At 39.9% G+C, this 72,089-nt stretch overlaps 1 protein-coding gene across 2 annotated transcripts; it reads left to right on the top strand.

Moving 5' to 3' along the window:
- Positions 1 to 17,237: 17,237 nt before the first annotated feature.
- Positions 17,238 to 56,243, top strand: tshz1 (teashirt zinc finger homeobox 1). 2 transcript variants are annotated; one of them, XM_042506705.1, is made up of 4 exons: positions 17,238 to 17,577; positions 17,723 to 17,827; positions 18,247 to 18,342; positions 51,624 to 56,243. In XM_042506705.1, the coding sequence occupies exons 3-4, from the start codon at positions 18,303 to 18,305 to the stop codon at positions 54,971 to 54,973; spliced, it is 3,390 nt and encodes a 1,129-aa protein (XP_042362639.1). In that variant the 5' UTR covers positions 17,238 to 17,577; positions 17,723 to 17,827; positions 18,247 to 18,302; the 3' UTR covers positions 54,974 to 56,243. The 2 variants fall into 2 exon arrangements, with proteins under 2 accessions (XP_042362639.1, XP_042362638.1); XM_042506704.1 differs by having other exon boundaries at positions 17,723 to 18,342.
- Positions 56,244 to 72,089: the final 15,846 nt, after the last annotated feature.

The following is a 72,089-nucleotide window of genomic DNA, read 5'->3' as shown; positions in this document are numbered from 1 at the left end:
TATCATGCTCCAAAAAGTTAACTCTTTAATAACAAGTCCTGTGTCTGACAACTTGTATTGGAAGGATGTGTGTTGTGCCGTTACTGCAGCACGTCTATCAATTTATTTACCATAACGCCATCGCCGTGTTCGTCAAATGATGGTCATTTCATTTTAGACTGAAACACAGAGACAAAGCTTTATAGCAAAAACAGTTTCCATACACAGTGTGTTTATTAACTCACATACCCTGCATTTTTATCACAAAAACAAAGCACTGTACTCTTCTGCAGGATGATTGCAAGTGGCTTGTAGGTGACAACAGCCGCTGTGATGCGGATGTCTTGCCCTAAGCCAGTCGTCCTGTGTGCTGCTGCCTCTGTAGAGACGTCTCTTGCTGTTAGCATATAGTAGTGGATATTTCAGCTGATAATGCTGCACACTTCGCCGGAGAAGCTGAGGTCAAGGAATCGGCTATTCTTAGCATGACCTCAGTCATATTTTCCATTATGTCTGAAAACAAATGGGTATAAATCAGCTCAAATCACAAAAGGAGAGTCTAAACTGTAGGATGAAACTCACATTGGTAAATCAGTGTTTTTGTCAGATAATATGACTCAGGACGACAATGGGATGCCGCTCTGCCAGATTTCTCTCTTTTCTCTCTTGGTGTGTCTCTGCGTCAGCGTCTCTCTATGAGGGAGGGAGGGAAGGAGCTTGCGTTAGGTGTGTATGCAGGGAGCGGTGCATGTGTCGGTGCTCAGGTGGCAGATACCCTAGGTAAATCATTTCAGATCCATTTATTCAGAAGCCTGTGTGCAGACGACACCTGCACAGTGCTGCCAAAGAAGTGCCACAGTGTCAGCGACTTCGTTTGCAGCTCTGACCCCCTCCTTGGAGTGTGTGTGAATGTGCATGTGTCTGTGTGTAAGCCCATATATATATAATGTGTCTTTATTTGTGTGTATTCTGTCTTCGTGTAGCTCAGTCAAATTCCGCGAGAGAAAAGCGCTTCTGTCATCTCTTGTGTTATTGCTGTGTTGCTTTCAATGATTCCTGCTTTAAATCTAGCTTCACTCCCGAGGACGATTAGTTAATTTAATTACTCTAATGAACAACACGACGCTAAAAAGGAGGCTTGTTTGGTTCTTAAATAGCAAATTAATTTTTAAAGCGCCTCAGATCATATTGATGGTATTTTTAGTCGGGATGAATTTATATATTTTTTTTGATATGACAGCTGTCCTAATCTGTGTTCAAAATGAGCTCGTTTGCGTGTGTCATTTGCTCGCTGACAGTCAGTTGTGACAGTTGTAAAGTGTTCTTGAAAAAGCGCCTGACGTGGACACTCAAGGCAGCCAGACGAAAGATTTGCAGGCTGTGATGTCTGTGTGTCAAATTACTTATCTCGCTAAGCATATGCTGGCACTTCAGAATCATATACTTCAAACCCTGCGGCCTTCAAAAGCGTCAAAACGGACTGTCTTATTCAACACATCAGTCATGTAGCCACCAGCAAAATGAGCGAGATGTCATTTGCACTCAACAAAAAGCTTGCGGAGACATTTAAAGACACTCTTGATGACTGTTTCAATTTGGAGAGGCTGTTAATGATATCGTCTCTGCTGCCTTTTGCAAGGTTTTTTTTCTCTTTTCTGAAGATACAAGTAAACGACAAAGAGTACTTAGATGTGTACTTCAGCTTAAGCTTTGCCAATTATTAATTTGAATCCTGAAGACAATTAGTAAATCACTGCAGCACCCATTATCCAGCTGTTGCCCTGGATTTTTGAAGAGCGAGCCAATCTTAGGGTCAATTTAGTCTGCCAGTAATGACAAAACATAAAATAATGATTGTCTCCATCACACTATCACACGTTTGGTGCCAGCAACAAAGTCCTCTTGTTTGTGATGAGCCTGAAATAAAATTCTACAAATAATATTGACCTAATAATAGAGAAAAACAACATGAATATTTTTAAGAAACACCTGCTGTGCTTTCTCATTCACAGTTTTTTTTGTTCAAACCTTTTTCTTTACACCTTGACACTCACACACACACATAGATGCAACACACCAGTCCTTGAGCTTGTACAAATATCCCACATGGTTTGTACTGTTCCAAGTGTTAGAGAGGGTTAAACTATTTCATTGCACTAATTGGCCAGTGTCATTCCTGACGTTTGGATAAACAGCAGAAAAGAGGGAAAGCTGAGACAAATGACGGCTAATTAAACTGGTGTGTGTTTGTGTGTGTGTGCGTGTGAGAGAGTGTGTTGCAGAGACGGAAGCCAGCTGACAAAAAAATGGAGTGACGAAACACCCGGCTTGACAAAAGCAACAACTACTCCTTGCGATGGAAACTTAACATAAAGAGAAAACTACTTTCTTTGAAATCCTCAACTTCTCTCTAATTGGGTTTCATTCAGTGCTGACTGGGAGGGAAAGAGAAGCTGTGATTGGACACATTTTACTTGGAGTATTTTGGCAGGAGTGAGCAATTTTAGGCTTGTACTAGAAGTGTTTTATCTGGGTTGGAAGTTTCTTTTTTTTACAATTTCTTATATTGAATGAGAATTTTCATTAAGAAGCAGCCAAAGGTGTGTGTATATATATATAAATCTCTCCCTGGCTCTCACTGCTGCTAGTGATCTGATAAAACAAAACTAAGATAAAAACTCATCTTAAAGGCGTGTGAAAAAGGAAGATAGAGAGAAAGTAGAGGAAGCGAACTCTTAAAATGAGCTGAGGCACGTCTGAACTCCGACCCACAGGGGACATTTGTTTTCAGAGGTAGCGTGTTTGCCCACCACATCATCCCCGGGGAGATATCTTCCTCACCATTTCTCTGCTACTTCACCTCGTGTTACAGCCTCTCTCTCTCTCCGTCTGACTGACTCACACATGTGAACGCACACACATAAACACACACACACACACACACACACACATACATACAATCCCTCAAACCCTCTCCCAACCCCCCACCTCGCCTTTCTCGCATTTGACCACTTGTCAAGGGATGTTTATGGGCCATTGTTTGCAGTGCTGATGATCATTGTCACCGGTTGATTCCATTACCCATAGTCCTCTGATGGATGGGGCCTACCCTGACGTCCACTGATATGGGTGTCCTTGACCACTGGGGCAGACGCAATGAACGGAGGGGCAGTGGGGTGGAGAGCTGGATCTTCTATTTTTTCTTATTCACTAGCAACAATGCATCATACTGTTCACATGATTTTAAGGTGCTCGATTTGTAGGTGTGATGAGGCAGAGAAATCTAAAATAGTTTCACAAACTGTACATCAGGAATGCATGTTTCCAACAGCAATTCTGAAAAGACAAAAATCAAAATTGGGTGGTGGTAGGAAATAGGAAACAAACAGCTGTCTCCTAGTGTTGTCACAATACTGGAATTTCTAATGTCAGTACAGTACCTTGGTAAATATTGATATTCTATAACATTTTCAATATCACTGAGAAAAATTGACATAGAAGGTATGCAGGTTAATTTTTTTTTATTGAAAGATAAATATAAAAATGCTATAGCTAGGGCTGCCCTTTGAAAGTTGGAGATTCTAATCATCAGTTCAAGACCCTCAGTCGACTCAGATTGCTTTCCATTGAGCAGTTTTTCTTCAGTGCGGTGTACCTCTGGGGATGTTTTGGTCGGCAGATTTTGCTGTGGAGTGAGTGCTCCTGACTTTCACGCTAATCTTTGACACACAGAGCTCCAGAAATGCAGGCAGCACCACAGAGGAGGAGAGGGGAGAGATCTTGTTCTTAAAGATGGAGAATGTGCAACTCATATAAACTTAATTTTATACAGCCTCTGGCTTTTGTTTGATATCGAGTGTTTGCAAAAATGTTGTTGCACATTTATGACCCATTGTTAGCGCCATTAGCTTGTTAACTATATTTCGTGAATGCTGCTGTCACACAGAGCATCCTGCTTAGCCTGTTCCAACTTTCAAACTTTGTATGGAAAACAAAACAAATTGTTGAAGATTTGTATTAAACACCCAGATACAGTTCGACTGGCATGGCTAGCTATGACATGACAGTGACCCTTTTTCTTCGTATGTGGTACAACTTGACTTCCTCCTTTGCTTATGTTGTAGTATTTTGGGGCACTTCCTAAAACCACTTAGTATGTTTACATGCACAGTTAGGTCCAGCTACAGTTACAACTACTGCTACTACCACTACAACTACTGTCATATTCTCAGTATACAACCACCGGGACAGAAACGATCTATTGACGAAAGTATGTCCAACTCTGCTACAGTAGGTGGTGATATGCCTCCTATCAGCGAGTTGTTATTGGACCTTCTTACAGTTGACCTATTACGTCATGTACCAAACAAGTTAGCAAGCTAAAAACGGGTTGCATATCGAACGACAACTTTTCGTAGCTGTACTTTTTGTACATAGTCTTTGCTTTATGTTTGCCTTGTTTTGTTTTCTTGCCCTTGTCTTTTTTCCCCAGCTTTCTTATACAACCTAATTATCTAGGTGTGTTAGTCCGACTTTGAGCAATTTGACGATTTCAGTTGGAATAACATGTTTACAAAATTGTAGTGTTCTCAAGGGTCAAAATTGACCCGATTTGATTTAACCATAAAATGAAACTTTGCATAAAAGCAAACGGATGGAAACAGCAATCATTTGCACATACAAAATAACCAATTACTGTGAAATCCAGACTGAGGTTGTAGTTTGTTTAAGGCATGTACAAGCTTCCTTATCTAACACAAAATGATAATAGTTATACGAGAGTGCATGTGCAGAAGAATATGAGGTAGCTTCCAAGACTAATAGGAAAACCATTATAAAAGAAAATGCAGGGACTTTGTTGGTGGATTTAAAGAACTCCCTCATGCAATGTAATAATTGCAGTGTTAGTTCTTCCTTCAAACACGTCACATCAGACAAACTACTTTGCATTTGCTCTATTGATAAAATGGATTGAAAGTGATTTGAAAGAAGATGTGAAATCATACTCTATTGATTGAGTTTTACATTCTCCCCTTAATTCATACAATTTAACTTCAAGAAACCTGGGATGATATATCACTTCTTGTGCTGCATTCAGACACCTTTTTCAAGTATTACAACCTTTGAACCAAATTGCCGCAATTTCTTTCAAAAACATAAGAAGAAAATGGAATGAGCAACTTGGTGATAAATATTCCACCAACTGCAAGAAATAAGTAGATTTAGAAAATTATTTTCTAAAAAGCCTGGGAAAAAGTCTAAGCAAAACAAGGGAAAAAAGTAGGTGAAAAACTATATTTATAATCTTCTGAATAATTAATTGTTTTTAATTGTTGCTCACTGCCTTCTTCCCATGTCTGAAAGAAATCAAGGCAATTTGCTCAGGTTTCAAAGGGTTAACATGATAGTTGTAGTGATTTGTGTTGCTCTCCTCTGGTCTTAATCACATTATTACAGAGCATGTAAACACACTGAGGGGTTGCCCGTTGTCCGGGCTCCTGCCGTGCTGAAGTGTCACAACATTATTTGAAAATTTCTCCACCATGTCATTGAATTAGAGCTCCTGACTCCCTAAAACGGATGAGCTTGAAGTGAAGGAATCGTTCAGAAGTCACACATCATGAGCAGACAACTGCAATTACTGATTGGAGAAGATGGGCTTGGATTTAACCGGGCCGAGGCCGCGCTGTGGTGTCAGTGAAGGATTGGCTGTGGTGTTTGGTGACGGCGGATGAAGCAGTGTTGATAGCTAAAACATTTACCGCGGCCCCGGCTATCGTAATTTTTCACAGAGCCCGGGTGCCATTGATCAGGATGATATCTGGCAGAGGGGAACGGGTAGTTAAAGGCACATGTTTAACAAGCTTCTCCCAAAAATTGTCACATAAAGACTTTCCATTATTATTCTGAGCAAAGACAGAGTCGTTTTCTACCCCCCCAGATCTGTCTTTTGTCAACCCATCCTCGCTGGACAGATTACTTTTCTTAGGAAATAGCTTTCCTGGATCAGAGGAAATATTGTTCTCAGATAGAAACAAGACCAGATGTTGCACTTTGAAGGAGAAATTAGCCCCATTTTGTTAAAGTGTCTTAATGATAGTTTCTATAACTATCATATGGACTGTCTTGTCCTTGTTCCTTTCAGACAATGCCAATGTGCAAAAAGAGCAGGAAAAGCCTCCAATATCATTAATGGAATTGCAGTATGCAAAGCTATGCTAATTTTATGCACACTGTCAACCTACATAGTGGCTCTTCCTCGGTCATTTCAAAAGATATGACTGCAATTAGACGACAATTGATTGAAATCATTTGCGTTTTATGATTCCGTTACTTTTGAGAGCTGACAGGGCGCTGTGCGATTCACTGACAGTATATTTTCTCTGCACGCGGAGATTAACTGCTTTTATTGACCCTGATGCAAACCAACGGGTAATACATTTCAAACAAACTACTCACTATCTGGGTGATTTGCATGTGGTGTGTCATTTACCATATTCCCTGATTACCTAATGATTTATGCTTTAATATAATGCACAGAGGCCTTTCAAAGCAATACCATACCTTTACAGTGACTTAACATGTCGGAGACAGAGAAAAATTGAAATGATAGTTTAAGGGCTGTGGGGAAAAAGAGAAGTCTTATCAGTTAAGACTTGCTTTGTATGTAGGATTTTTTTTCCGTCTCTCCTTGGAAGGCAGGGGTGCAGTTGATGAATTCTTAAGCAGATCTGGCTGATAATTGTATTTCATAACTGTCATGCGGAGAGGGACTGTCCGCTGAGAAGCTATTTGTGTCACTGCATCTCTTTCCCTCTCCGTCTCTCTCTCTCTCTCTCTCTCTCTGCAGCCTCTTCAATAAAACTCAAATCACGACAGAGATTGTTAAGTCTACCTCCAAGATTATTAAATCCAAATGGAGAATTTACGGGTGACACTTCATAACAATTAATCTGAGATGCTTGATTAATAAAGTTCGCTCGACCCCCCCCCCCCCCCCCCCCTCTCTCCCTCATTCTCTTCTGTCTTCACCCTCCCCGTCACTAAAGTTGTCCTGTTTGAGTGGGATGGAGGAGGAGGGGAACAGACATACGGGTGGCAGGATGGTTGTCAGGGACGACATGAGTGTCATTCTTTTTGATTAATGGAGCATTGTGACCCCGCCCCTAACCCTCCTTCTTTCCCAGCATGCCCACTCTCACCTCTGCAGAGCCCCCCCACCACCCCACCCACAATAACAGGTAAAAATAGATGTGGGCCAAGTTATGCTCTCCATTTGAATTCTTGCTAGACATGATCTGATAAGGAAAAAAAAGTAGAAAGTCAGGAAAGAAAGAAAAGAAAGACGTAAATTGGAAGAAGGAAAGACAAATCAAAACGGGCAAGAAAGAATGAAAGCATGGAGTGTAAAGAAGAAAAGACAGGAAAGAAAGAAGGAACGACAGAGCAAAATTGACATTATTAAATGGAAATATGGATGGAAAGAAGTGGAGTGACAAGCAAAGAAACTGAGTGAAAAGGATAGAAAAAAGGAAAGTAATGGATTAAAATTGAAAGAAAGAGAAGGATTGAAAGACAAATGCAAAGAGAAAGACATGAAGAAAAGAAAGACAAAGAAAGGAAGAGAGGAAGAAATGCAAGGAAAAATAAATGGAATAAAAGAAACAAAAGGAAAAAAGACACCTAAAGACAAAATGGAAAGAAAGAAAAAGAAACATAGGGAGAAATTGAAGAAAGGTAAAAGAGAACTAAAAGAAAAAAGAAATAGGCTGAGAAAGAAATACAGAGAAAGACAGAAAGAACTTAGTGATTAAAAAAAAACACGACAGATGGGAAGAAGCAAAGAAAACAATCCAAGGATGTGAATAAAGTGCGCTAGAAAGGGATAGAGCGAGGAGGCAGAAAGACAGATTTTTGGAGAATGTCACCTACCTAACCTTGTCACCATGTTAAGTCAGCTGTGATTAATTAGTTGAGTGAGACTGAGCAATTAGGTCAGAAGTTTGGGGCGTGTGTGTGAGTACAAATGTGTGTAAGCATGCATGTGTCAGTGTGTGTTCATGCACAAGTTTTGTTTTTTCTTTTCTAAATCAAGATCCTTTCATTAACAAAGTATATAAGCAGTATGTAGGTATGTATACAACATATTTTTTTTCTCTTTTTTTGCTCCCCCTACCTCAGCCTTGTCTTGTGGAATTACATTTTTATATAACTAATTTCAAAAAATGTAATACATTGTGAAGGAAAAGCTAATGCTGGGCAAATGACATTTTCTACAAGCATTATAAGGGCTTGTTGCTAATTAATGCAAAAATGTTGATACCAAAATTTTCACTGAAAATGTATTAAAGTTGTTCTTCACCAAAACAGGCAATACAATATTTCCACCTAGTGACTACAACATTACTTTTTATTAGTACTTTTAATTTTACTGACATTTAACCCAAATCCTGATATTTCCTAACCTTAACCAAAGTGCATGTGTTACCTACAACTAAGACAAGAGCATGGATTTGAACCCAAATTTCTGGTGTGAAGGTCCTGCACTTTGTAGCCTGCACAATCCTCCCCAATCACCTACTCAGAAAGATTACGCTGACCAAAAAAAACCCAGCACCTTATATGTGGCTTTTTCATTTAATGGCAAAGGTTGCAATCAGCTTTCACTCCTGGGTCAAATGACTCAGCAGTAGTCGTAGGTATTTATAGCCTCCAATCAGTAGTATGAGAAATATGACACCTGGGTGGATGTGTTAATTTTAGCTCCTTTATTGGCGAAATGCAAAAAAAAAAAAAAATACTGTTCGTCTTCATCCAATTAGCTCAATTTTCTCAAACGTCGTTTCAAATGAGTGTGCACTGAGTTTGAAAAAAAATACACATAAGTAAATTACATATAACATAGTAACCAACATTTTCACTGGCCTCCATACTGCTTTCTACTGTTTACCAACCTATTTTCTAGCCCATTCGTGACATACCTTATGACAAACCAGTAAAAACAATACACACACACAGAAAAGCATACTCATCTGCTGTAGAGCCGTGTACACTGCTCTGGTGTACTGGCAATGTGAAAAACATGTGCTTAAAAACATGTGTACACGTGCTAAGTTTGGTAGATAATGAGTATGAGAAAACTCACAAACAGACACAGTTGCCTACCTTCTCCATCAGGACAAGAACCAAAACAATTCAACTGAGCAAGAGTACAAACAGGAAGTAGACTTAATCATAATTATAAACCAATAAATTGAACAATGGGTAAAATATGATGAAAGAAGACAAAATAGCAATAAATAAATAGACTGATGAAATGAGTCCAGTTTATCTGCTGTGTCTGGATACTAATGGCTCCCGCTACTTAAAACACAGTAAATTTGCCAGCATGTGTAGAGCAGCACCCTCACATTGGCCTGAAATATGAACATCCCAAGGGGCAAACCCCAAACAGTGCTATGATCGTTCTGATCGTTTTTAGTATTTTTTGAAAAAAGTGTTTAAGATGGATTTCCAGAAGCAGTGTGTCCCATGTGGGTGCTGCTCTAATCTCACACAATCCCGCTTTGCATCAATGAAGCCGACGTACAATTTTGAGCAGTTTGATATGCGACTTGCATTTGAATTCCGTGTCAAATCTGAATTTACAACAAAATGCAAATGCATAAAATGGTCATATATTCACAGTTTTTGCTTGGTTTGCAATAAAGAAAACCAGGAGGGGTTGAAATAAGTGTTTTGGAGGAAAAAAAACGGCCCTGTGGTGTGTTATCGCAGAAATGTGGCTCTAGATTCCTTTGAAAGAGTTTGCGGATAAGAAACCCTTAGACAAATCCTTGAACCAGTAAAGGCTTACAAAAGATCATATTTAACAATGATGGCTATATATTTTCCTTTTTGCAATTAAAGAGTCCCTCTGTGTAATTTAATGCTTCTTTTCAAGTGTCGGGTCCCCTGAGACTTGGCCTGTAGCTATGCCATCGCTCTTGGTGATTATCATTAATGAATGTCGGCGAGGACCATCCCTCAATGTGACTAGGGAGGAAACACAAGCCCTAATTAAAGGTTCCTATTCATAAATATATGCCTCAAACTGCACGGATCGACAGGCGCTGTGCACACAAGTCATTTTAATGTCAGAAAAGCACCTTTTTAAGAGCGTTTTCTTCCCTTAATGTACAGCACAGCGGCAGCAAAGACAGATTTCTGCAGCCAGAGCCCACAGCAAGGGATCTGTGCAATTTGAGATTTGCAGATTTAAATTTAGGAGTAAAGCTGAAGATTAGGATACACTAATTTGACATGTAAGAAGACTGATAACAAAAAAAAGGCTCGGCTACAAACTGTAGTCTCGCTGTGTAACTCAACATGTAACAGTTTTTGTAATCCTCATGAGATTTTGTTATCGCAAAAGGTTACAGGGAGCGTCTTGTGTTTAGAAGTCACACTGTGCATGGAAACATATCCCTCTGTTTAAGCAATGGAAATATTTACAAAATGAAAACATTTAGCTGATTACAGAATGTCAGTGAGAAAGAAAATAATCCTTGTTGCTTGTGTTCTCTCATAAAAAGTAATTTTAATCATTTTAATTGCTCCAAATACAGACTGACAACTGCTCTCCTAAACGCTTGCATTGTCACATCCCCGACAAAGCTATTGGTAATTGTTATGTGAAGAAGATCATGTTAACATTGAGGATAATATTGAGTCTGTCTGGATGGTGTATTTTTTTTTCTCACAGGAGGCTCAAAGAGTCTTGTCGGAAAAAGGATCTTGGTGAGACAAACATTTGGCTGCTTCTGTTTCCTCCTTAATGGTTGAAAAATGCTAATTGGAGTGCACGTGTCAAAGAAAACAAAAGGGAAAGGAGGAGGAGAGGGAAGGAGTGTGCGTGTCAGAGAGGCTGGTATTTTGAAATGTGAAATATGTCACTTTATTTAGCCGAGTTGGGGAGGATTTTTTAGCAAGGTTGTTTCCAGGAAGCAGGAAATCGCAGATAAAGTTCCGTCTGTGGTGCTATGTAACGTAGCTCATGTTTAAAAAGAAGAAAAAAACTGCACTTTCTGGCATTCTGTATTTATTGTGCTGAACAATTATTTCACAGTTCATGTAAACAAGCTGCTTCCTTCTGCTTTCTGCTTTTTTTTGTTGCTATAAAATAACACCTCGAATCCCTGCGAGACTCGGATCCTTTAATAAACTTGCATCTGTCACCGCTGCACAGCATTTCATCACAGTCTTCGTCCAAACTGACAAAATCAAAAAAAAAAAAAGCTCAGGTGGGGATTACAAACCTTTAATTGCATTGTCAAAACTACAGCAACATATCGTTTTTAAAGTCTACACATTAAACAAGTCGTGGAAAAGTAAATCTCTATAAAATATCAAAACCCTTCCCTCTCTCCGTCTCTCTCTCTCCATACTCACACTTGGCATTTTAATTATGCAGTCTTATCTGATAGATGTGGAGATATAGCTCATGTCAAAGTTAGAGCCTCTTCTTTATTAATTTTTTATTATATATTCTTATATTCAGGCTGTCAATGAGTGTCTGGAATCTGATAGGACCCATCATTGATTGAAGATTACTCAAGATTATGAAGAGAGGCATTATCATAAGCTGTAAGCCTTCGTCATTCCAAATGTTAACTTATTTGAATGACACTAAGGGAAAAGATTACACTCTATTTCAGTCCGCCGAGACTAAGTTTGGACGTCCAGCGCTGTGGCAGATCTCCGTACTACTATTATAAAAGAAGAGGTCCGTCAAAACGCATATCACCGAGATGTTAAACACCACGTTAAACGCCCGACAGCAAATTTGTGGTGCATAACGCCAGAAGAGCCCAAACCTCTTGACATCAGAGGTTTATGGCTGCAAAATAGCTCGGGTGGTTCGCCACAGGCCAAAATCTGCAATGCAACGTTAATTATTTATGAATATTAAGAGGTAGGGCGTTAAATTCTTGGTTTATGTCATGATGATTTTTGTTGATATGCTTTGCAAGAGCTATAAAAATGCATCCTCATATTTAACTCAAATGCATCAGTTTCAACAAATGACAAATTAAGAATTTAAAGGGTCATATTTCTATAATAATCTGGAGAAAAACTTGTCTTTACTGTGCAACAAACAATTGCACTTGTTTTCTGCTTGTTAACTGGTGTAAAAAAAAAAAAAAAGAATTAAATCACGCTGTGGTATGTGGCTGCAACACACATTTGATATCATTTACGAATGCAGTTCTTTTTCAGAAAATGATCATGTGATGCTCTCTGTGGTTGTGTTGATGATAGAAGCAGGAGAGAAGGATAGAAATAGTGAGGATAATAAGGAATAGAGAGGAGAAAGAGGAAGAAACAGGGGAAGAAGATACTTTGTAATATTTACAGTGGTAGTGGTTATGGACAATTTTAAAGTTCCGTATTTTTTATGTTGCACGTTTGACTGGCAAGCTGCTCACCATGACGTGTGAGGAGTCATACTAAATGTGAACACATAAACCTCGAGGCATGATTTTTTTATTTTGCCTTTTTAAAAAATTGTTAATTAGACTTTACAAATAATTTTCAGAGGTGACACACAGAAAAGGGTGTAAATGAAAAAATAGCTCAGTAGGAATTGTAATTATTCACTGTAAAATCTGACAACTTGATTTTAGTGCATTGAAAACTGTGAGTTAATTATAACTATTAGTCTTTCTTTGTTTACATTATATCTAATTGTTAAGTTTACCTAAAGTTTGGTCATATTGACTCAATGTTGTGAAGTTGTTCCAACTTATGTATGACATATTTAATTAAATCAAGCTTTCCAAGTTTTAGCAACTTCAGTAAACCAAGTTTACTGTGCTATCTATCTTACAAACTATAACCATATATATTTTCTGAAACATGTTAACCGAACAGAATTCACAGATCCCATCATTGGCAAAATCCACCAAAATTTTAAGTAAATTTAACAATTAGATACAAAGAAAACATAAATTAAGATTAGTAGATATATTTACTTTAATTTTTGAAGTTTCCAAGATTGTTGTAAGTGGGATTAACTTGACAGATTTTACAGTGTTAAGGTGAAAAGTGTGTGTGTCAGTTGACAACATTTATATTTGACACATACTGTACATAGTATTAATGATTTTTCTCACTCACTGTAAAACTGACATTACTTGACCACATTTATATGAGTAAATTTATAAGATGGCATTTAATTGCCAATCATTTTTTGTTTGTTTGTTTTATTCCCATATGGGAATTACACAATGTTACTTAAAGTTACAGCATTTAAGGCTATTTTAAAGTATTTTTGTCATGATTTAGCTACAGTTTAAAAGTATCAACTTTTTTCCCAATCAAGTTCCCTCACCTCATTTGACAACCTGCACAACTCCTTTGCAGAATGATCCGGCAGATAAACAGCCTCTCTTTGTAGAACGTCATGTCAGACCTGGAGAAAAAAAAACAGACAGGAGACAAAAGAAAGTGGAGAATAATGTATGTAAAATATACATGACGACTACATGGCTGTTCTCACCCGCTCTGAGGGAGTATCGTCATGCAGAAGAGAAGGAAACAGGATGACATGTCATCACGCTGTCACCGCACCGCAGTGTGTGGAAGAGGGGCTTCATGTATACAAGTTGGGGGTGGTGGTGGGAAACAACTGTTTGTGCGTTCGGCTTTTGTCATACATGTGCATGGACACGGGTGGTTGCATCACGGGGAGTGTAACAACTGTAGCAAGCAATTTAGATCATGATGTCCTGATCGTGTGTGGCTTTCTGTCTGAAAAATACGTACATATCCGAAGCCCCTGCATATCTAACTTATAGTACATATTAGTTCATAGGTTATAAAGACAGCAGTGAAAGTTCCTAAACTGTATTTTTTTATTTTGGCTGTAAAGTGAAAAAAATATGAGTGAGGTCTTGGGAAAGCAATGTAATTTTACGGGGATTTTTTAAAAATATAAACCCAACTGAGTCACACAAATACACCCGGTAAAATATAGTGTTTGGTCTTTGAGAGTATCAATGTCGTCTAAAAAGCAAAGAACAAAGATGAAAAGAGAAACGATCTGAATGAAAACGAGCAACACGCTGTGAAAGAAATATACTACAAAGACAGAAAATTGTTCTTAGTAACAGGAAAACTTTGTCGTTTTAAGATGAAAATTTGCTCTTCTCCAGAATAAGTCCTGCTCCTGTGCTCACATTTCACTGCAGAGTTGCTTACTACCCCTGCCTCTTGAACCACATGTCCCCCCCTGCTGGCCCAGGATCAGATCCTGCACAAGCTTCTCTGCTGTGATTCTAAAAACATGCAAACTTTAGAGCAAGGACACCTCACTCCAAAAACTAACACCAAAAAATTAAAATGATTCCATCAATACAGTCTAGCTTTTATAGTTTATTATGACAGAAGGCGGGTTAGTTTTGTTTTCAGTTTTTACTCACTGACCTCAACATTTTCCTAAATAAAGATCTTAATAAGCACTGAGGGTGGAAAATAGTTTAAAAACCAAAAAAGTATAATTTTATTCAGAAAGTTATTTTTCTTGTTCTAGTTTAATATAGCTTAGTATCACTGAAACTAGTAAGAGATATTGTGTAATAAAAAATGTTCACTCAGGAGCTGTGAGGCAGTTTACATCTGCATCCCTGATGTGATTACAGCCAACCTTTAATGTTTTTGTTTAGTGGATGAGGTGCTGCTGTAATAACTACCTCTCTGAACAGTCCTGCACTGCACAGTCACACTGCCTTTACCTTACATAAAAAGAGAAAAGAAAGAAACAAAAAAGGAGTTTCGTTTATATCCAACAACAGAATTCACAATTATTTTGAGTGAGGCAGCACAGGCTAAAAAAAATAAGGTGTTGATGTTAAAGCTAAACCCTTGCTTTTCATGATAATATATGATCAGGTTTCCATGTATGCTCTTTATTTAAATCGATAAAAATTAAACCTAAATGATCACCCTGATACACACCTGTAAAATCTGACAAGGTGATCTTACTTAAAATAATCTTGGAAACCAATTGCCTTGAGAAAGGAAAGTAAAAATAACTTGTAATCAGAATTTATGTTTAATTTATATCTAAGTGTTAAGTTTATATGAATTTAGTTGTCTTTACTTAATTTTGTGAAGTTGTTGCAACTTTTCAATTGAATTACCTTGTTCTTTCAAAGTGTCAGCAACTTCAGTAAAGAAAGTAAGCTGACTTGATCATGACAAAGAGGATTTTGCCAATGATGAAGGAGATCTACGAGTTCTGTTCTGTTAACATGTGTAATAATATACATATATGATTGACTGGTTTGCAACCGGCAGAATACAGACATATAGCACAATATATTTGGTTTATGTAAGTTGCTAAAACTTTGATTCATTGATTTAATTCAACTTATCATTTTTAAGTTACAATAAATTCACAAAATTAAGTTGATTTAACTATTTTTTTTTTTATGTAAACTTAACAATTTGATATATAGTAAACATAAATTAAGATTGATTGTTATATTTACTTACATTTTTTTTAATCAGCTTGTCTGATTTTCACAGTGCATATTCTAAAATTGTGTAAACCATCTTTAAGATGACGAACAATAATATGTAAGCTGCACTTCCCCCTGTCTGTCTGTCTGTCCGTTTTGGGATGGAAATATTAGTGACGTAAGTCGGCTCCATCAATCAGCAGCCAGGCCGCTTTGACAGACAGGGACAGACAGATGTTGGGGCGGTACTTGGTATTTCTTTTCCCGCATAATAGGCGACCTCAGCCATCGTGTGCGCGCAGATGATCAGGTCTCGCAGACAGGCAGTGGGTCAAACTCCGAGCGTAAAGACGCAGAAATCTTCTGTGGAGCTTCACCGCTGTGCGTAATGAGGCGGAGACACCCGGCTTTTTAATAACCCGTTCACTGAGAAAAACGTGAATTTTGAGGGGTAAATTCTGAAACTCACCTGAATCAGTTAAAGCTGAGAGTTTGTAATCCAGTTTCTTGTAATTCGGTCCAAACCTCCGGGCTGGAGCCGGTGTGTGAATAATGTCCTTTAGTCCCTTGGCTGGCAGATGGCATGAGAGCTGGCTCACTTCAGACTGGATGCGCTCTTCCTCCAACTCATGATTCGATCACTCAGTAATAAAAAAACAAACTTTTTTCCCTCCTTCCTCTCTCCTCTTCGCCATTCTCTCCAACAGTCGCCGGATAAATCATGCTGTCTCATTTGAGATAACATTAGCCTACTTGTGTGCCCTTTATAAACACTTTATGGTGGATAATAGTAAGGATGGTGTGTAGGCTATTAATGGAGCCTCTTGTGGATTCAGAGCCCCTCCCCTTCACCACAAGCCTCACTAAAAAGGTGTAACGAATCGATCCGCAGCCTCCTTTGTCCTGCTAAAGAGGTCACCGCAAATCTGCACATTTTGGAGCAAACTTTGAGCTGCACACTTAGCACTGTCTGAACAAGAGACTCTTGTGCCTAGGAGAAAAAGATCAACGTAAAAATATGTTTTAATTTAAGTGAAAAACTTGACATAATGTCATTTGCTGAAGTTGTGGCAGTTTTTACATTTTTCCAAATGCAGATTATCACTGTTTATGAATTATTAGTGATTGACGTTTTAGGGTATAATCCTAATAATCAGTCAGGCCTGATTTTGCTGTGCTTGTTGCAAAGGTTATACTCCTTGTGCTAGATCAACAATATACTAGGATGCAGCAGCACATGCACTTTGGGGACTCTTACTTATTTTTTTATGATACTGATGTTTAGACTTTTTTGTTAGAATATATATTTCTGTCATTTGTTTTTGCTGTTTTTAAGAGCTGCACTGAGGCAAATTCCTATCAGCTGTGTTGACATGGCAATACATCTTGAATTTTTTATCTTTACTGATGGTTTTAACGATTTTATATGGAGATTTTTGTTATTATTTTGTTTATTTGTATGCGTTTAAGCATAATTTCTATTGTCGATTTAAAAAAAAATGATTGCAGCCCTCTAATATTATGCCTCTGTGAAATATGTAGCAGCTGTGACTACTAAACCAAATCCCATTATGATTTCCAAAAATCTCCCTCTCACACACACGGGCTGCACGTCAACTTTTCGAGGCACCTCTCATTCTGCTGTTTTGGTGCAAGTTTACAAATCGGCCGCTCGCGTGTTCGCCAGCAGGACGCGCCTCTCTTCGTATTTGTGCGCAGACAGGAAGGCGTTGAAATGAAAGCCATCCCAGTGAACAATTAGAGGCGCAGATTGACAGGTGGGCTCTGACTGTCAGGGTGACGCTTGTGGAGGGGTGGAGTAAAGGAGAGGCCGGAAAGGCAGCTGGATGTGTCTGTCTATCAGTGGGAGCTGTCTGAACGCACCGCGCATCACCAATGTGCGCACATTTCACTGCGGAGAATAGCCAGGGACGCTCGTTGCGCTCTTTAGAATAAACACCAATAAATACAAGAAAAACAATAACAACAGTGCGCCAACAGTCTCAGAGGGCGGGCCTGCTCGTTCTGTTTTGTGATGACTTTGTGAGAAATTCGTCAAGTGTCCGTGTTGACAATCGGACGGACAGCGTTTTGTGTGAGTATTTCATTATCCAGGAGGTGTTTTCAGGGGTGTGAGCTGATTGCTGCGGGCTTTCTCCGCACACTGACTGATTGACACACACCCAGTCAAGCTAACGTGTCACTCTTTCCTCTCTTTTTCTCCTGATTTCCTCCCAAAGATTATAGCGGAGGTTTGGAGACCGGAGCTGGCACCTGGACGGACTGACAGACGGACGGAGAGGAGCGATCAGCGCAGTTTGGACACCAGCGAGTGAGTTAAAAACGTAAGCAGGGGAGCTCTTCACTTTTGCTGCGAACAAGAGGTATGAAATAGTCCAGTGAGTAAACCCTTTTTTTGATGGAAACGCGGCGAGGATCTCCGGCAGCTGTCCGCGTCCCTCTCTCGATAAACTGAGATCCGCACGGAGCTTTCCGCCAGTTTTTGCACCGATCGACCCTGCAATGAGTTTTTCTGATCAGCAGAAGTTAACGGACGAGCCCTCTTTGCGCTAAATCGCCCATAATCTTCATTTTCACCCCGGACATAACGCGTAAAAATGATCAGAGATTAAACCTCCGCTCGCATCGCTAACAAAAAAGAGACTTCTTCACCCCTGCGAGGGATCTACACTTTCATTCTCCCCCGCCGAAGAACTGAGGAAACGCTGCTGGCTTTGATTTCCTCCTTTGGTTTCCTCTCCAGCTCGTCCGCTATTTTGATCTCTGCATGAAAAGTCAAGCGGAAAGTCTTGCAGCAGCATGCCGAGGAGAAAGCAGCAAGCACCGCGGCGGTCAGCAGGTAAGCCCCGGCTCTGCAAACAAACACACCCCTCACAAGAAAACACTTTATTCTCCAGCACAAATAGGCAGGAATCAGTATGCAGAGAAGTTTATACAGCAGGCCTGATGCAGGACACAAGGGCAGCAGACTGTGTGTTGCATTCAGTGTGCAGCCAAGCAAAAATGTTACTAGTTTTCCAACATCCCAACAGCCACACAATAAGTTTATTTCTACTAATCTAAGGCGTGTTTGACTGGCAACAGCATTGTTTCATTTACGCAGCCATGCCTCGGTGCCAAATCTGCCTCTTGAGAAATGAGCTGCACTTGAACGCTTTAAAGCTGATCCTCCACGAGGTTGCCAGCATCCAAGTTCTCCAAACAAAGCTCATCTTATCTCGTTTTTACAGGCTAACGTGTTTGATGTGTTGGTGCCAGTAAAGAGAGAGAGAAAGAGAGAGAGAAAGAAAAGTGGCGTATTTTCAGCTTGTGTTCCGCTCTGGGATTGCCATCCTTGATTTGATGCTTGATTGATCGCCTGTCATGCGACTGCCTTTGATCTATTCATTCCTGATAAACATCAGTAAATCATTCACCATAGAGACACGCATGCGCCCCGGCAGCTGGACTCCCTCAAAGGATAACTTTTTGCCCCCGCCGAGGAGCAGAGAAAAGACAAATTGAAAGAAAAGTTCTCAAGCGGGATAAATACTTTGCGATTAATACCCAAGGGGGAGGGAACAAGGGAGGAGGGGGGGAGGGGGGGGGGTGATGGGGCGTAGCGAGATCACAGAGAGGCATCTAATACACAGGAATATCCCCAAAACACTGCAGGTGTTGCTTTTGCACATATTTCCACTTCCTTTTGCTATGGGTTACCTCTATTGGTCAAGCTTGTGACCTGACCTTCGTGTTTGTCCCATAGAAAAAGGAAGTGGAAATATGTGCAAAAGCAACATAATAAACTATGGATGTCCCAGTCATAGGCGTAGATTTAGGGGGGAGGCAGTGGACAAGTCCCCCTCAAAAAGGAAAAAAACATGTGCATTTGTGTCCTGCCCAGTAATAAGATGGAAGTAGCAGATGGCTTTTATTTTGACAACATTTAAGATATTTACGCTGTAAATGAATGCAGAAAGTGGAGCATAAAATCACCAAAATGCAGGAAAATAAGTTCCAGTGCTCGTGATTTTTACCTGATACCCCAAATGTGTCTCGCTCAATGTGTCCTACACTCTCGGTCCTCGATCATGATTTTTCACCTGCAAAACCGATCTGAGTCATTTGATATTGAATATCTGCCGATACTGAGTCCCGATTCGATACTTTTATTCACCTGGATAATACAGCTGCACAATGCACATTTCAACTACTTTGAAGTTATTGAAATCAATGCAGTGCATGTGCTTGACAGTTTAATATCTCTGCAATGCGATACAAGACAAAAATGTCTGCATCCAAACAGTTCCTGCGGGTTTTTAGTTTTATTTTAACAAAAATAATTAAGTAAATGAATGAAAAATATTTTATATGGCTCTTATCACAATTCTACTCAGTGCAAGATTAGTTTTTTTCGACAAAATAACAAAGTAAACAAAATGCGTCTTCAGAAATTGCTCTCAATCTACTTAGTGCAGCATTATAATAAAAGTACACATCACTACAAATGAGTAATATAATCAGAATTCCACTTCAAAGTAGTGTTGTAGCTAAATTTTAACAGTCACAACAAATAAAATCGACCACAATTCCGCTTCTTACAGCATTATCGTAAAACTAGTTCACTAAAAATGAACAAAAACAAATTGAACATGAAAAGAAAAATTAGTTTCTATAATTGGAGTAGCAGCACTACGATTAAACCCGAATACCTGCCGCAAATCGTGCTCTCCATTTACGACACCTGTCTGACGACGGATGTTAACAAGGGATTGGGCGGGGCGCATGCTCAAAATAACCAATCTCGTTCAGTTGAAAAAAAAAGTGTTGATTGGCCCGATACTGATCCAGTTGGGACATCCCTATCATACACACTTCAAAATAAACACAGCAGCGATAAAATTATATTAAGTCACTATAGTTGCTTAATAATTAAAACGAATTGTCAATTGAAGTATTTCAAATGAGCAGCTGTAATACTAAGCACCTAGAATGTTGCAAGTTAAGCACAATTTTGTATTTAGTAAGTTGTTTTTTTTTCCAGCAGCAAAAGTAAATATTTACACGTTTCCATAGAAATTCAAAGCCATAATTTCCGATTCAGCTATCGCCTCCTGACATTCATGCCTGCATGTTGTCGTTAAGTTGACCAGACGTGAACTGTTCTGAGAGAGAATCGCATGTTTGCCTGAATCCATTTGATGTCCCTGGGCGATGTGTGTGATTGACATGCATTTTCAAATGACGATGGGGGGAAAGAGGAGCCTTTGAAGTCGGTGCAGTAATGACCAAAGCCGAATAAAACAGCTGTAGAATGTTAAGCAGGCGGTGGAAATGTGAGGTTAAGCAGACTTAATCAAGGTTGTGACAGAAAGACTTTGAACTCGGTGGGGCTGTAATTTCTAATTGACGCCAGGCTTTAGTGATGGATAGAGAGAAATGTGTTTGAAGAGCAGGCCCTGAAAGTGAATAGTTTTATATACATCCGCCATAAATAGCGGAGAAATCCCCAAACGAGAGGGGGGAAAAAAAGTGTTTCCTGTTTTCCAGCCTCTTCTGGTCACTCAGCCGAGCTCTGAAGTGGCCCCATTCTGGCTCCAGCTTTTGAATATTGATTTAATTGTCTGTTTTTGTGACGAACGCATACATCACACGCAGTAATGGTCAATCCCAACTTGGCAGGCTTTGTCTCGATGTTATTTCCAGTGTGTGACATATCCAAAAACTTTAGCACCTAGACTGAAGTATGTGTGACCGCTTTCTCACCTTCGAACACGGACTATTTTCTTTTACAATGCATTCCAGGATATTTCCACAACCTGGATTTGTTACTTTGGAGTTGCACTAAAACAAAATGTTGCATACGCTCCTCAGAGAGAGAGAGAGAGCGAGACGTTTCAATGGCTCTTTGTATGCCATTTCAAATGGGCTCTGTTTCATCAGTCACAGTGATGATTTTAGACCGTGTAATGGCGCTGTACCCTATCTAGTTTATGACCAGTGACAATACATCAGTGTTCTTTCATTTGGAACCGCATTACTGCATCTGTTAGTTTTGGCAGTTGAGTTCAGTGCAGTGCAATTTGAGCAGCAGAGACTTTTGCTGCAGTCATTTGTCGTCATTTTCAGTTTTTTTTTTCCCTTGTCTCCTCTCGCTGAAGTGTAGTTGTGTTGTGAGGTATTTCTCACAGGACCTCAAGGTAAACAATGCAGTAGTATCAAGTAATTATGAGGAGAGCAAAAATGTGGTTTGAGGGGAATTTTAAAAAAGACGTAAACAGCGTCGGGGCTGCGACTCTGGGTCAGTTTTGTTACGTTTTTTTGACGAATTTTCTATGTTTAACTCATGTTGACCTTTCCAAAACTAATGTTAAACTAATGACATTGCTTTTGTGAAATTAATGTTAGAGCTGGAACGATAAGTCAGTAGACAGAAAATGACAGCAACAATTTTGAAAATCAAGCATGTATATCATTTGTCAGGTGGGGAAAAAGGCAAATATTTTCCGAATCTAGTTCCTCTGATTTGAGGATCCTCTTTTCTCAGTTTAATATCATTGCAAATTTTATATCTTTGCGTTTTTTGGACTGTTAATTGGACAAAACAATAATATGAAGATGTAACTTTGGGATGTGGGGACTTTTAAAAGTATTTTTAAAAATATTTTCTGATATTTTATTGGCTAATCAATTAATCAAAAACAAATGTTACTTTATATCAAGAAGAACGTGAACAATAGAGACTGATAGTAACTGCATCAGCAGCTATTTTTAATGCTGTTTAAAGAAAACTGCATGATATTGGACTGTTTGCATCAGTGGCATTAGCATGTTTGTGATCAATTTTTATTGAGTTTCAAGATGTGCATAGACAATGGCAGCAAAGATAGGCATTGCTAAATTGTGTTACAGTTAAAAAAAACAAATTATTAAATAAATAATGATGAAAAAGAAAACATTATAGGTCTGCACACTTACTCGCATCACAGTTGCAATTGCAAGATGGCCTATTGCAATCCCCAAATTGCAAAAAGTGGAAAAAAAGGGGAAAATATCTACCATTAACATGCTGCAGGGATGTCCTGGAACACACAAAGTTGTGCAGCCCTATATATTATTAGCACTAGCATGTTTAAATATGGCAACATACAATACATATTACAGCTTCATAACCAGTAATTAATTTAGTTTTCAGATGTGAGATATTGTATATAAGATATACCGAGAAGCCATAATTCTGTTTTTGCCATGATACTGAGGTCACAGTTTTGATTGCTGTCGGGAAATTAATGGTTTTGCTGCACGTCGGCTCTCGCTTTTAGCTTGCCAGCCACAATATCTTAAATCAAACACTGTCACTCTAAGTAATGAATCTGTCAACTAATCATTCAACACGTCAGAGTGATTACAGCGTGACACTGTGTTGAATTTATTCCACTGGAGTTAAAAAGGTCGACCTGCAAAAAAAATAGCATTCTTTTTTATTACCTGTTTTGGGCAACATTTTGTTTTACTGAGACAGAGGAAGAGGCGGGCAAACTGTGGGTGACCAATCCACAGTGGGATGGATTAACATACAGGTCCATCCGTGTGTGTGTGTGTGTGTGTGTGTGTGTGTGTGTGTGTGTGTGTGTGTGTGTGTGTGTGTGTGTGTGTGTGTGTGTGTGTGTGTGTGTGTGTGTGTGTGTGTGGGAAAGACGTGTATGTGCTCACTGTTGTGGGGTTGAATTAAGCAGGGAATCTGAAATCCTCTCTTTCACTCTCAGATGTTTAAGTTTAGAAATATTTGATCCTGTGCTGGATTCTTATCTTCACTGACAGCAGAGAGAGCAGTTTTCTGCGCTGACAGAATTAGTGCAGGTCATGAAGGCAGAGAAAGTGACGTGCTGTGATACTGTCAAACATGACTGTGTGTAAATTCGTTCCTGAGACCGTAATTAGTTTGCCTTTTTGTCTGCTCTCTTGATAGAAATGTTAGGCAACTGGCTGGGCTCGGCCACTCACACACTGATGCCACTAATTAAAAAGTTTAGCGCTCTAAACATAAATCAAGCATTCGGGTTACAGTCAAGAGGGTGTGGACGCTGTTAATTTCTTTAATACGTATGATTCAGTGTCTCCAATAAACGGACTTCAGCGCCACGTTTTAATGATCTGTCTGTATCGCTTAGCTCAGCATGTTTAATTAAAGCGCTGTGCAACGTTTGTCCAGATTGAAGCCACAGTGAGGTGCAGGATGCCTCGCCTCGTGGGCCTCTCCACTGACATCAGCGGCTGCCTAAACAGATCCCCCCTCTTTACTGCCACCATCACCACCTCAATGCAAAAGGAGTCTCTTAATTATGACTTGTGGGTGGGGGAGAAGTTGAGCTTCCCTTCTTCCCCCGACGGCATCGTTAGCCGCGGTCCCTAATTATCCAGGTAGCTGACGGATCAGTGACAGGGCCCCACCGATTAATGCTTACAAATTCAGCAAGGTGTCAACTCTGCAAGCTGCCTTGATATAATCAACTCGGTGTTAGCCACTTCTCCTCATACACCCACTGCCAGTTGTTTCCACTCAACAGCAGAGGTTGCTTGCAGTGTGACGTGACAAATTTGTGACTTGCTGGACACAAACACCCCTGTAACGAGGTTATGAGCGGTTGTAGTGTCAAGGATGTACGTGACCTCTCACTGTAAATAGTTGCACATTATAGGCAGTGCAGGTTTTTGTTACTTAAAGGAAGTGATAAGATGTGAAGAATCTATAATATTCTGTTATGGTACCTGATCATTTTTTTGGGAGCATCTATAATTTGATTGATTTTTTATATTTCTGTCAAATTTCACCTTTAGAACACTACATTTTCTGAATAAAATGAGTACTTTTACTCCACCACATTTACATTTTATGTCATGAAATTACTTTTGATACTTAAGTACAGTTAATATTCATTTTCTGGTAATATATCAAGGGTTCCCACAGATGCTTAAAGAATCTTAAAAGGCTTTGAATCCATTAATCTAAAAGTAAAGTCTTAATTGGCATTCAAATGTATCAAATCAATCTTTCAGAAGCCTTGCTCAGACATTGGAGGCAGGATTTTTATTCATCTTTTTTTTGACAGCACGTTCAAAATAAAGTTAACACTAAAAATAATGATTTTGACAGAAATCTTCTTACATTAACATCACCAAAGAGTCACGTTTTATGTGACAATAAATATTTGAAAAATAAAATAAAATTCTTCCTAACCTAAGGCAATTTTTTTTCTCCTCCAATATTGGCTACCGTAAAATTAGCCAATTAAATTCCTTTCCAAATGGCATTATAAAAGTTGTAAAGGCTTATATCTATAGGAACTCTGGATATCTGTACTTTGACTTAAATATGACTTTTAAGCAGGGATAGTTGCTATTATATAGATACTATGAAAGTATAAAAACGCTCATTCCAAAGGAAAATGCACACAGTCCGTAATCAGAAACTGTGCCTTTAAACAAGCCATCAGGATTACTACAGCTTTGTGATGTCACAAATTTAGGGTACTATATTAACGTTTTAAACTTAAACATTCTAAATGGGTCGCTTTTTTATTTCCTGCGTGAATGTTTTGCAGTGTTAGTGAAAAACAATGCATTTCAGGAATAGGGTGAATATCAGGCAGACAGTATGAGAAAAATACTGTGGTTTTTGAACATTAGAAGCATGTAAACATGTTCTAGTGGAAAACCAAAACACAACTAGGAACCTTAAAATGATCAGAATATGGGACCTCTAAAGAATAGCTGAATATATGTGGCTTCCATTGGATGTGAAAAAATTTTCTTAATGCTTTGCCTTTCCCTCTGATCTTTCCGGTAACAGCTTTTTGGTTTGTTTGACAGAACAGGAACAAAGTTCTAAGCCGAGCTGCGTTAATACATTTTGTTGTTGTTGTTACTTTGCATTGTATTTCCTCTGCAGAAATTTAGCTCACGGCACCTGTCAACTAAGAAGCCATCGCCTTGAAACCTTGTGTTGGTTTTATCGGGATGTTTCTGATAAAGTATTTAATGACATTTGTCAGGAGTTGAAGCTGCACTGCGAGGAAAAAAAAATTATGTTATTTGAAGTTAAAAGTCTGTAGATGAGAACAGAGCACGCCGGTGTGTTTATGTGTGTGTGTGTGTGTGTGTGTGTGTGTATGTATGAGTCAGTGAGCAAGATGAGGAGTTTGTGCAGCCCTCCGTGTGTGTATGAATGTGAAATATTCTGATCCTGTGATAAGGCAGTGTATGTAAAGTGCCATTAACAGGTGACATTGACTGAAGGAGTCAGTGGATATATTTGCTATCCCACACTCCGCTACACCCGCAGTTTCATTTGCATGTGGTGTCAGAGCCAGTAGGCCTTCAGGAAATCAAAGACACACACTAATACGCACACTCGCACAACTACACTCTCTGTCCTCATCTTCGTGGAGGTTAAGTGACAAATGAAGATCGATGACTGCTCTTATGGAAAAGAGAGGGTCGGATTGAAAATATGTGGGAATTAGGCTCGCCAGCAGGGTGACGATGTAAAGGCATTCAGCGCTGCAGCCGTGAGGTAAAACTATCCCAGAGCTTAATGAGCTTCAGAGGAAGCAGGAAAACCTGGATTTTCACTCAAGCATGACGCGAGGAGGCTCGACAAAGAAGTAGAGAAAACAAGGTCACTTTTACGGGAATAAAACTCACTAGCATCCTCACTCTTGGACACATCCTGTATGTATTTATTGTCCCTGATTTTTTAGTGTCTGGTTTCCATTCGCTAAAGACATCCTGGCTGCGATTCAAAACAGCTGCACAACAAAAGCCACAATGTACAGCGGGGATGTAAAATAATAACAGGAATAATAACAAGAATGAAATCATTCACAGGACTTATCCTTGAGGGGTTTAGGGCGCCGGTTGCTGATTGTTGTGAAGCGTACATAGAAAGTTCGCTGCTGATTGAGTAAAATAGCCAGTTGGGTAAAAGGAGAAGAGGGTGAAATCACAGGCAGGCTTTCTAAAATATATTCTATTGATTGCCTTATACACAAGCAGAAAACGTATTCACTTTTTTATCCAACACAAACACATGAATTTCACAAAGCTCACCTGAGTGTGGACCTTAGTGCTGCAGTGGTATACTGATTTTGAGCTATACAGTGGAATGAAGATTGACAGTTTTATCAGTTTTTTATTGCTTACCTGCAGTACTGCAAAAAAATGCAACTGTACGGAGAATCTCGCCTTTATTTTAGTTACTTTCAACAAGGACACTCTGAAACTCAGAGATTCTCAGTTTACCATCATGTATGACAAAGAAAGTAGAGCTGACCGATGTCTCAGCCAGCAGGATTTATCGGCTGATATTGGTCTATCACAGATATATTGGTATCAGCTCATATTTTGTCCAATATGCACAACATGAAAAGTTTATTTTTAACAGACCATAATGCAGAAAAAGATAGAGTACTTAAGAATGCTGAAATTCCCAATTAAGTTCACAGTTTCAGTGCACCAAGGCAAGTTTTGACGATAAAATGTCTTGTTCAACTGTAAAATATCCTGCCTGTTGCACTGCATAACAGATACAGTACACTACACTACACTACACACTACATAACATATACAGTATGTAAAGTCAGCCAGCATATTAATATCAGAATATTTTACACTCCAATATTTGTATTAGCAACAGCCCTAAAAATACAGTATGTGTCAAGCTCTAAAAGAAACATAAAAACCTCACATTTTAGAAGCTAAAAACAAAAAACAAAAGCCAATCAGTTTTCCAGTGATCGAGTAGTCGTTGCTGCTCAATTTTTGGGATTCAACATAACTCGCTCTTTATTTTCCATATGCTAATAAAGTGAGAATTTCAGTTGTTAAACTCAGCTTTAGGCAATTTAAACTTAGCTTGAAGCTGCACACTTCAGAATATTCATTATTTCTGTTGGCTCTCGCAGAGCAGCAAAGAATTGTGGGCAATCAGACGCTCAGAGTAGGCCAGCTGCATTTATTTCTTCACACAAACATTCCTCTGACAGTTTCTCTGATAATTTAAGCAGTTTGAGAATCAGATGAAGAAGGACAATGGGAATAAGGCTAAGTGTGGGAAAAAACAAAAGAAAGATGCAGAAAATAAAGACAAATGGGAAGTGATGATTTTGAGGCAAGAAGACGGGCGGTCCAGAGTACACTCAGAGGTCAGTGTGCCGTCAGGGGAGCCTGCAGTCTGGAGTGTTTTCTGTGTTTTGGCTTGTATGTCTGTTGTCTGAGTACTTTAGTGCAAATGCACTTTATGTTTTTAGTTATCAGTTCCAGTGTAATGTTACACCAGCGTGTTGTGTGTGTCCTTGCATGATTGATGCTCTGTACGCCAGACAGACGCCGTTACTTGAGAGTTAGCCAGTGTTGGCTGCTGTGATCTAATTTGTCTAAAGCCAAAAAAGACTCTGATTCAGATGTTTGTTTCTGCATTTTGCCCGTCTGAGCTCAGAAATGACTCTGCGTGATTTATATATTTTTTTAGTGCTACACTTGATGTATTAGAAATTGCCACTGAGGCGACGCCTGTTGCAGTAATGGTGGTGATCATGCTAGGGATAAGGCTGGAGATACATGGCCACCGTAACAGGCACAGTGAGGTTAAAATTACTCTCAGTACTCCTGTTTTATTGAATCTATGGCTCCCTCATATTGCTGGTACTTGAGTCGAGAGCTCAGTCCGTTAAGCTAAGACTGGAAAAACTGCCTTTGATCCACAAAGTAAACATTAAAAAACAGTGTCGAGGTGAGCGAGTTTCCAGCGGAGGCCCCTGTACGACCCAGCCCTCAAGTTGTGCTGCTTCTGTTAACCAGCCTTGAACATCTGGGTGGAAACAGAGGCGGTGTGGATGAGGGGGAGAAGACAACAGAGGGAGAGAAAGAGGGGCTGTGAAGAAAAGGTATTAAAAGTGACAGATGAACAGGACTTGGGTAGACGTTCTCCTGCAGCAGCTGTGACTGCTGCCATTGCTCTGACAGGTGTCAATTAAGAATTACTGCCGAAGCCCTGTAGTCATTTTTTCCTGCCCAGCTGTCTGTCTGTGTGCCTTTTTGAGAAATAACACTTTACCCTTGTCACTGCTTTAGCGCTTAGCCGTGGTCGCCCCAGAAAATGAGAGCATGGCGGGCACACTAATCGATAACCAGTGTATTAGCAATTATTTTGCCCATTGATTTACGGTGGGGCAGCGACTCCCACTGTGTTGTTATTAGCCGCTGATTATATGCCCCTGTGCTATACTGCAGACACGCACGCCAACACATACACTTGCTCTGCTGTTGCCAGGTAGATACACTGTAAAAAGTTGATTAAAAAAATCTAAAAGGTAAGTAAACTATTTTTACCTCATGTTTACTTTATATCTGTTTGTAAGGTTTCCCTAAAATGTTGCTGTATTTACTTAATTTTGTGAAGTCAAGTTAAAAAATGACAAAGGAAATTCACTTGTTTTTTTCTAATTGATTGCAACCTAAGCAAACCAAGAAAGTCTAACTTAACTGAACAGTTGTGTATACTTAGAAGTATTTAGGAAGCTGATTGCATTTGATGAATAAAGTAAGCAAAGCAAAGAATAATTATTTGGCAGGATTATTGTAGTTTTAACAAATTGCCATTCTGAGCATCTTGAGAAAAGACCAGTGTTTGAACGAAACAACTGACATATACAATCAAAAAAACCTGCGTAAAGCCTTAGACAGAACTTTACTGGAGATTTCTAACAGGACTCCATGTCATGCCGTTTTATACAAATATCAATACCAAATCAAGCGTCAGCCAACTTGCAAAATATCTAAAATTCTAAAAATGTTAGTTTAGTCAGACAAACTTGGTTTACTTCAAAACTTAAGATGCTATCACAAAGCAGTCAATTCACTGGTCGATTCTAAGTTGCAAGATCTTCTCAAAATTAAGTAAATACAATTCAAATTTTCATAGATTTAACAATAAGGTATGAAATAAACATACATTAAAATGAATATTTATATTTACTTAACTTTATCAAGGCAATCTGTTTCCGAGATTTATAAAAGTAAGAGCAGCTTGTGAGTTTACAGTGTAAATGTAGTCCTTACAGTTAAGTATGTAAAGACTAAAGAAGATATTTCTTGATTTTCAAAGTTTACTCCATGACCTTGACTCAGGAGTTCCCCAGATATAGATACAGATACAGTTTAATGTAACCATAATTCCATTCTCTTGACAGCACAATAAAATCATGTTTTAAGTTGATTATGTTAATAATATTTTAAATTATAGCAAGTCTAGTTAAGGAAACCACTTTCACCACTATTTATCTGACTGCGACACAGTTCTGCTCACAGCCGAATCTCAAAATGAAACAATCAGGTGTAGCTCTCTGGCTAAAAGTATGTGTAATTTATGTTTTTTAGTGTGATGATTTAAAGCACTTTCACTTTTGGCTTTTAATTATTCCAGCAAAAGGGTCCCGCTAACAAAATTGGTATTTTAGAAATCATTGTCAACAATGGAAACAATTTTCACCTTGTGGCAGCCCAATCGCCAGAAGAAAATGCTGGCAATGTACGTTTTCTGCAAACCACAGATATGTTACATTGGTACATTTCATATAAATCATATCAAGATTCCTAAAATGACTAAGTATGTGAGCTTACTTTGTCATCAGGAGGTGGAAGGGATGGTGGGTGGCTTGACACCAAGGAGAGATGCCTGCCAACTTGCAGACCAGTTGTCTAGATAAAAACAAACAAACAAACGCAGGTATTTTTTAGCAACCTGCTGCTGTCTTTGAAGTGGGGATTGTGCCACAAGAAGCACTTGTTTTTTTACAAAGACAGCACTGTGTTTTCAGCCAGGATTATGCCACCACAAATGGGTATTTTAAGCTAAAACATTACCTTTTTCTAACCATAATTAAGTGTTTTTAGTGCCTAAACCTGACCATACATTAATACCCAAATGTTTGGTTTGCAGAAACTCACAATGACGGCATTTATTCTAGCAATTGTGTTGCTTGTAGGTTAAAGATAATTTAATAAGCTCGAAGATAAAATGACACATGAGGTTTTAGCTACAGATGCCCCAGTCCAAAATGTGTTTGGGTGCACACTGACCTAAATAAGCAGATCAGTTATTGGCCCGATATGACAGATCCACATTAAATATAGTTTCCTCATCAAGGGCATCAGGAGAGAAAAGTTGATTAGTGCATCCCAGCTTTTAGCAATGTCAACTTTTCATTGAATTCTTCAACTTAAAGCTAATGAATTGAAATGAGCTTACTGATTTCAAAGGGGCACGCTAATCATTTGCGGAAAGTCTTGAAACTAAGTGTCTTGCGAAGGGAAACCAGAGTCATTTCAGGCACTTACGACTGCAGTACTTTTTGGCTGAATGTATCTCAGCAGAAATTCCATTAAACTTCAGAAGAGGGAAATGAAAACTTTGTAATGGAGAGTTACATCAATTCTTCACACCAAACTATAAAGCTGCCCTAAAAAGGCTGGAGGGTTACAAACAGAATTAGTGTATATTGTTTGTTTTTTTGAGGGGGTCGCGAAGGGAAAGGCTGGATATGGGCTGGAATATGTATGAACATGATATCTATACACTGTTGGTATTTTGAATATAATCCTCATATAAACATAAGGAGAACATCAATCAAACCTATGCAAACAGCAGCTCATAAAGTTTCTTTCTCTCTTTGCAGCTCAAGAGAGTCTGCATGTAGAGCCTGTTGTGCAAAAAATGGCAAGAATCGGAATTGCAGGGGAATTCAACTTACTGAGCTTGGGGGCCACTTTTGCAAAATGGCAGAAGGCCAGGGTCCAGTTGTAGTGGCCCTTTACGTGTTTCTGGGATTTTAGAATGTTTCTAGGATTTTAGGACATTTCTCTGTTTTTAGGAAATTTCTAGGAGTTTAGGACATTTACAGGATTTTAGCATGGATTTTAGGACTGTTCTAGGATTTAAGGACATTTCTTTTAGACATTTCAAGGATTTTAGGATGTTTCTAGGATTTGAGGACATTTCTCGAACATTATAACTTTCTCAGATTTTAGAAAATATCTAGGAGTTTAGGAAGTTTGCAGGATTTTAACATGTTTCTAGGAGTTTAGGACATTTCTAGGACTAATGACATTTCAAGGATTTTGGGACTTCTAGGATTTTGGGACATTTCTAAGCTTTTAGGACATTTCTTGGATTTCAGGATGTTTCTAGGGTTGTGGGACATTCAGGGCTTAGCTAGGATGTCAGACGGGGGATCCTCCACTGGCACCTTTTTTGATAAACAAGATTTATTTTGATGCTGTTTTATGCATTCTGGCACTTTATGTATACTAAAAGTACAAAAACAGTTCCCAGTGTGAATCACTTATTTTTTATTGTGAATTAGAAAATTGTTTGGAGGCCATCCAGCATCCTATTGGGGGCCAGGTTTGGTTCGCAGGCTGTAAGTTGAGTATAATTGCGATACTGCATATCACGAGAAGAAAGGTACTTGTTTTTGTGGATAAAAGCTGGCCTCAGCATATCCAAAAAGCAGTCGGTGCAAGTGGACGAAAGTCAGGGGGTGGAAATTTCTGTCCCCAAAGGAGTGTTTATTTAACTGATAAGGTGAGTTGAGAAGCAATGAATATAATTTTTTTGGACAGTAGTTTACTACAGATAAGCCACCTGGGAATGGATACAGTTAACAGATGACACTTTGTCCTTGAGAGCGGACGCTGGGGAAGGTCATGCTGCAGCCTGGTGTAGTGCCACTGCCATCTTCCCCTCACCTCTTCATCTTTATCTCAGCCTACTCCCTCTCTCTTTTTCTCCTCGTTTTTTGGGATTAATGCCCCCCCGCCCTTACTCCCTGTAAGCCTTTTCTCATCTTCCTATCTGTCATCAATCTCTATCTTACTGACTCAATTCTCCTCCACCCTGCTCATATTTTCTTTCATCTTCCTCCCTGTCTCTCGCCCTCATCTATCGCTCTCTCTCTCACCGGATGCTCAAGAGTCAGTGAACTGGTTACAAGAACATGAACTCGACATCTGAAAAGGAGAGCGTAATATACCCTTTCAGGCCCACTGGCCTCCTTCTCATATTTCAAGGACCTCCTTTTGCGATCGTCTGATTTCAGTGACATCCTGCAGTCACACTTCTGACTTATAAAAAATCTGAGAGGTCACAGGGGTGGTGAAGTCTTTGAAGTCTAAACACATGACTGTCACATATTTTCCGAGACACATTTCCATTCCCATAAAGTGTGCTGCACAGGAAAAGAATCAAAGCAGATTTTGTTGGTGTGACGCTATTCACTTTTGTTTGACTCACATTTAAAAGAAACCCATTGACCACAGATTGCTCGGGGTTACACAAAGTAATCAGTAAACAGTCGTCGCCTTGATGGGCAGTTTAAAGGAGATATAATGTCTCAGGAACCCAGTCAATTCAATAACGCCACATGCTACCCCCAAAAATTCCTCCCAAATCTTTCCTGAGCCGCCGTGTTGTCTCAGACAGTGACAATCACAGGGGGGGTATAAGCTCAGCTCCGTCCCTCTAAGTCGTCTGTCTCAGAGAGAGCAGCGGGAGGCCTGTTGTACACCCACATGTCTCCTCTGTGAGCATGTCTCTCATCACTCTGTCTGTCTGTCCAGCTCGCTGTCCACCTGAGCATCTGTTTCTGATCACCTGTCTCTGCCTGTCTGTTGACCCAACTGTTGTCCTGTTTACTTGTCTGTCTCTGGTCCATCTGCCTCTCCGATGGAACACAATGACAGGACTGCCACTGTTTCAAACTAACCACCCTGAAAACATTTTGACATTGAATAATGTTTGTATGGTAGTCTGCATCAACGCTGAACTTTGACGTAAATACAGCCATCTGGTGTAGAGAGGTGTGCAATGTTACATTTACTCAAGTACTGTATTTAAAGTAATAATCTGGGAGACTTTCATTTGAATTTCATTTGTCTTTTAAGTCACTATATATCGCCAGATGAGGTAACACAGTGGTGACTGAGCTTATGGCCCACTGATTTAAACCCTTGCATTTGCAGTATTACGAAGTGTCGAGGGCGACATTCCCGGAAAAAATCACAAGCGGCACACAGTCATTAATAATCCGCTCTCACACACAGATACAGACATACATGCACACACACACACACCTTATGCTGTGGTAACCCTTTCATATCGCCAGCGGCGGGGCTCATAAAACAAGTTGATATAAATAAACTCACCAGCCTGGTTTCAAGCCTCAGTCTGCAGTTACCACTTATCATAGGTGCCACCAAACAGAACAAAACACTAATCTTTAAAACTTTAAGTATAACTTTGAAGTACTTGAGTATTTCCACTTTATATTGGTAGCGCTCTACCTTTTTGAAAGAATTTATACTGTGCTTAACTGGACTCCATGAAGTTATTTTGCCAGGCCAAGTCATAACTAAACCCCCTATAATATCAAGAATTGTTGTTTTTCACTTCAGTTTTTGCACAGGTAAAACAAACATGATAAACATGTAAATCATTTAGTTTTAAAAGTGCTGGTAGATGGACTTTGTTTTGATTGAACAGAGCTGTTTTTAGACTGTATACTAAGCTAACCAGCTGCTGGCTGTCACTTTATATCTTATGTACAGGCATTGATCTTATCTCTCGACAAGAGAATGAAAAAGAAATTTCCCCAAAATGTTGAGCTATTCATTTTAGATTTTCATATAAAACACTGTATGAATACTGTATGTATAATCAGCTCACAAAATAGGATACAGTATTAAATATTGTATAACTCAAAAGCTAAGTGCTTAAATGAGTGCCACCTCAGCCAGCTAAGACGATTACACATTGGTGATGATGTCTATAATAATCCAGTACAGTAGATAGGCCTAGTTACATACCATTGATACAGGCCATTATGCCTGCATAACTTTATGATACTTTGAGTATGTTTTTTGCTTTTTTTCTATATTTTTTGTACTTTTACTGAAGTAACGTTTTGAATGCTGTACTTTGGCTTAAGCAATGCATTATATTTAAATAGTAGTATTACTCCTTTAACGGACTAGACAACTGTAATACTTGCTCAAACTCTAGTTGTCACCCATTGTTCATTGAATATGCTCATATTTTCATCAGAGGTGAACTGAACTTAAACGCTTTTATGTAACTAATGAACGTGAACATGAGGGTTTATCACTCAAGTGACAGTTAATGACGCTAACGTACTTTGTTTTTTCAGCACCCAGCATGTCGAAGGCTTCCTCATCAATTTGCGATTTCTACTCCCTGAATCGAAACCAAACTTTTTTATTTACCTTCCCAGAAAAAAAAAAAAAAGATGCGACAAATTTTAACAGGAAGGAAACACTTTGAACTGCCTTGGACACAACACTTGCATGACTAGAGGAAGTGGCAATTGAGACTACCCAGCTACCGATACTGTTAAAGCCAGTTCATATGAATATTTGAAGGAGTTCTATGAACAAATCAGTACAAATTCCCCATGGAAAAAAAGTATACATATGCAAAATTTGCCTGCTGGGGCTGAAAATACAAGTCCAAACATCAGCAACATTGGCAACAAATTTGAAACAGCATACAGTTAAAACATCCGACTAATCTTTGGAAACATCTCTGAGTTAATGACGATGAAAAGATTTTATTTTACTTAGAAAATGCAAGATTTTTTGGGGACTTTGAAACCCCTGAATTATGAATGTGAACTACTTAGTTTCAATCTGTGTGAACTGAGATAGATCTTGTGAATCTGCACATCACTGCCCATTGCTGCTACTTGCAGTTTTTCTGCACCAATAAAAAATCTATTCTATTCTAAATCCTGACCAATATGTGCTTGTTTGTGTTTTCTTCTTGCTGTAAAATATCTCCCAAGAAAAGCGTCTGGATCTTTTTTTAACTAGTTAATTTCTTCCCATTTAATAGTATTTGCTTCTGCCTTTTACTATACCTTATAATTTGGGTATCGCTTGCTGTTTGACCTTTGTCAAGGTCTGTGTAATGTATCTGTCATCTTGCTGAATGCTAACAGTATATTTGGAATTTGTCTGGCATTCGGAGTCCAAGAATGGACACACTCCCTGTGTGTATGAGTCATTTCTAGGTGTGTGTGTGGCATTTTTTATTTTTACTTAACTAATCTGTTTTTCCTCTCCATCTTCTTGATTTGTCACTTTATTTCTCTTCCTGCCTTGCCTCATAGTTGGAGCCTCATTGTTTAACTTTTTAACTGCTGTCAGATTTTAGGAAACAAAAAACGGAGCCAAGAGAAAGTTATGAAATACACATTGAACTGGAAGTCCAAAGTGATGACTCAGTAACGGTTTTTACATTATACTGGTTGGCAGCCATCAGCTCATATGTTTATTAAAGACATGCTGATAATGTACAGTAGGGCTGCTAATCTTCTTTTGACATCATAATTTATTTGATTTCAACATAATTCAGTGTGCTACAGATTGATTAAAGGCTGCAATATAGGTTGTTTTGATTATTAATTAATTGTCCTGTTATTTTCTTGAATATTCAGTAATTGTTTAGTCTATAAAATGCTGGAAAATCAGACCAATACCTTAAAATCCAAATATGGTCAGTTTGCTCACACAGAAGATAAAAAAAGGCTTGAAAACCAGTAGGAGCTTTGGAATGTTTGCAATTTATCTTCAAAACAACTAAGAGGATTGATGCGTCATAATGAATTTTTGATTTCCATTCATATGGAAAACATTAATAACGGCATAAACATTCAAAAACTCATGAAAAAGTTCAGATGAACACCCCCCCCCCCCCCCCCATCATTTATAAACACAGTAGAAGTATACAAACTGATAGATTAAAGTTTAGGTTACATGTCAGCATGATTTCAGTCATCCTTCTATCCGACAGGAAAAAGAAACGTTTGCAGCTTTGAACTTGTGTGAGGGTTCTCTGGCAGCCATCTGGGATGAAAACAAAAAGACAGCTGTGGACTCTGTTCTGGATTTTGCTTTAATCAAAAAACTTCTCACATTAACTTATCACTGTGAGAAACAGGAGCTGCAGAGTCCGTGTTTCTGGTTAGAGTCCACTGTGTGAGACTCAGGAGGTGCATTGCAGGCCTTGAAAGGTTTTGACTCACTGTAAAATGTCAACAACATAATTAACAATAAAAAAATGCTAGTTTATCTAGTTAGTTTGTTTCATAAGAGGCAGACAATATCTGTAACATTAGGTTCCTTTTGTGTGCACAGGGCCAAGCTTTTGTCAGTAGAGGGAATGTGGCTGTCAGGACTGGTTAATTAAACTTGGTCAAACTAAACAAGATCACGGAGCAGCATGGCTCGCACTGATAAACATCAAGTTTATCAAGTTCACTTAATTATATCGTTACACTCTCTCCAGTAACTTCACCACGGTACAAAACAGCCAGAGAGAGGCAAACATACCCTAAATTTCAGTTTCCCAAAGGACTTTAGTGCATCATTTCAAGATGAATCCATATGTATCTAATAATTGCTTTTTTTTCTCACCCATGTTTTTTTTTTTTTTTTTGGAGTATCTCTAGTTGTTAAAGACAACAGAAATCCCAAATATTCTATTCACAAAAAGACAGAGGTGGAAAGATATGTAAATATTGTATTCAAGTAAAAGTACTTATACTTTAAGGAAATTTTTACTCAAGTAAAAGCACTCATGCAAAACTTCTCATAAGTAGTAAGTAGTTGTCCCCGCTGGTGGATCCAAGTTGAGCATTTTAGCATGTTAGCCTGGCTAACACAACTTCTAATGCTGCGTTCACACTACAAGTGACACAGCAACAGGTTACAGTTCACTCTCAGTGGGGCCGATGACATGGCGCTACATACTGACGACACTCTCCGCTGCTGAGGGTGTGACGCGCTGCAGAGGAAAGCTAACTTTGAAGCGTCAGCCAATCGTATGGTTTGTTTTTAGCTGTGGCACTGTGCTGTTTAGTTAGCTGATGCTATGCTAGCTTTATGTGCACTGCAGTGTACACAGGGATGCAACGGTGTGGCAAAATGTGATGTTACAATGGGGCTCAGACATTGATTATTGATTATTATTTGATATGGGTCACTTAGCGTGCTTGCTGGGTGGAGCATTAAATAAAAGATTAAGGTAAATGCAACCTTTTCTTTATTTTTTTTAAACTCCGCCAAGGTATAATAATGCTAACCATTACCACTGCTAGCTACAGCCTGCTTTCGTTTTGGATTCTTTCCACCTGCTGACACTCAGCCATTAAATGTAACACTGACGACATATATCTCTTCTAGAACGTCAACTTAATGTATTGTCACTTCTATTGATCCCTGACTTCCTGCGTCCACAGACACACCTGCAGCTTCTTCTCGGCAAGTTTATCTCCTTTTTTTGGTTCCAGTCTAACACACTTTAACCTAAATGATTAATGTGACTTTTGTGTTCACTGTTTACGGGAACGCCACTTGAAATGTAGCGAAGTACAAAACATGATAAAAAGTACTTAAGTTCAAGTAAAATCACCAAATTAAGAAAAAAAAACAACTTTGTTAGTTGTTGTAGTAACCAGAGTAAGTGTAATCATAACTTTCACCTCTTCAAAAAGACAAGATGACACTGTGCTGAGGTTCAGTTCTAAAAGTTCAGAACACCTAAGAGCTCAAAAACTCGTGCTGTTAAAAGTGCTCTCTTTGGGACAGGAAATCAACACACACGACTGGACGGGCCCGTCTGAAAAGAAGTTAGTTTAAAACGACGTTTTCACATATTCATAGGAAGCCTTAAAACAATTTTAAAACTACAGTGGGACATTTTTAGCCTCGCCGTACCAGACACAGTGGAGCTACTGTGGAAGCAGTGCTGATGGCACAATCCTGAGCGGGTGAAAATGTGCGCCCCTCCTCTTGATATTTGGGATCTATTATGTATGGAGGAGCTGAGTGTCTACATGACCAGGGCCAGAGAGCTAGACAGGGCTGAGTGAGGCACTATTGTGTGTGTATGTGTGTGAGGAGGGGCGTAAAGGGGTGAAAAAAAGAGAGAGAGCAGTTGGATAGTGGAGGAGAGAGAGAGAGAGAGGGGAGGATGTCACCCATGGCTGCCACTCATCACTCACAGCTTAATGACGCTGTTTTTTTTCCTTCTCCCGCTTCTTTTCCGTGGGAGAGGAGGAGGAGGGGGAGGTAGTCCGGCCCAATCAAACGGGGTCATACAGAGTTCACAACCTCCAGGTGGGACTGTCCTCCACCAGGGAAACGCATGTGCATGTGTGTAGATGTGAGGACAGCATGGACCTGGAGATAGTTTAGAGAGGACGTTTTGAAAAATTCTTCGCAAACAAACCCGGCGTGGTTGGAAGATGTTGAGATAAAGGTTAATCAAGTAGTGGCGAGGGTTAAAACGAGCGTTCTCACACGCAGAAAGCAGACTGGAAGACGCAGGTTTTTTAAATTACTCCGACAGTTCTGTAAACATGTTAAAGTTTTTGTTTTATGTGCCTGTCAGGCGTTTTTGTCGGTTGTCGGTTAAGGTGCAAATGCCTGGTCCAAAGTTTGTGTTCATGTGTTTACATTTGTGTACGTTTGAAGCATGTGTGTTTACGTGTGTGTACGCGCATGTTTGTTTTCAAGAAAAACCACTCCGGCTGTCTGTCGCTTCCTTCTGGGGTTGGCCTGATTCCTATTGGAGTTTTGATTCAGCTTGTGTGTGTGTGTGTGTGTGTGTGTGTGTGTGTGTGTGTGTGTGCGCGTGCGCGTGTGCGTGTGCGTGTGCGCGCTCCACTTGTCCTCTCACTCAGTCCCGTTTCTGGGAAGCATCAGCCGTTTAAAACTCAAACGGCAGGATTTTATCCCTCGCTCTCCTCCTCGCACCAAATTTGGGGAACAGCTGGGGCGGCCATGACGATGATTTGTCTCCCTCTGCCCGTCCGGCTGACAGGTTGAGAACATGCGCGCACACGCACACAGACACTCGCTAATAGGCACACACACACAATTAAACATGCACTCAGTATCATAGACAGACAGGCGCAAACACACAGACACAACTGCATACCCCTTATAAGAGGCCGTGTTCTCAGGGCGCTGCCAAAACACTCTGATTTCCTTTAGCCTGGGCGGCCATACATCAGCTCGGGGCCTCCCAGCCCGGATGGCAGGGGCTGACAGAATGACATGTGTCATTTATCAAACGAGGGGCGCCAGGCCTCAGGAAAAGAACAGACCGCCGCGTGACAAAGCCCCCCGAGAGCTCTCCTCCACTCGCAACGAGGGGAGTGTGTCATGGGATAGACACTGACAAATCTGCGGAGATAGAACACACATGGATACACGCTGACACAGACACACAAGCGGAGGAAACACACACTGAGAGGCACTTCCAGCACAAATCCACATTATATTCAAGCTCCATTCTGGCTTTAAAAGTTTGTTTTTTTGTGCTTGTGTTTAACCCGTTCAGATCCTCCATATATTTCAATGGACATAACTTTTCTAGGATGCCTAGATCTATGATAACTGTCAATCAACTCCACCCAAATGCACAGACTTACTTGATGGGATTTCTTTAAGTGTTCCACCTCATCTAAAGTGGACTGCAGTGGAGCAACAGCCCCTATTTTAACAACCATTGCTGACTGTGAGGGAAGGTGGAAGCACAAGGCACATTTCAGTCTATTATTCATATAGTTAAAATACATTATTTGTGTTTAAACTGTTTAAAGTAAACACCAGTTGTTATACCTGTCAAAAAACAAAAGATTCACAGATTCTTTTATTCAAAATTTTTCAAAACTGTCCTTTCATTGGAATGTAAAGTGCATCTGAATGTTACCGGAAAAATAATAAGAGAAATACAGTTTATTTAGGGAAATACTGATAAGATTTAATTTTCTAATAATACAGTTAGCTTTTATTCTATCTTATTGATTATATTGACAGAACATTCATCTCTGGGGGTTTTCCATATACTATTTTCTGGATATACTTCAGAAATTAATCATATTTTGAGTCATAATGACAGAACTGAAAATCCATATATCTGTAATGTGTTTTAAATCATCACTTTACTCATTGATATGATTTAATTATTCTTGAAAAATACATCATCTGACATTTTTTGGTAAAAAAAAAAGTCTAAGATACTATTACACTATATATTATACTATTACATTTTTCTTTGCAAATGATTTATGCATGAATTAAGAGAAGAAATCCATCACTGTAATTTTTGGGTTTTTTTTTTTTTTTGTTTTTTGGAACATAATTGGGTTCTGAACGGGTTAAAGAAAGAAAAGTCTTGTAAAACACAAAAGCAAATACAAATTCTGGATTTTAACGTGCTGGCAGCGGACCTACAAACACACATACCCACACATACACCCACATATATGTTTCTCCTGCAGGCAGAGAAGCCGCATGCCAAAGCTTCTCCTGTTGCCAGCAGCAGGCCTGTCTGTGTGCCCGTCCTTCTTAATGAACGGTCACTGGCTGCCGAAAGGAACTCTCTTAGCTGGCACCGCCACTCCATCTCCTTCCTTTCATATCCATGCCACCACACACTCACAGTATCCCTCTTTTCTCCTTCATTATGTCTCCCTCCTCTTCATTCCCTCTTCCCTCTTTCTGTCGTGATCCCCCTCCACCCCCGTTTACTCTTTCCATAGCCTGTTCATTTGTCTTCATAAGCCTAATTTATTTTCTCTGCCAGATGCAAGCTGACAGCCATCAGTCTCTCTCCCACACACACACACACACACACACACACACACTGATGCACACACACCTGACCCCCCCCTGACATGCAGATAGATACACTGCTGTATGCACAAATGCACATAGCTCTTTTCTTTTTATTCATTCACTCTGTCTCTATTACACACACACACACACAGAGCCCGTATTACCTCACACTGCTCTGAGGTCAGTTCTGCAGTCGCGTACCCTCTGTTTTACCCCTGTCCTCCACCCCCTCCAACCCCCAAAAACCTTCCCATTAACATTACTGAAGATGGATGTGTCTTCATAGCCAAGATTGATTGCGGATATAGAGTTATGGTGCCATTTATGTGTGTGTGTGAGTGTGTGCGTGTTAGTGTTAGATGGAGGGCACTTTGGGAGGCGGCGTTTGGAGCTGAAATGTGAGGGAGGCAGGCTTTTCTCTCGTTTTCCAGAACCTTCCAGCCGTTCGTTGTCTGTCCGCAGTCTGATATTGTGCTCTGTTGAAGGATTGCTTCCTCTCTTCCTGCCTCTCTCTCTGACTGTGAAGCCGTTCATAGCCATTGTATGCTCACACACACACACACACACACACACACACACACACACACACACACACAGAGGCATGCATAGTCGCACACAGACGCAATCAAGCTGAGATGGCTACTGATACTGGTCCACTTTGAGAGTACATAATTTACTGACTTTCTCCAGGGACCCTTTTTCAGCCCCTAATCCCTCCTCCCTCCTATCATTTCTTCTTTTGTCACTTTATTGCCATGGTCATCAGGAAAGGGAGAAAAAAAAAAAAAACCTCCACACAAGCACACATACACACTCCAAACTGCTGTGCGGTTCAGCGTATGCCTTTGTTATATTTTTTTGTTACGCCCCTATGCTATTCATCACGCTTTAAATCCTAAACTAGTGTTGAAATGAAACAGTAGAACTTTGTTTAATGGAGCGCCAGACTTCAGCACTAACTCGTCACTGGAGTGGGCAGAATGAAAAAGAAAATGTGGCGATGCATAAAGGATAGCAGTTTTGATGGTGCACAATTGCTGGAATTTCCCTGGTGACACATGCAGTTAAAAGCACTAAAATGTTTGGGGACGTTTGCCTGTCCTGAGCAGCCTCCTGCCCTGAGGGTTTGCGCTTCTAATTAATTTCCCTGAAGTGACTTTATGGTTTTTAAAGTTATGATTTTCTTTTGTCTGTCTCTGAGGTCATGTTCTCACAAAGTCCTCTGCATTCTTGTGCTCCGGCTTGTGATGTGAGGTTTGTTTTTGAATGGCTTACAGAGGAGTGGAAAAGAGTAGAGAGGAGCTGATGAAATGTTGTAATACAGAAAGATGAGATGGTGTGTGTGTGTGTGTGTGTGTGTGTGTTTGTGTGTGTGTGTGTCACCCCACTGTCTTAAATCAGACTGCTCAGTAGTTTAAAGGGCGGGTCACATCAGCTTTTAAAACAAATTAGTTCAATTCAATCAATAGAGTTGCAGAGTGAATCCGCTCACATTTTTACTTCAACTTTGATGAACTCTGATGTAAATTTGTACTGTTGACAAATAACAGACCATAATGACCTTTGACAGAGAGGAAGCGAATGTATCTGATGCCGGGGACACGCTGCCTGCTTGAGGAGCATGTGAGCACGTAATGCTCAGGCTTGCTACAGTGTCGTTTTTAAAAACAGTCACAACAAACAGTTAGTGGAATTTGAGATGAATTTTTTGCCTTTTTGGGATTCTCGCTTTTACTGTGGAGACACACAAAAAAAACAAATTTCTTCAGAATTCAAGATAACACAGGATGAGTAATTAACACACAAACAGACATTTTTCTGTCTGTTTGATAGTTAGCGGCAGAGCTAGCGAGCTCGCTGGGTGTAAGAAAGCTGAAGAAAACTCCTCTTTATTGAATGAAATGATGTAAAATCATGCAAACACAATCACTTGGAAGTCGGTGGCCCTTTGTAGAGGGTAAAAAGAAACTCTGAGAATGACTGACTAGCTTGTTCTCATCTAGCTGGCTTGCAAGTGCTTAGCTTGCTGGCTAAAGTCACCAACTAAACCTGCATGTCTTTAGCCGGTCACCTGGCTTCAAGAGCCCAATATTGTTTTTTGCAAAGATGCATGTTGATCTTTACGGTGCCTCCTTCCCACAGAGAGTAAAGGATCAGATTCGTGGAACTGTGTGTGTCGACGTGTGTGTAGCCTGTGTTTTTCTTCTCTTCCTCTGTCTCTTTTCCTTCTCTGTGTTTTGTTCCTCAGCAGTGTACAAAGTGGATGGCCTCTGTGAATTGAGGGGAGGTCTGACAGCGTGGAGAAGGTTGATTGATGGCTTATTGTGCAACCGGACTCGGCTAGACCGAACTGGTTAGGTTGTGACCCTGTTTTGGCCCCGTGCCCTCTCATTTTCTCTTTTTTTTCATTCTCTCCTTTTTCCCTGTATCTCACCGTCTACCTCTGTCACTCAGACACACACAGTGCATAAATACACACGTATGATCAGACTCTAAAGACACTTCCTCTTTGTGCTTCTCTCCCCTCCCTTTATCGTCTTCGCTGCACTAAACTCATCATTGTTGCCATCATTCATTCTTTGCCGTTTCCTTTCTTCCTTCCTCTGCCCACTTTGTTTTCTTTGTCCCTGCTCCTTCAGGACAGGTTTTGTCCCATGAGTCATTTCATCAGGTTTCGTTTTACTGCTTCTATTCATACGGACTGAAACACTCTCAAGAAACGCCCTAGAAAACTATGTTCAAGAGACAAATCCAGCGCTACTTTTGATTTTGACGAATTCAGGGTTCAGCAAGCAGTTCTTGGCAGGAGGAGAATCCACCGTCGACTACGATTTAACAAATCCATGAGCAACAAAGTTAACCTAAACACCAGGCGCACGAGTTTAAACTGTGGTTCAGCCTGCTTTTTTTTTTTTTCCTACAATGATTTTCTGCTTCTACTCGCCACACAACCATAGTGATTTATGGTAATTATCCATCTTTGGGGTCATCCATCAACTGGTTGTTGCTAGGCGATGGGAGCAGCTGTTGTTTAGTCGGGGGAAGCTCCACTGTCAGGGGCAATGCAGGTGAATTCAAAAGACGGCATCTATGAAGAAAGGATGAAACTGTGTTATTTTGTTAGCTTGTTAGTTTTGTGATTCATCTTTGCACGATTTATACAGAACACCTTTCTATCGTGCAACGATAATACACCTTTGATTGAGCCAAAATAGAACAACTTTAATTAAAGACGCTTGCATTTTCTTATTGTAAACTCAAACAAAAGAATGCAACAATACATCTTTAAATCTCAATTTTAATAACTTCTCATGGATGGCGAAGAAAGTGACAATATTTTCTCCAAACGAATCTGTTTAACAAATGGCATCTGTCTGATGCAGCCTACATTGAATCAGCGCTTGGCACTGGTTGTGTAAATCTCACTCACATCATCTTTAATTAGCATTAGTAATGCTTTATCTGTACTTTGCCTGAAAACAAACCAGATGGTTTGAAATGTGTGCAGCACCAGAGCAGTGTTCGATTGTTGGGCGTGGGGGGGGTTGTTGGCGGAGAAGCAGAGCAGAAAGGGCTGGAATCTGCCGTGCCGATGATCTAATGGCTGTTGTTTCATCTCAGAGCAAGCAGGCACTGACAGTTCAGGGAAAAGGTGATTTATAGACCACAGTCACTGTCATGGCGTGTCGAAACTGGCTCACGGGAGATCTGAACAAACAGGGGCAGGAAAGAAAGAAAGAAAGAGAAGAACGAGGGAGAGGAGAAACTTAGCAAAGCAATTCAAGAAAGAACTGGATATTGTTTGGAAGAAAATGGCCACAGATTCCCCAGATTGTTGCTTTCTTTCATCGCTGATCTATTCTGAGAGCAGCTACCATTTGGTCTTTCTCAGTCACACACATTGTACTCAAAGTGGCCTAATGAAGCTGAGCCAGAGGTAAAATGCACTGTCTATGTGACCCATTTAAAAAGGCTATTAGCATAATATGAGTTCAAGTAATTGCAAATTACTTGGAAACATGTGTGAAAGCCCTCAGGACAGTCAAAAGTTTAAGAAAAGGTCATTTATCTTAATTTATCTTTTATAAAGCATCCAAAGCAGCGATCCAAAGTCTGTGCAGTAACAGAGATTTAAGAATAAAAGTCAAATTTAAACTGTTGTCTGCACACGTAGCTACCAGCATGACGAGCAGGCTGTGCTGGCTGTTCTGTTTTCCCCACAACCGGAAGAGTCGTGGAAGCTGAGAAGGTGGATTTGTACGACACACGAGCTATTAGAAGCCCTGGAGCTATTGTGCCATATGGCGAAATATTCCATGTGGGTTAGCGGAGGGTGGGGCCGCGGGTGGGGGGGCTGTTAGGTAGGCTTTTACATGTCTGGTCAAGCAAGCTTCGGGTTGAATTATGGCTAATACGAGGTCTTTGTGGCAACATTCATCTGTGTAGCTCTGTGCTGTGTTTTGGGGGTGATGACGGGGCATTTAACCATTGCAGGGCTGTACAAGGTGTGTGAATTTGGCACTCAAATATTCAGTACCAGAATACCTTGAAAGTCAGACATTATTTGAGTTGGTCCTTGAAAAAGGACCCGAATATAATTGAGAGAACAGAATTGTTAATTATTTTATTTTAAGCATTTGAAAAATGGGCCATGCTTGCTACTATTTTCTAACGGCCTATGAGGGTTATGAACTCAGATTGCCAACGGGTTGGCAAATGGCAGTAAATAGTCAGCGCCAAGATGTTTCATTAGCCTACAAAACACTGATACAAGAGCAGCATCAGTGGTGAGTGCAAGTTTTACTAACAACTACGCCGTGCTCTGCACCCTGTTTATTTGTCTGCTACTATTTTTTTGCATATGCCTGAAAAATAATAACCAGTTAATGGACTGACTGATTGAAAGTTCATTTTAGGCCCTGAAAGCATGTTTGCAAATGGTTTTTGAGAAAACAATTTCACCCTTGAAAATGATAATGAGTGCTTGAAAAAGTACTTGAAAGTCCTTGAATTTGGCTTGCCCCTGTCTCTAAAGGATCGCTACAGTGATAAACCTTTTTTTTTTCAAATACAAACAGCCTAGAAATCGCTATCACCACTCCAACCAGACTCAATTTAAATAGGCAGTAATTTAAGCACGTACTGTGCCTGTATATTGTCACATCTAACTGGGTAAATATAGGGTTTATTTCAACCAAAACGGAGTTGGTGATATTTTGAACAGTGACAAGACAAACAGCTTTTGTAAGTTTTATTTTGTTTCTGTCGACTTTCAATGAAATGTGTTTTCAGACAGTAAAACTGGTGTTTATTTCATGGCTATAGAAGTTTTGGGGCTGTTTCTGGCTGTTTCTGGTTACACAAAAAGCATCTTACTCTTTAACAAAAAGTTGTTTATCTATAGGGATCCATTCCTTAATGTTGTCAGACACTTATAGTAATCTTAGCCTGTCAGTCAGCAAAAACACACACTCTTACTGAAAGTAAATTGACAGGGCGCAATTTGCCCCGAGTGGTTACATTGCAGCCTGTTTTGATGTTGCCAGCTGCAGCACTCTCGCTCAATACTGGACTCAGTTTCAAAATTGTTGCTCTCATTAGTCACATAGACACAAAAACATGGGAAAATAGGGTCTAGGTTGAAAAATACAGAAGTTACCCTTTAACTTTCTAATAACTTGGATGACAATGTGGATCTCAGATGATTTATCAGGTGACAAGTCTTTATGTGAAACCGTATGAAAGCTTGGTAGTTGTCTTGAGGCTGAGAGGAGACTGTTGGTCTGTGCCAGTTTGCCTCAGTGTTTGTCGTCCACAGTGTAGACCAGAGAGAGTGTCACTTCCTATGAAACCACAGCCACAACTATCCCAGAGAGAGAAAAAAGAGCAAGAATGAAGAAGACGGGGGAGAGCAGAGAGAGACAGAGATTGCCTGACATACTAAGCATTACCATAATTGGCTTTTCTACATGATAGGACAGAGGAAATAATAATGTCATTTTATTTACAGCCTTCTCTTTGCTGAAACACACACACACTCATGCACGCTGTACAGGTCAATGACACACACTGATCAGGCCTGTCCAAAGCCATCAGAGGTGAGTGGCAGGGAATGGAGCGGCCGGTGACAAAGCGAAACGGGAGAGAGAAATAAGACTGCCACGGCAGAGCTCCTATTTTGAAGGGCCACTAAACGGTGTGAGGGAGCCTCGCCGACCGCTCCGCTCGGAATGCAGCGCTCGGCCACGTAGGGTAAATCAGCAGGGTGAAAGCTGGCGGAATTGGACATTAGCACTGCAAATGAGAGCCAGGATTGCCCTCTTCTCTGAGACAACACGAATAAATGAAGAAGGTTTAGAGGGGAAAGTGTGTGTTTTCTGTGTGTGGGGGTGAAAAAGAGAGGGAGTAAAAAAAAAAAAGAAGTGTTGTGTTGATTGTTACAGTGACTTGTCATATTCAAGTTTTCTCTGTCTCATGTCATCTCCTAAAACTGGTCATCGACTAAGCGTTGCTGGATTTGTCACTATAATAAAAACATATTGTAATAATTTGTGTTATTCTGCTGTCAAAGTCATATTAAGTATGACGTAACTGAAAATGAATTTAGAACTCTTTTTAAGAGCTAATATTTCTTTCCACTGTTTAGCAGTGTATGTTTGAAATTGTATATACTAGTGGGATTTTTATTTTATTTTATGTTTATTCTACTTTTTTTCATTGCTTACCTTGAGGACTATAAACTTTTTTTTTCTAAAACAATCCCTTTTTTTTTTATTTAAAAATGATGCCGAACTTGACTTAACTTTACTTACAAACTTTACTTAAAGTTCAGTTTCAAATTGGCAAAATTATGATTTAAATCAGTAAAAATCCAACTAGAGAATTAAAATGAGATTATGAATCTGACCAGACATTCATTGCCAGCTTTTGGTACTCGTTGCCATGGACGAATTTCATTCTTCAAAGCTGCCTTTAACTCGATTTTAAATATATAAAAAAAAAATTATAACTATAAAGATAGTTTTCTTGACATATTTCTCAGTTTTGTATTATTTTCTAATAATCCTCCACTCATTTAAAACTAATTTTTTAGTTACTTTTCTGTCACATTTTACATTTAATTTCTTGCAATTAACTTCTTAATTTCTTGCATGTTTTTGAAAGAAAATTGAATACATTTGTGTGGGTTTCAAAGTCAAATAGCTTGTGAAAGGGGTCTGAAGGCAGCATGAGAAAACTGATGTCAATCCAGTTTTCAAAAGAATAAGGAACAGTTAAGGTCATCACACATTCTCTCGGCTTGGCTTTCTGCTGCTCCATCTCTTGGGACAGACCGCCCAGAGTACGCACTGCTGCTCCGAGAGTGCGGTGTTCTGAATAACTGAACGGTATGTTTCAATACTGTCCCGCGAATGGCCCAGTTTTGGCCAGAGTTCACTCAGGGTGGATTTTTCCAAATGCACCAACAGTAAACACAATTTTATTTGTAAGCAGCGTAAGTAGGCCTAGTCCAGGCAGGTGCACCTGTTTGCGTGTGTTTTTGGTAGCAAGGAAATCATTTTTCCAACTGTTTTCTCAGCTCAGTCGCATTTGTTGTTTCAAATGTGTATAAAAAGCAAGGTGTTGTGTGTGCTTGCATGTGTGGACCTCACACAGCTTCCTGCCTTGGGGGAGGGATGTAGTTTGGAGGAAAGGTGTGTGTGTGTGCATGCATGTGTGTGTCTGTGTGTGTGTGTGTGTGTGTGTGTGAGAGAGAGAGAGAGAGACTGGGGGGATGTCCTACTGTGGTGTCACCTGTCTGCAGCAGGAAATCCTGGACTCTGGGCACAACAATAGTGACAGGCTCCTCTCCAGACGCAGATGGCTTCGCTTTCCCCCCGCCAGCCACATTGCCTCCCTGCATGCACCTGACACACTGTGACACTTGACACACACACACACACACACACACATACACACACAAGTGATCAGCCACACCTATTTTGCGCACACCTACGTAGTTGCACACATGGCAGAAATTTCACCACTTTCACTCTCCTGATATCTCGTACTTAGTTTGTTGGATGCTGGTTAACTTGTTTCCCTGTCATGTTTTTTTCTGTGAGATATGCGCACACACACATACACACACCTCTTGTTCGCTGGCCTAAACACATCTTTTCTCCTCTCTTTTCAAAACTTCCCCTCTTTTCCCTATCCTCCCTGACAGCACAAAGTGGGCTTACGTTTTTGACTGACAACCACAACAGACACCTTCCCCCCACTCCTCCCCTCCACCCCCGTTTTAATCCCCTCCCTATCCCTCTCTCCCTCCTTCTCCTCTTCCTCTTTTGTTCTGAGTGACGCTCGAAAGCCGCCGTGTCAGCATCTTTTCCATCTCTGATTGCCTTATTAGCCGCCGGTGGCACCCGCAGCTTTTCTGACACAGATGGTGAAGGAGGAGGCTCGAGCAAGGGGGGGGTAAAAAAAAAAAAAAATGGCTGACTTGTGTTTGTTGTTGTTACTTTCCCCTCCCACCTCTTCTCCAGCTTGTTTGTGTGGACACTGACACCTCGGGCTGACACTGACACACTCCTGACACTGATGCCTGTCAAGGCAACATACGGAGGATGGCAGGGAGAGACTAGAATTTAGTGTTAGTGTGCTTTCCATGTGTGAATGTGTGTGTGTGTTTGCACCGCTGTCAGGTTTCTCTCACTTTGTCAGCTAAGCTGCTTTGTCTTTAACTACTCTCACCACATTGACTTTGAATAGGTTCAGTTTTGCATTTATTTCAATACAGTGGGCTGCATCTTGATCAGGAGGACGAGGCAGGTTGAAAGAAAGCTGTGCAGCTGCATTGGCAAAAGGTTAAAATCTTCTAATTTAGCGACTAAATCAAGCGAATGAGCTCAGTGTGGCCTGTGTATAATTACAAGCTTACAGTTAAGAGCAAAACTAGCACAGGAATAGTTTAATTAAGAAGAGGAGGGCTGAATATGTACGTGCTCTCACACACACACTTTCACACACATACTAGGCTGAGAGTTGCAGCTGTTGGACCTCCAGCTTTTCCCAGGCAGCAGTAACTGGCACCTCACAAACATCAGGTATTATGTCCATTCCGATTATGGGATAGAGAGCTACATGCTGTTTGAAGCTGACAGCACATCTGCCTCCTCACTGGAGACTGATTCTGGCACCTCAGACAAGCATCTTATGAGGAATGGATTGGGGGGAGCTGCCTTAGCATATTTAACCCTCTATTTTCACCCGCTCTCTTCCTGCTTGTAATATTTCTCTCTTAATCTGCTTCCAGGATCATATATAAACCTTTTCATCTTTGTGCTATTGTAGAGAATTATTCTTTTAATTTTTACATTTTGATCTTGTTCATATGGAGTTTAAAAGGAATTATAATGCCAATTTTTATCATGCCAATTTTATCATTCTCGAACCAAATGATTTTTGAAAATAGTCAACAGTTACAGTGAGTGGGCAGCCATTTTCCAGTGATGCTATAAATCTCTCTCTCTCGCTCTCTCTCTTCTTTTAAAATGGCACACTTGAAGCTGTGAGTACTCTGGGAGCATAGGCAGTAACAACACGGCTTGTCATGTCCACTGGCCGTTTCCTAGCATCACGCTGTGAGGACTTCCACAGCCGATGCCAAGTTGACTTCAGCCAACCATGGCTTGGCAAGGCTGATGCAGCTGGCATTTTCCTCCACTATCTCTTACTTGTGAATCCATAGTATGTGTGGCATGTTGGACAAATAGAGCAAATTAAAGTCAGAAACAGATCTGCAGTTGCTATATGGCAGCAAAATAGACAATAAAATATTCTGCATAGAGAATGTGGCTGTAAAGCTGCTCTCGCATTTCAATTTGCTGATAAGGAAATTTATTAGAGCAATCGGTGAGGCAGATTTTCCTCTTAACTGTTATTTTTTTCAACTGTGAGGAGACAAAAATGTCTTCATTTCTATTGGGAAGTAACATATCTCACCGCATGATTAATAAGTATCATCATCACTGAGGATTTGTTCCCTGTATAATTTGAAATTTTGCTTGTTTTTAGTTTTTTAACTAGGCAGTAACATTTCTGTGTTCCCATCTCTGCTCTCTACCCTTGCTGAGCTGTAGTGTTCAATAGCTTCATTAGGCAGTGCAGTGAAGAGGACTATCTGTCATTGTCAAGATATGGATGTTTGCCACTTTATTACTGCAAAACTGTGTCCTCTGCTGGGACAATTGACAAAAATCTCTTTAGGATTATTGCACACAGCACCTCCATATAGTAAGGGTGGTAGATGCATAATTGGTGTCATTCTATGTATCAAAAATACATCTATTAACAAGATCTAATGCCCCTTTTTTTCCTTTTTTTTGTATTTTCCAGCTTATGGACCTGAGGATGAATTTAAAGGCGATAAGATTGATGAAGATGAACACCTGCAAGATGATGGTCTTTCCCTGGATGGTCAAGATGCAGACTTTCTTTTCAATGATGATGAAGAAGCAGGAGATCGTTATAGCTGCCAAAACTCTCCCCTCAGCAATGGCACCAACCCAGACGCTGGGTACGCCTCTCCTCTCAGCACCACCAGTGATCACCTGGTGGACCTTAAGACCACGTCCTCCATCAGTGATCCGGACAAGGTAGAGGAGAAGCTAGGGGAGAGCACAGAGTCCATAAATGGCCTCTCACTACAGGATAGTCTGGCAAAAATGAAATCTGTCTATGCAAACCTCATCTCGGATGCCTCCTGGTCCAGCATTGCTTTGGACATGCTCAAAAGCAAGCAAGGGAACAATTACGCAAATAGCAATGACAATGGGAGCAATCACAAAGGGAGTAATGGGTTCCTGAACAGTCAAAGCCCAGGCAACATCCATCTGAAAAGTAGATGTAGCACTAGCAATGCCTCAGCTACCACTAATGTTACCATTAGCAGTACTACAACCAGAGCAGTGTCGAGCAACAGCAACAGTGGCACCAGTGTAAGCTCTGGCAGCACTGGAGGATTAGCCTATGACTGGCACCAGGCAGCATTGGCCAAAACCTTACAGCATACCCCATTCCAGCTCCTTCCTGAGCCGAGCCTTTTCAGCACCGTGCAGCTTTACAGGCAGAACAATAAGCTCTATGGCCCTGTGTTTACGGGTGCCAGCAAGTTCAGGTGTAAGGATTGTAGTGCCGCCTATGACACTTTGGTTGGCTTGACGGTGCACATGAACGAGACGGGCCACTATCGTGACGACAATAAGGATACCGAGGATGATCGAAGCAAGAGGTGGTCCAAGCCTCGTAAGCGTTCTCTGCTGGAGATGGAAGGCAAAGAAGATGCCCAGAAAGTTCTTAAATGCATGTACTGTGGCCATTCTTTCGAATCCTTGCAAGACCTCAGTGTTCATATGATCAAAACAAAACACTATCAGAAAGTGCCTCTAAAAGAACCAATGCCAGCCCTCACCTCAAAGCTGGTACCCCCAACCAAAAAAAGAGCATTTCAAGACTTGATGTCCCCGAGCTCACCAGAGTCTGTCTCATCAGGCATTCTACTGGGAGAGTCTCCCAAAGACCAAAAAGTGGCCAATCCTTATGTCACTCCAAACAATCGATATGGTTACCAAAATGGTGCAAGTTATACTTGGCAGTTCGAGGCACGCAAGGCACAAATTCTCAAATGCATGGAGTGTGGCAGTTCTCATGACACCTTGCAACAGCTGACAGCCCATATGATGGTCACAGGGCACTTTCTTAAAGTAACCAATTCGGCCTCTAAAAAGGGTAAGCAGTTAGTGTTTGATCCTGTCATTGAGGAGAAATTCCAGTCCATTCCTCTGCCACCAACGACCACACGACTCCCAGCGCCCAATGGGAAGTCACAGCCTGACTCCCCAATGCAGCCCACAAGTCCTGAGAACAAAAATGAGGAGCAGAAAGATGAAGAGGTGAGTGAGGAGAAAATGGAATCTATGGAACCAGAGAGAAAAATAAAAGAGGAGAAGGAAGATCCACCTGAAAAAGCTGATAAACCGAGGAAAGCCAGATCTTACCAATATCTGAGAGAAGAAGACTTGGAAGAGGCACCTAAAGGTGGCTTGGACATTTTGAAGTCTTTAGAGAATACAGTTTCAAGTGCAATCAGCAAGGCCCAAACAGGCACACCAACCTGGGGTGGATACCCCAGCATTCATGCTGCCTATCAGCTCCATGGATCCTTGAAGTCTACATTGCCGTCATCTGCACAAGTTCAACCTTTGTTCAGCAACAACAGTTTGAAGACATTGTCTTCTGAAATGGGCTCTCTGATCCATTCACCACATAGTCCCTCTCCGCCTCCAAGTCACAAGAGCAATGTGCTGGCCATGGAGGAGCTAGTTGAGAAAGTGACAGGGAAAACTTCAGTAAAGAGTGAAAAAGAAGAAAAACCTATTCAGAGCAAGTGCAGGTCTGCAAAGTCTCCATTGCCAAATCCTAAAGACAAACATGCTTTAGCCAATACAGAAAACAGCTCAAGGGCAGTTAAGAATACTGTAGTTGAAGACCAGACTGAGTTGAGAGGCAAAGACGGAGAGCAGGCAGAGAGCAAAGTAGAGACACAGATAAAGAGTGAAGGTGATTCACCAAAAAAGCCTGTAAGCAATGGCTGCAATAACCTAAGCATCATCACTGATCACTCCCCTGAACAACCTCTTGTCAACCCCCTCAGTGCTTTGCAGTCTATCATGAACAACCACTTGGGGAAAGCTGCAAAAGTAGCCACCCCTTTTGTAGACCCCTTCGCAATGCTTTATAAGATCAACAGTAACACTGCTCAGATTAAGTCAGCAGAGCCACCGAGTCAGTATTATGATGATGATGAGCAGCCCATGGACTTGACAAAATCCAAAAACGCTAATGGAAGTGCACCTAAGGGTACCTCAACACCCATTAACAATGGCAGCGTAAACAACAGCAAACCAGCATTCAAAGAGTTCTCACAGTCTTCTTCTCCTCCTCTACGGGAGAATGCTTTGATGGATATTTCAGACATGGTGAAGAATCTAACAGGACGTTTGACACCAAAATCTACAACACCTTCTTCTGTCTCTGAGAAATCAGACCTTGATGGCTGTACTTTTGAGGACAGCTTGGAAGAGCTCTCTCCCATCCAAAGACGGAAGGGCCGACAGTCGAACTGGAACCCACAGCACCTCCTGATTCTCCAGGCCCAGTTTGCCTCCAGTCTTAGGGAGACTCCTGAGGGGAAGTTTGTTATCAGTGACTTGGGACCCCAGGAACGGGTCCATATCTGTAAATTCACTGGTCTCTCCATGACTACTATCTCACATTGGCTGGCCAATGTAAAATACCAGTTAAAGCGGACAGGGGGCACAAAGTTCCTAAAGAATATTGACTCTGGCCAGCCTCTGTTTTTGTGCAGTGACTGTGCTTCCCAGTTCAGGACTCCCTCCTCCTACATTCACCATTTGGAGTCACATCTTGGGTTTACCCTGAAGGACCTCTCAAAGCTTTCCATAGATTTATTAGAACAGCAAGCAGTCAGCAGAATAGAGGACAAGACTTTCGGTTCCTCTGGACTTACAGAAGAAGACACTGGCTTGATATATCAGTGCAAACTGTGCAATCGGACATTTGTGAGCAAACATGCAATTAAATTGCACCTTTGCAAAACACACGGAAAGTCGCCAGAGGACCATCTGATCTTTGTGAAAGAGTTGGAAAAGTTCGACAAACAATGAAGACAAAGCTGACGGCATGACAGATTACTGTTGCACTATAACTATAAGCTACAATCTGTCATAACAGATAGTGCCACAACTGTATTGATCATTGTTACGACACATATTGTAATGAAATCATGGTAGCTTTAATACCACATACTGTAATTATTCAGTTAACCATAAATGACAGGACCTTGCAATGCAGAGGCTCAAAGCTACGTTGTAAAGGTTGAATTTTTGGTGACATTAGCGTACCAAATTGGTGCAGCAGCCATGGCACTATAAAGTCACTGACTGATTGTTGCTTTCCTAATGCACTGCATCTTATCTGAGCCTTTGGGAAAAGTCCATCCGTTGTTTTAAAACTGGACCACGCTCTTACTTTGATCACTGATTTTGAATGATTTTTTTCAAGATAAATATATTTCAACACAACTTGCATATTATTTATGAGACCGTTTGTGCATGTTTTTATGTAAAACAGTGAGCATACTATGTCTAATGAAATTTCAACCATGATGACAAAATGGATATCCCTGTTTAACAAATCACAGGTGTAGTCATTTATATGAAGGTATATGGTTATTAAAGTGAGAAATTATGTTCTAAAGTATTATGATGATTCCAGCACTTTAAAGAAGTGTAAACTGATGAAGAAATGTGTGGGTAAAAATTAACACATTACCCTACTGAGTTTTAATTATTTTGATCAACGATCAGCGATTTCGGGGACTAAATAGAATATTGTTATGTATTTGCCATTAAATCACAGAAATTCATACAAAATGTTTAGAATATTTGTTTCTTCAGTAAAATATCATTTCCTGGTTGTTTCATGTACAGTATTTGCGTTAGTTGGCTACCAATTTTATTATTGTGACGCTACAGTTGTAAAGTTAATGAAGTTTAAAAGTTATTGTATGAATAATCAGCAAGTGTGTATATATGTATGTCAGCATATCTTGCTCTTTACAGTTCAGCATTATTTGTACTGTGTGCATTTTTATAATGTTATTTTCTAGACGAATATGGGGGGATATGTATAAAACTTACAGAATATTGTTGGACCACAATGTCCTTTTTCAGTGAAAAGTAGGTCCTTCAATGTGATTTACATAAAATGACAGAATTTTACTGGCATCTGCTCTGATGCATGGTCGTGTACATAACATTGAACAAAATAAATTCTCACCCAATGATAGATTTCCAGGTTTTATCATCAACCCAATTATTCAGAATGGCATTCTTTTATCCTCAGTTGTAAAATAAACTCCATGTCCTGGATCAAGCTGTGGTGTTGTTTGAGTGATTTTGGAGAGTGTGAAATTCAAACAGATGCAACAAGGACTGAACCTGAAACACAATATTGTACTGTTAACTCTTGCCAAAAATGTTTCGTCTGTTATCTCTTTAAAATGTTTATTTTGAGGTATTATGAATGTTTTTCTAGATTTAGAAGACTTTAAACAGACTGTATTTCTATGCAGCATGTATAGATTTTAAAGACACTTTATGACATTTACAAAGTAGATTCTGTGAAGCTTAGAAGAAAAAAATGTTTATTAAGTTCAAAATTGTGAATTGTTACTTCATGCCATAGGTGTAGATTTCAGGGGCGATGCAGGGGACACCACTTAATCAATATTTAGAGCATGTGCATTTGTCCGCAGTCTGAAATAAATGTATTAAAATGGCAGAGAATTTTTGACAGTATTAAAGAGATTTATTCCCTAAATCTATGCAGAAAAGATGAGTTACACAAATTGGTGCATTAAAATTCACCAGAATGCATGGAACTGTTTGACGCTCAAAATTGTCTGGTGGAGGATCCTCAAACCCTCCTTTTCAAACCCCACACCCCACTTCCAGTGTTTAAAGGAAACCTGCGCCCTTGCTTTTTGCTCTGAATCAATATCATCATCTACTTGTATTTCATATACTGTATGAACAGGGGCTTAACCCCACCTAGCAGTCAACAAACTGACCCTAATCCCATTATATTCCAGAGGGTTAGGGTTACATCTGATATCTCAAACACTTGGCAACTCACATCAAAATAATCTGGACTGATAAATAAGAACTTACAAGTAAGAGGAAAATATTTATTTTTGGTTTGGGGTGAACAGTCCATTTAAGTGGTCACCATAATACAGGTAGATTGGGTCCTTTTTCCAGATTGCCCATGTACTGTTCTCTCAGGATCATAAATTCAATCCGATTTGACAGCCCGGAGTTAGACAGCGCTCTGACAGCTGCGATCCTCCAGCTTTATGCAGACAAACAGCTGTTCTGACTTTTTTCTATGGATGTGAGTATATATGAACTCTTCCAGGGGGTTATGGGGCTCAAAAGGGTTCAAGTTTGAACAACTCTAGGCACTTTTTGGGGAAGAACGCTATAGGTTAAACTCCAGCATTCACCCCCTCCCACTTTGTCAGGCGGGATTCATTGTGATGCACCAACAGAGCCACCTTCTTGGCTGGCTTTACTGGGACAAACAACAGCGACAGCCACATCAAATCCCCTAAATTTTTGTCCTCAAAGGGTGCTTGCTGCAGCTCTTTGGACCATTTCCAGATCCTACTGAGGGAGCAGCAGCTTTCCCACTGTGAGCCACAGCTCCTCTTAATCTGAGCAACTTCAATAAGAACAGTTTCAAACAGTGTCCCCTGCAACAGGTTTCAGAGATCCTCCGTACCCCTGCAGGGTTGTGATCTCCGACTCTGACACTAGCTCTGTCTCCTCAGGTGCCAGACAGAGCTTGAGACCCTCGGTGAGGATGATAGCAGCTCCATGCAGAATGGCATCCTTCATTACTCCTTTAAGGGGGTAGCAGGAGGCTGAACAGGGAAAGCAGCCTGCATGGGAGTCCACTGCTGTGCCACTGAATCAAAGCTGAGGACAGAGGGAGGTGAGGAGGCTAGCTCAGAGCTCCAAAGACTGATCCGCATCCTCGACTAACAGATAGAATTAACATTACCAAACTAAACTCATCTCCATAATTTGACAGAAATCCATTTATTTCAGGACTATATATTTTTGACAAATCTTATAAAAGTATCTCCCAGTTACATTTCCAGAAATGTACAAGCCCAACAACTTCACAGTATATGTACATTGGATAATTAGATCATGTTACATTTTTAATTAAAATGTGCATCGCTTGTATCTGTACGAGACAAACTTTTAACTTGAGGTTAAAGGTTTCAGTTTTACAGGAGGTTATGAGCTAGGCTATCTTTTTTGTCAAGACCCAGGGGCTTCCTGTGAGGTTGCCAGGCTGGCCAGGAGTAGGTCTGCACATAACACGTTGTATTACTGCAATTCGTTGTCATGACACCTCTGCTTTTGTACAGATTAAACAAGATTTGGTGTGTTAATGAAGCTGTAGAGATGCTGGTAAGTGGATTTTCTTACTCCGGACAGAGCTAGGCTAGCTGTTTCCCCCCGTTTGGGTCTTTTTGCTAAGCTAAGCTAACAGGCAGCTAGCTGTGGCTTCATAATTATCTCAGGGACATTCAGCATGATGAAGCGTTGGAGCTGGCAGAACTTGTTGGTGAGTGAAATAGCTGCGATTGCCAGTTTAGCTCAGTGCACAAGAAGAAAAATGGAAGTGAGGACAGCAAAAACAAAAGGTTTAAGTCAGTAAAGAGGGAGTGAGATTTTAGCAGAAACGGTTTGTAGCTGTGTGTGTTATTTTTGCTACCACGGGAAATATCCTTTGTTCTTTTAACATGGGGTGGTGTGGCTTATGTACTAACTGGCTATCTAGCATAAAGACGGTCTTCCGCTTTCCCCTTTTGTAATGAAGAATGCAGACTGCTGCACCTGCTGCTGTGAAGAGTTATTTCCTGTCATGCAGGCGCAGAGCAAAGATGCTAGTTAGCTGTTGGCTATAGTTTTTTGTGGTGTGTTCAAGTGCAACTTTTTGGCCGAGACTCAGGCGACTTAAGCAACGGAGCAGTTCTCCTTTGCCACTTGTTTTTTTTTTTTTTTTTATGATGGTTTGGAACCTGGCCCTCAAGGGGTACTTGTAAGTGGATTTTGTTACATTTGGACAGAGCTAGGCTAGCTGTTTTCTCCTGTCTCCAGTCTTTTTGCTAAGCTAAGCTAAGCTAACCGGCAGTTGGCTGTAGCTTTTTATTCACCTTAGAGACATAAGAGTGGTATCGAGCTTTTCAGCTAACTCTGAAAGAAAACTCATAATAATATTTGCAAATTGTCAACCTACTCCTTTAGAACAACCCCTTTGGCAGCAGTATTCTGTCTTTATGTTTATTTGGTCCAGTTACAATAATGTGCCAGCAGGTGCTACGAAAAAAAAGCTAACTTTGCAAAAGTTTATGTAGCAGGCATTGCTTGCACCATTAATGAATGAGCAAAATGTTTCTATTTTCATTTGTGGGCAGAGCAAAACCTCTAACTTAACTGGCTGTTATGTTAATGGTCAAAGATACTCTGTAGCAAACAGGCCTAGTACCCCTGCTGAGTGAAAACACACGTTTTTGAATGCAGCCTGGTAGCTTATGCGCACAGTTTTGAACATCTCTTGCAAATTTCTTTTGCTACATTGCAATTTGTTAGTATGACACGTTTTCATTTAGCATTAAATGAAAGTGAGGTTTTTCAATTCAGACGTCATGATGAGCCCTAAATCAGTAAATGTGTATGAGCAATTTCAAATAGAGACATAATCCCTTTTAGGGGGGAAAAAAGTGAATAAAACATTGTCATAAAAAAACAGGATTTGACTTTATGGTTTAACATAGAGCTAAGCTTTCTAGTTCAGTTAGTGAGACACCTGATAAAAGAGGCCATGGCATGTCTCCACTGAAGGTATTTAAGTCGACATGCTCCCACCCCACGCAGCTCTTGAACAGTAGCCTGAGGCATTTTCTCCCAAGAAACAATAGAGTTCCAGTGCCTTGCAGCGTGATCTGTGTGGCGGGGAAACATAAGAAGCAGCAGTGAGAAATACAGAGAAGACTCACGTACAATAGAAGTCACATATCATAGATGGCAGCGTGCAGGAGCATAATGTACAGTAAATTAACCAATGTGTGCAACAACAAGGAAGACAGATTAACAGAAAAACATAGTAAACAGGATATGAAACAATTTGTCCCTATAAAGAAACGCTGAAGTTAAGAAAAACTTTATATAGTCAGAAAAGAGCGTGATCCAAAAAATGTGCTGTGAGTCCAGTTGAATATAGTTTAAAAAATGAAGATACAAGTAAACTTAATGCAGAGTACCTCAAACTTCATAGGTTACCCATCATGTGAAAGGAGGGGTGTGTACTATACTACTTCAAATGTTTTGGTGGCATGTCAGCATATTGGCCTGCCAACTCTGTCTTGAACACTGTGCACGACTTCACCGCACCACCCACTGTATGGGTTGGAGCTGCGACAGCAGTGGGCCAATCACGTCATGTTAAATGGAAGAGCCCTTGCAGTGACAGACTGCGAGCAAAGCATTTTCTCTATATCTGGGTAGAAAAACAATACAGGTATCGTTTGACTAGAGAAGTTTCAAAACTACTTGGTTCTGAGTTATTTTGGTCGATACCTCAAAGGTACTGAGTACTGATTCCCAACCCGTCCTGTCAGGAAAGAATTTTGCAGTGGAGACTGTCAATAGCCACATATATTTGAATATTGGAATTTTAAAGACCTAAACATATTTCACAGGGAAAAAACATGTTTCACTTTACTAACCGAGTGTCCGGGACAGTTAAATGTCCAGCTTGTAGGATTTAGTGCCATCTAGCATTGAAGTTGCAGATTGCAACCAAATTAAACTTCTCCCAGTTGTCAACTGTATAAAAGAACTACGGCAGTCGATGCAAGAAGGGTAAGGGCCCTATCTGGATCCAGTGTTTGGGTTGTCTGTTATGGGCTACTGTAGAAACAGCATGATGGACTACATGGAAGAGAACCTGCTTCCAGATATTAGAGATATCCCGCCCTTCTGGATATTTGTAATAACTAGCCACTGTGTTGGGTCATTTCATCCACTTTAACGGGGACAGACTAAAAGGGCATGGCAGCAATCAACTTGAATTTATTAAAGTGTTTGGAATGCAAGGTCACAAAACAGTTATCAGACATATCTAAACAAAGGTTTGCTGAACAGTTTGTAAATGCATACAGATTTGTCAAAATTATAATCCAAACACACTTCAAATTGCAGACATCCAAAGGATCGTCAATAATCTAGTCCCCAAAGTGCTGCAGCCTTGATGTTTTTTGCAAAGTACCCATGTGTGCTGGTCTAATGTATCAAAAAGAGTCTTTAGGTACAACCTTGACCCTCATTGACCCTGTTTTTGCCTTTATAGCCAGTTAAAAATGTAACTAAAAGACTTGTGAATTCAAATTCTGAATATATGCACCTACAGCAGCATTACATACAGGATCTAATTTGTTGCTTATTCTTTAGATTAACTACATCAAGGATCATTCAGTCAAAACATTTGTTATGTTTCATATATGGTCTCTAAAACAAGCCGTCTTTGTCTTGTCACGACAGACGCAAAAGCTTCATGCATGACTTTGTCAGGCAGTCGATGTTTTGTTTGTTCTCTTGTGACTCTCGTTTGCTTTAAAGCAAACACAAAATAAATTGGCTCTATGTCATCACCATTACTAGGTGAGCAGAGGCTCATGAGACAGCAACACAAATCTGATGTTAAACAAAAGGGTGTTTATGACAAGGAGCGTCGTGATGCAGCCTGTTATCCATTTATAATAATCAGAATGGAAAGCCTTGAGTCGCAGTAAGCTGTTCTGCTGCTGAGCGGGAACATCTGTACATCCATGAAGTATTACGTGTCAGCAAGATGCACACGACGGCGGGGGCAGTGTTTGAATCCTTGTGACATGCATATCATGTGTACTCATGCCGACAGCGAGGATTTGGTGAATTAACCTCGTGCTCTCCTGTCCCCCCTCACTGCTTTCTGGACAACCTTCTGTTGATCACAGCTCTGTAAGACAAGACCTCGCTCTCAAAACATGTGTGCTCTCTAGAGGGAAGAATATCTAGAAAAATCCGCCCTCACAGTACTGTGTAGAACATGCTGCTGAGCAAAATGCTCTTAGATATTTCAGAGACGAGAAAAAGGAACCACATTTCTGTTTTTCTGGCTCGTGGGTTATAAACAAGACTCGAGGTGTGATTTTTAAAAGTAGGTGCTGTAGAAACAGAAATGAATTACTCCATTTTCAAAGAATATTTATTTTGATTTAGACTTTATCATGTAATGTATAGAATTTCAAACATACCTATGCAGTGAAGATCTTACCCTATACCCCTACCCTATGAGCGTATTAACATATTTATTTACTCAGAGCTTCACTTACCTGGACAGTGATAGCTGGACACTGAGATGATACTGTTTACAGGGACTTAAATGACTAAAAAACACTGAAACACTAATATGGATAGGATTGGCTTACGTGAGTTGTAACTTATGGTTTATAAATATAAATATTAGCAAGTAATTAGTAAAATGAAAAACTACAAAATGTGGAAAAAAAAAGACGACATTTTTCTCTGGCTTTTTAAAATAAATCTAAATCTAAAGATTTTTTTTGCAATCTGTTGATGAATCTGTTGAATCTCTTGATTTCTTTCTCTAGTTGATTATTACTTTTCCCCCCATGTCTTTAAAGAAATTGCACCAATTTGGTTAGGGTTCAAGGGTTAAATACTTGTGAAAGGCATATGAAAGCAGCACAAGAAAAGTGATGTTGCTCCATGTTTCACAGGGATAATTAGCCCAGTTGCCACAATTAAATATTGGCATTGTACCATTCTGTAAATGACGGCTATGTTACATTCCTGTGTTTTTATACGTACGATGAAGGTCAGATATAAGCTGCATTTTGGAAGAGGTGGATGGTGTAACAACTAGATGAAATGGCTGCTAAGTAGCAGCAAAGTGCTATTTGAAACAAAAAAGCTGGGATTTTTCAACAGCATGTGACAACATTTCCATCTGTGTTTGTAGCAACCATACTGGATATTGTAAGTCCAAACATGATGTTTTCTAATCCTTACCAAGTTGTTTTTTGCCTAAAACTAATGTTAACCAGGCCGTTATCATAACAACAAACTGAAACTTGAACTGTCCCTAAAAATGAAACGTACAACTAACAAATGCCACATCTGTGGTTTGCAGAAAGGGACATTGCCAGCATTTATTGTGGTTATTGGGTTTGTTTTGATAATGGTTTACAAATCATTTTCTAATGATTTATATGTCATTTATTCATTAGTAAGATGAGCTTTTTTTCCCCTATTTTTTCTTCATAATTTACCCAGGAGCTGCATCTTACCTCGGCCAGCTGCAGAAGTACAATGTGTTCCCTGTTGAGGTCTTCTGGGACTGACTGCACAAAGTAAGAACCACCAGCCACCAACGCAAATATTTGATAATGATGTTGTTATAAATAGGGATGCACGATAATATCAGCATATCATCAGTTTTGTATTTTAGGTATCCATCTGCTGATGGTCTATTACAACAAGAGTATGCACCACATGATGTTCATTCCACAACAGGAGACTTGATGATCACTAAAATTAGGAGGGCAAAAAAGTGGATATGTCAGTATTGATATCAGTATTGCTTATCAGCCAAATGATTTGTTATATCTCTGCATGTCAGATATTCGCAAAAAATTCAAAATCGTGCATCCCTAGTAAACTCTGCATCCCTGTCAGTAAATGTGTGATACAGTAAGTTCTTTCTAAATGTAAATTAGTAAACATATGAGAAAATTACGTGCAAATTAATCTTTTTTAAAAAAGACAAAGACAGTTTAGAAAAAAGAAATAACTTGGAAAAAGTGCATAAAAATTACTTATGTGAAATAGTTTTAAATGTTACGATGATAATTATACATTTAGTCTTACCCTAGCCTTTTTAAGAATAATTTTGTAAAGCTATTAATTTCTTGCAATTTGTGGAACATTTCTTGTCAAGTCTGTCATTGTCTTTTTTGTGTGTTTTTTAAAGAAATCGCACTAATTTGTTCAGGGTTCAAAGGTTTAAATATTTGTGAAAGGCGTCTGAAAGCAGCACAAGAAAAGTCACGTCCCTCTGTGTTTCAGAGGGTTGACAAAATAGTCATGTTTTGTGATTCAACTTATTGATTAATCATCAAGTGTCTGCACTGTTTTTGTTTTTCAAACATAGATCAAACATGACGAAATAGAAATCTTTAGCCAAAGTTCACTAAAAAGCATTTATCTTCGTACCATTTAGATTATTTTATCATCAGTATTCTTACTCTTGCTGGTTGCTGTCCTCCAAAATGTCAAGCTAAATGTTTGAGAGCATCCAGGTGTTGATGACCGTTCATTCTTTCATGATTACATATCACTTCATCCCAAATGATGACTCTACCTTGAAGATGTCTAAAATTTAAGGCATCAATCAGAAGTGAACTCACTTATTTCTCACATAACAAATAAATATTCCTGATGTGGCAGACTCATTTCTTTCTTCTGCATCCGTTCTGACAGCAAAACAATATAGTGCCATAAACTTTTGTAAAAACACTAAGCCTCAATGCAGGATTTGAAGAGAAACTGAAGGTTTAAAATCACCCGAGACATCTCATCATGGACAGAGAGTTCAATCCGATCGCTTGTTGACATGTTTGTCCCTGCTGAGATCTGCAGGCAGTCAGAACCATCTTGTAAAGTGTTGTGTACCTGTCAGGAATGAGCCTTGTTTTGGAAGATACAGACGACATAATTCATCAGGCCGAGGGAGAGGCTCTTGAAGAATGGAGAAGTGACAAAGTCGATTCTTTCGAGAATAATGACGGCTGCCAGCGTGGTGAATGGATGGAGTGTCTTTTAGGATCTATCAAAGCCTTTTTCCATTGCTGTAAAGCCCACAGGTGTGTTGTGAGACGCCGTCAGTGTTGTGTCAAAGTATCTGACATATTGAGTCATTTATGAGACATTAAGTGTGATTTTGTGTGTGTGTGTGTGTATGTGTGTGTGTGTGTGTGTGTGTGGATATCATAATTTCACCATTGTGTTATTTAATTTATGCAATCAATGGAGTGGACCTGCTGCAAAAAGTTTGCATAATATAAAAATGCACGCTAGAAAAAAAGCAGGTTTGGAAGAAGTATTCAATCATTTACTCAAGTAAAAGTAGCACTATAACAATACTCCACTGAAAGGGAAAGTACAGAGTGTTTGGCACAAAATGTTCCCAAACTATCAAAATAAAAGCACTCATTGTGCAGGATGGCCGCTGTCAGTTTTCTAATTTGCATAGACATACCACTGGACCATTATTTAGGAATGATGTATCAGAAGTACTTTCATGTTGTAACATAGACGAGCTTATTTTAACCCTATAAAACCTTGTTTGTCATCCATTTTCTTGTGCTGCGTGAAGACAATGACTAACTTGGTAAGAAATTTCCCACAAATTGCAAAAAAAAAGTTAAAGGTGACGAGAAGAATTACCTGAGAATTACTTTTTAAAAAGGGGGAAGAATTATTAGAATTATTATTTGAAATATATATAGAAATGTATCAAATAATAAAAAAATAATTATTATAATATATTATAATTCAATATTGTTTGGGTCATTTTCCTTTCTCTTTTTTTTTTCTCTTATTTTCAGGTAATTTTCCTCTAACTTTTTGCTAATTTCATTATTTATTTTGGGGCCCTTTGTTGTTAAGCTGCTTACTGCCCTCTCCCAATGTTTATGAAAAAAATCAAAACAATTTGCTCAGGTTTAAAAGTGTTAACTACTTACTGTATGTACTGATGGGTAGCTAGATGCACCAAATTTTATAGATTGATCATCATTTAAAATTTTAATTTATAAAGTAAGTAGTACCTTTAGTTGTAAAATAGATGTAGTGGAGTAAAATCTATAGTATTTCCCTTTAAATGTAGTTGAGTAGTAATATTATTTGGCATAAAATCATAGTAAACATACTTAGTTACTTTCCATCCCATTTTGGATCACATTGGTCTGGTGGTGATAAAGCCTCAGGGGCAAAATTTCCTCTTCTGTGTGCCGGGTCCTTTTGACTTACTTCTATAAACAGATATTTGCATATGAATGCAAATAAATAAAGAAAAGTTAATGTAAAGCGAAAAGTGTTAGACAACAGCCAATGGTTTCTGAGATTGCATTCAACCAATGCAGGCCCCTTTCACTCCTTTGAAAGCTGCTCAGTGGCGCATTGAGCCAGAAAAGTTTGACTTACTGAGTAAAAAATTACCCAAATCTTTTGCATTGTGGGGCTAACAGACCAAGTGCCCCAACCGAGCAGTTGTTTTCCAGTTTAGCCCTTCACTGACTTAATTTGAGATACAATTATACAATCATAGGGCTCTTTTAGACTTTCAAAATGATGTCAGACAAATGGATGAAATTCTGATAGTGAAATGAGTCTTTTCGCAGGGATTGTTACGCTCTAAGGAATGTTTCCACTGACTCGCAGATGTCTATCGAACAGGTCTATCGAGCAGGTCTATCGGAAAATGTATTGTTAGGCCCACTGGCATAATTGGCATGATGTGACAAGCCGGGAGGTTGTAATTCCATGTTTGGCCACTGTGTCCAATGCTGTTGCTGGAGGCTTGGTTCTACCTCTTCACAGCAACTGTTTAACTGTAGCTCGAATGACTTGACCACAAACATATGGACTACATATGGACGTGCCCACAAGATCTTGGCTCCGGAAATGTTTTGCAAATGTTACACCATCATGGCTCAAAAAATTCAGAATAGAAAGATTCAAAATTGATCTTGGTTATTAACAGTTTAATTGTTTTATCACTGCAGTACCATGAGTGGCCACTGAGAAAAAAATTGGTGCAAGGGAGAGCAGTTCTCCTGGGGGCATGGGTCTCAGGGACACATTTACTTTCTGATTTAAATTTTTCTGTCTTCTCCATGACCATGAATTGGTTTGATTCTATCTTCTTGCCATTAAATACACTGTACTTTTTAGGATGAGCTGAAGCTATAAAAATTCCTCATGTTATTAACAATTTTTAAATCAGCAGGGTGAATAAAAATTGAAAATAAATGTTTCCTTAGGGGCAGCAGTGTGTATTTGGTAAAAGATGGACCCTACATGTTCCTATGGGAGTTTGGATGCGTGCTATTTAGGACCTAAGAAACGGTAAATAGGTTACACTCACGGTGCTGTGGTTCCTCCCGCAAATTCCTCATTATTTTGAACTATTCCTGGTATTGGTTGCCAGGTTTGAATGTCAAATGTCGTATTTATTTCATCTTTAGCTGTGCGAGAAACCACTGTCATGTGGCTGGGTTTAGACCCTTGGACAGTGTGACGAGTCTCATTCACATTCTATCCAAACCTGACATCATTTGCATGAGAATAAGCCCAAACTCTGCAAACGTGACACGTCCCAGACAAGGGATCACAACTTGGCTGTCATATTAGGCCGGTAAATTCAGGTGACACGGATCCTGTGTCCTCATCTGGGCCAACCTGACAGTGGTTCATGTTCCCTGCTGTCTTTTTCTGAGGGGCTTTGTGAGGGGAGGGGGTTGCTTTTAATCAGCATGACGAACCCTGCCACCCCCTGCGCACACACACACACACACACACACACTCTTGCACTCACACACATATGTGAGAGTGGGCATATGCTGAGGGGCAGTGGGCTGGCCGTTGTGCCATCATTAGTCCAAGCCTACACCGCAAGCTTCTGACACATGTCGAAGGAGCTTCATTCGACCTACAGAAGGTGCATCCGCATTATGCAAAGGTAGCAGTGTCTTTATGTGCAGCGCTACTGTCAGAGGCTTGAAGGAAGAACTGAGGAAGGAAGTGCAGGGGCCTGGGGGGAGAGAATGAGAGGGGGGAGGAACAGACATGGAGAGAGAGAAAAGCTGAGAATCAATAAGAGAAGGGGAGAAATCTGTTTAAGTCATGATTATGTGCTGCAAAGTTGTAATTTTTAAACAAATTAAAAGCTGGGTGACATAATTCAAATAAATTATATTCTTGAATTAGTTAAAACAAAAGAATCCTCTTAGTCAAAATTACAAGGTATTATTTCAACAGAACTTGAAATAGTTCATCCTCTTTGTCACAAATATATTGTTTTATGGAAAACAATTTTCTTTTTACTTGATATTAGACCGAGGTCTGTTTTGTGATGTTGCAGTGAGAGGCGTTTGTGGTGGAAAAGTGGCAATTTTTTTTCAAGACAAAAGCTTTTTTTCTCACCTGTGCCCCCTGGCATTTTGATGACTCACTCTGAATTGGACTGTGTTCAAGTTAGAGGCACAGTAGGACACGTGTCACTGATGATCAAGTGCTGCAGTGCAGCAACATTAGTGTCACAGACTACATGACGCCTGCCTGCTCACACCAGAGAAAAGTGCACAGTGTCGTGTTTATCTGGTGTTATTGTGTCTTAGTGTGTGGTACTTTTTTTTTTTTTTTACAGATTGCAATGTGTTACCTTTGGTACACACAGTATCTCTTGAGTAGAAAATTGTTACCCTTTTATATAGATATGGCTGTGGTGTTAATATGTACCCCTATCAGAATTGAATTTTCACTAAATTATTCCCTGTATCGTTTCCTGTGATCAAATATCAATTTACTATGATCAGAAAAATAGTGGCTCTTTGCAGCACAAAGTACTCCAATTTATTTCAAAACTCTAAAACTCCAAACAAAGTCAACCTCTATGTTAAAATGGCCTACTTTACAGGAGAAATAAACATGTTTACAGTGTGGTACAAAAAACATTTTTAGTCCCCATACCTAACTTGTCCGTTCATGACGATTGTACGGGGGGTGTATTTACGTAATGCATCGATTTACATTTCATTAAGGTCCAAAGTTATGCATATGTAAAGGTCCAGTGAAGACTTGGGTTTTTGTGACATTACAATGATCTTTTACATTTTTGCATCGGTCACTGTAGTTTCAATAGGTTTCAATCTGTAACCACTGCTAGATGCTGTTAAATCCTACACTAGACCTTTAATGGCGTGGCCACTTTGAGTGACAAGTGGGTACCATTCGTTGATAACTACTACAATGGTGACAAGATTGGTTTGGTAATGTAACCATGGAGTCACCTCAGATTCACAGAGTATAGAGGTAGCTGTAGCCGCCGCTATTTCATGGTGTTTTCAGTTCATGAAAGAATAACTAAACCCCCCACTTTTGGTTTGAATGCCTCTTCCCTTTAGTATGGAAAAAAAGTCTCAAAAATGTGAAGCCTGGGAGCTACAACACACCCAGTCATGCTTATTCTCGATCCACAGCACCTCCCTGCCCCCCTGCACACACACAAAGTATTCAGTTGGTGAGAAGGCGCTGATAGGGGCTGGTGATAAAAGCAAGCTCCTGGTACGAGGAGAAAAAATCAATTGCACTAGCCAGGTTTTAACCTTTAGAGGGCAGTCACTATGCATATTTATTTATCAATATGTAGAATTTTTATACTTTGTACTCACATTTGGAGGGTTGGGCCTGAATCAATCAACCACACTACTAAATGCATATATGTATTGCTTTTTAACTGAAAAAAGTGGTTTGGGGGATTAGTTATTCTTAAAAAATAAGTGTAATGTTTTCGTCAGCCAAAAAGGTTTTGTTCTGCAGTCGTATGATAACTTTTTCTGGTAAAAATATTTTGTTTAATGGTTTTAAACCTGTTTTTCCTCTGACAAATTAGCATTAGCATTATCAGAGTTAACCATAGCCTATAATGCACCATGCTAACCAAGCTAGCAGCTACCATAAGGGTTAGCTCTACCCTCTGGTCTAAATATGGTCTCCTACGGCTCCAAAATGGCAAGATTGCAAACATAAAACACTTGAAACTCCAAAACGGGAGTCCACAAACCAATGTGTAAAGACATGGTGGCTATATTCATTATATTAATATAGTCGATGACTAATTCAAAAACAAAGAATTTATTTTTCTTTTCTTTTGCAGTATACAACTGTCACTGCTCAATGCTCCATTCTGTTTTAATGTACAGTTTGAAGGTAACTTCTATATTTTGTTATTTTTCTACTGCTCTGTTTTTTTTATTCGAAAAACAACACTAAAATGTCATCTAACAATGAGTGCATCTGTAAAAGAAAATAAATAGGCGCTCAGTGTCACAGGAGTGAGGCTGCCTTTCTTGCAGTAGACACTGATAATTACAAAGTCTTTTAAATTTTGCCATGTTTGCAAAATTATTGGCTGACTTAAAGGTTAACTGCCATCCCATCTGATGCATGTGCACTCCGCTCTCAGGCCAAAACGTTCTCATCTGCACAGACAGAGAGGTAAAAGTTTGAAAGAGTCGTGAAGCAAAGGAGCCGTATATTATCACGTCATCTGTGTTCCTCTTTCATCCAACTTTAAACAGACGCTCAATAACTTGCACAGCTTTAAGAGATGTGTTAATAGAAGAACCAACAATCCACTTAATGCCTAAAGTGAAGGGTAGAGTCATTTTTACAAGTCCAGAGATGAGATTCTGCTTTCATTGCCCACGTCAGTACAATGATTTAGTACCAGCCCCTGCCAGTCCTTTGTCACTTGGGCACTGCAATCTTTCTCTGTCAGTTGCCAGGGGGAAGGACTGAGATTCAGTTTTTCCAATAACGCTAAATGCATTGCCAACAGCACATGGTCCAATAGCTCATGAATATGAATATACATATAAATAGACAAGTTGAGGAGGCGGATGGATGTTGGCCTGTCACTTTTGCCTTGCCTAACATCTCCACTGAGGGTAAGTTGTGTCCTGGATTCACAGCACAACCGACTTCCTGCAAAGTCACACCAGGCTCCCCTCTTTTTCTCTCTTAAAGGCGCTGCACATATCGCTGTTTTATTAGCTCCAAATTAAGTCGCTATCATTAGCACAAGTTTGACATCTCTTTAATTAACAGTTATCCCAACAATCAGTCGGAATAGAGTGGCAGGGAAATGACAGGAGGGTGGTGGAGGAGCGGCGGCAGCATGGTGACAAGTGTGGACTTTTTGCTACTGCATTAATATGATGAGTTGGTTTGATGAGCTAAATACACCCAAACAGCTGTTTACATACATGCATCTGGCAAGATCTAATCTGTGGCCATTGCATCTCTGCTAAGAGACTGAATTTGAGATGTTTATCTTGTGAGTAACTCTGCTTTATTACACAATAAGAACTGACAACTGAGTGTGTATATAAATTAATTCATTTCTGTTTTGTTCTCTCTATGGGAAATTCGTGCTAATCTGTGATTTTTTTCTCTCTCTCACACGAGAGACAATGTGACAATTAGTCGATACTTTTGTGAATCCAGTTTCTTTTTTACTGTGCTAATTCATTTTTACAGCACCTTTTGTCTGACTGTTCATGTTCATAGTATCACATTCTGATCTGTAATCACTCATTGAATTTGTGTCTCCATAGACTGTATAAAAGAAGTGGACGTAGCCATTGAGATGTCACCCATTGATTTGTGAACTACCATTCCGAAGCCTTGAGCTCAGCACTTTGGCCGTCAGCATTGCAGCCAGAAGTGACCGTATTTGGAGTGAGGTGTGGATCTGACTGAGAACCTGAGGACAATGCTGTGGAAGCGACTTGTCAATCACAAGGTAACCACTCCCTAACGCATACTCTGCTTCGTCGTCCATTTTACACTAAATGGAACCATAATGTACAAAATCAGCTTTATATTTTATTGAAGAAGACTTGAAACTAGCAGTTCTCTTCTTCTTCCGTGTTTTGATGGGATCATTCACTTGGCCCTTCTGCCCAACAGTGCTTGTATGAACACTACAAGCTTCTGCTGTAAAAACATTACATTTCTTGTATTGGTTAAGCCAATACTTAAGCAAGCTAAGGAAGCTAACCGCTGGCACCAACAAGTCCAACATAAGACGGGCCAACTTGGCGTCCATCGTCATCCTCTCCTTGCTTGTAAGTGAAAGTGAAGATAAAAGCCAATCCCAAACTCACTGTTGATTTGAAACAATTTTTGTCTGCTTGGCATTTTGTCTCACCATAGACAATTTATGTTCTTTTGGCAATGTGCCTTGATTATTGTGGCTTCCTTTTGGATGTGTGCTGCTACTTCCCCAATC

Source organism: Plectropomus leopardus, chromosome 18, assembly GCF_008729295.1.
Source record: "Plectropomus leopardus isolate mb chromosome 18, YSFRI_Pleo_2.0, whole genome shotgun sequence".
NCBI lineage: Eukaryota > Metazoa > Chordata > Actinopteri > Perciformes > Serranidae > Plectropomus > Plectropomus leopardus.
The sequence above is the reverse complement of the archived record's forward strand: the minus strand, read 5'-3'. Positions and strand labels throughout refer to the sequence as shown.

Bases quoted from the DNA above. Each gene is read 5' to 3' on its own strand.
- tshz1 (XM_042506705.1), top strand. From the start codon at position 18,303: ATGCCGAGGAGAAAGCAGCAAGCACCGCGGCGGTCAGCAG. The intron at 18,343-51,623 runs GTAAGCCCCGGC...TGTATTTTCCAG, and splicing joins AGCACCGCGGCGGTCAGCAG to CTTATGGACCTGAGGATGAA.